The sequence below is a fragment of the Aegilops tauschii genome, chromosome 1, assembly GCF_002575655.3.
Source record: "Aegilops tauschii subsp. strangulata cultivar AL8/78 chromosome 1, Aet v6.0, whole genome shotgun sequence".
NCBI lineage: Eukaryota > Viridiplantae > Streptophyta > Magnoliopsida > Poales > Poaceae > Aegilops > Aegilops tauschii.
In genome coordinates, this window is record NC_053035.3 from 114,922,687 (window position 1) to 114,994,775 (window position 72,089).

A 72,089-nucleotide genomic window follows, 5' to 3' on the forward strand; every position below is an offset into this window, starting at 1 on the left:
TCGTGTGTCATAAAATATTTCCTTTTTTGAACAAATGTTTTGGGTTCTAAATTTTGAAAATACTCGGATCTGCGATGGTTTTGGTTCTTAATTTATTCGCACAACCCAATATTCAGATACGACTGTTAGTTGAACTGGTAATAGCATGTCTTGGCAAATTGGAGCTCCTGTGTTTGATACCTGCAGAACGTGACTTTTTTTAGGTCTCCAGACTCGTGCTACAGTAGATCCACTGCTGCTTGCTAGCTTGGGCCGGCCCAGCCGGATAACTGGCTGTGCGTTCGGCTGGCAATTACAAGAGCTCCCTTATGGCAAGGCAACTAACTGAGGAGTACTCATGTCTCAAAAAAAAAACTGAGGAGTACTCCTTCGAGAGCCCTGTAAGGGTCATTTTGGGTGGGTTGGAAACGCGCCACTTGGCGCTCTCAGCCGTCGCTACGTGTCGCGCTCTGGATGCTTCCTTCAAATTTTATTTTATTTTAATTATTCTGTATGCGTTTTTGGCTTTTAGACGATTTTTTCGGGGTTTTCAGCTTTTCAGTTTCCCCCTAGTTTCTCTTAGGATTTGGACAAAATAATATTACACGAAAAAATGCGTTTTGTTTTTTCTTTTTTCCCGCGAGAGGTACAGATTTAGTTTGGAGATACGGATTTGCTTCCACGAGAGGCACGGTCATGCCTCCAAAAAGGAAAAAAAATGTATTTTTTTCGTTCTGCGAGAGGCACGGATTTGCTTCCGCGAGAGGCACGGTCGTGCCTCTTGAAAAACAAAAAATGCATTTTTTTTTGTTGCACAAGAGATACGGATTTACTTCTCGTGGAGGCACGGCTTTGCTTTCGCGAGAGGCACGATCGTGCCTCTTCGAAAGGGAAAAAACATGTTTTTTCGTTTCGGGAGAGGCACGGATTTGCTTCCGCTAGAGTCATGGCCGTGCCTCTCGGAAAGGGAAAAAACGCGTGCCTCTATGGAAAGTGTAAGAAACATGCTCCCGGTTCAGGTTTTTTTGTCCGGTTTTCTTCATGAAAAAAAGTTCGTCGAAACCAAAATCTAGTTTTGAAGATCTCGACACGAGGGATCCTGCAATGAAAACGATTCGAGATTTGGACGCACCGTTTAAGAGATAAAACGTTTTGAATAAACGAATCTATGAAAAAATAATTTAAATTGCGACAAGTGACACACATGCAACGCGCCGCTTATCTCAACCTGACAAGGTGGGAGTTATCTCCTTAATTAGTGGTTTTGCATAACCAGTTTGATGCCCTGGACATGGTTATCTAAGACTGGGCCACAAATACACCTGGACACTATAAAAGGGCCAGCGGGGTACAAATACAATCACAAGTCAGGACAGAAAACATGAACTGGACAGTTTAGTAACACGTGTGTCCACATGCCCACACTAGATATGATATCCCAAGGAACATACACCCTGGAAGAAAAAATGAATCTAAGTCTAGGGACATGAACTGAAAATTACTGTCACAAACTGGTATAATTACTTAGGTTGTGTTTGATAGTAAAGTATTAAAAAAACCAAAGTATTAAAAAGTACAACATTTTAGAATGTAGGTGTAAGATATCACAGTTTTGACATACCACAGTATTTTAAAGTATTGGGAATACTTTGAGCTGTTTTTTTTTTGGAACGAAGGCTCAAGAAGAGCCCGGCTTTGAATTAACAAAGCCATCAACCGGCCAGGATTACACAAGGCTACCAAGCATGAACGACCGAAAGATACATGAGAGCTGACTGAGCAGCTTACAACGCAACGCACACTACTGCACACCAAGAGAACGCACGAGAAAATCCTGCAAGTAATGTCGAAGCCCGCTGCACCCCGGGACCAGAGACAGGAAAACAAAGAAGCATCGAGGAGCAAACAGTAGCATGGAAGCACCGAGGGTCGCCTGACCATGTAGCATCGGACAAAAACAACCACTTGTCTTCCAACGTCGAAGAGGAACCCTATCCTCTCGCCTAGGCTCGAAGGCGCCGTACCATCGGATCGTTGGGAGCTCACCCGAGAGCTAGAGCAAGCGTCGGCCGACACACCTGAGCAAGCACGGAATCGGTCCTCGCCACACCGAAGACACACCACATCCGCTGCACTGCCCCCTTCCTTGGACACCGAGAAACAGAAGGAAAGCTGCCAGGAAGGTCGTCGAAGAAGCACAACAGAGCACCTGGGGCGAAAAGTGGAAGCACTAGGAGTCGCTCCAGTGACCGCACAATGGGAGAGGCATCTGCGGTGGGCGTCACGGCTGTCCACAGGACGGGGAACCCTATCCCCCTCCGAACATGGCACAACCACGACCTTGCCGCCGCAGAGCACGACTCCGTCGAGGCATACACCTGCAGGAACGCACACCCTACACAAAAAATCACCCCTTGGGCTCGCCGCCGACGAGCGCTCTCCAATCTCACTACCACTCTCCCGAAGAACCAGAGAGCCCCAGGCGGCGTCTCCAGGAAGAGAACGGCGCGCAGGGCGCCGCCGCCGCCCAACCCCGGGACGGGTTTTGAGCTTTCACCCGGGATCTGGGACGGGGGTGGATAGAGCAGGTCCTCAGCGGCGCCTCCAGGGAGAAAACACGCGCGCGCGCCGTCGCCACCGTGGCCGGAGAACCGGCCAAGGGATTACCCCAGACGCAGTCCTATACCACCATCACCCCGCCGGCACCGGATCTACTTGCCAAAGCAACAGATCTGACACGGCCAGAGGGGGGAGTGGAGCAGAGGAGGAGAGAAGCCCGGCCTTCAGATCTGGAGTGGAAGAAGCCCACGCCTCGACCACCTCCTGCCGGCTCCTCGCTGCCCAAGCTGCCGAGGAGGCCGTCCGCCGCATCCCGCGCCCGCCACCTGCCGCGAAGGTAGCGCCGCCTCGCCGTCCGGGGCCGCCGCCCCGGCGTCCGGGGTCCTTCGCCAAGGGACGAAGCGACGGAGAGCCTCGCCGCCACCTTCATCGGCAGCCTCCTAGGCAGGCGTACCTCTGGTGGCGGCAAGGGGAGGAGGGGCTGGAGGGGGTGGCGGCGCGGGGGGAAACCCTAGTCGCCCCCGAGTCGCCCTAGGAGGACGACGCGGGAGCCGAGGGAGGGGGGGGGGGGGGGGGGAATACTTTGAGCTGTTTGGTAGTGTTGTATATATTGACTCACCTAATAACTAGCTAGCCGTTTTCTACTTGCTTACCCTGTTACCCAAACCCAACGGCCATGCAAAAGACCACCCATATGCACAAAGTCCACAGTCAAATTGTCAACGACCATGCCCAAAGCTTGTCCTGCAGCTTACAAAGATGAGAAAAACCATGCAGTGCGCTAGTCATCAACTCCTTCCTCTCAGTTACGGCGAGATGACTCTGACGTGCCGTCGGCTGGCCGGCACCGTAGCAGACACACGAAGAGAAGTAGGAGGCGCGGTGATGCAGTCTTCATGAGGCAGCAGGAGGTTTCTTCCTCAGAAAGCAAGGCCTGCCAGCTTCATGCCACGGGCCTCCTTGAGAAAGGAACAGATGATTAAGCGTACTAGCCGTTTTCCCATGGTCGTCTCTTTATCTATCCACGGCAACCTGAGGGAGAGACGATCTCCAGCGACGAGCGAGCGGCGGTGGCATGGGAACGAACGAGGACGAAGAAACGTGTTCGTTTTTTCGCCTGCTCTGTTTCAAAAAAGAGGTTCAGGGTTCTTTTTATTAGACAGAGAAAATACTGCATTTTGAGGAATACAGTAGTATTAATGCTACAGTTTTTTGTGGAGACTGTCGGCGAGGCTCGGGTCTTGCGGAGATTGGGGCGTCTCCTGAGGTGGAGGAGCTCCTGAGGTCTGACTGCTTTCGGGAATTTCGGCGACGTTGTCTTGCCGAGCTTGGTCTTCTGGTGCTGAGGCTTTTGCGGCGCCTTCCTGACCCTGCATTACTTCAGCTGTAGCTTGGCGCGGCGCGCCCTTGGCTTGGTGCACCTCCCGAACCGCCACCAGCGCTGCGCTGGCGGAGTACGGGGTGGCGGCAAGGTAGAGCACTAAGGGCTCGAGAGGTCGTGGTGCCACCATCACCGGAGGGCTGATCAGGTATTTCTTGAGGTCCTGGAAGGCTCGGTCGGCCTCTGGTGTCCACTCGAACGGGCCCTTCTTCTTCATGAGCTTGAAGAAGGGTAAGGCACGCTCTCCCAGCTTGGAGATGAAACGCCCCAACGCGGTCACTCGTCCCGCCAGCTTCTGCATCTCTTTGAGGGTCTGCGGCGGGCTCATGTCCTCGATGGCCTTGATCTTCTCCGGGTTCGCCTCGATCCCTCTGTGGGATACGAGGAATCCCAACAGCTTGCCGGAAGGGACACCGAACACACACTTCTCCAGGTTAAGCCGCAAGTTCACCTGACGCAGGCTCTCGAAGGTCTCCTCCAAGTCTTGAATCAAGGTTCTCGCCTCCCGAGACTTCACCACTATGTCGTCGACATAGGCCTCTGTGTTTCTCCTGAGCTGTCGCCCCAAGGCGATGTGCATCATCCGCTGAAAGGTCGCGCCCGCGTTGCGCAGCCCGAAGGGCATGCAGGTGTAGCAGTACACCCCACACGGGGTCAGGAAGGCTGTCTTCTCTACGTCCTCCACCACCATCTTGATCCGGTGATATCCTGAGAACGCGTCCAGGAAGCTCAGCAGGTCCCACTCGGCGGTGGAGTCAACGATCTGATCGATGCGTGGGAGCGGGAACGGATCTTGGGGGCAGGCCTTATTAAGGTTGGTGAAATCGACGCACATCCGTTCCTTCCCGCCTTTCTTCGGCACTACGACGGGGTTTGCCAGCCATGTGGGATACCGAAACTCGCGAATGGCACCCGCCGCCTCCAGCTTACGGGTCTCCTGGACGATGAAGGCTTGCTTCTCCGTGGATTGCCGCCTCGCTTGTTGCTTGACAGGGCGCATGTTGGGGCACACCCTTAAGTGATGCTGAATCACCTCTCTCGGAACCCCCACCACCTGATTGGGCTCCCATGCGAACATGTCCTTATTTGCGTGCAAGAACCTCACCAGCGCCTCTTCCTGGACGGAATCGAGGCCGGCACCTATGGTAAAGGTGGCTCCTGAGGGTCCGTCCTCATTGACTGGCACCTGCTTGGTTTCCGCCTTGTCTTGGGTGAACAGCTGCTTCTTCTTGGTAGGCGCAGCCTCTTTGGCTTCGGGGGTACCGGCGCCGGCGGGCTGCGCCGCCGCTGCGGTCTTGAAGGCAAGCTTGAGTGCCGTTACGGCCTCCTTGGTGTCCCCCTTGATGGTGAGGACGCCCTTGCTCCCAGGCATCTTCATGAGGTTGTAGGCTGGGTGAGTCGCCGCCATGAACTGGGCGAGAGCTGGGTACCCAGGATGTCGTTGTACGGGAGGCCGATGCGGGCGATGTCGAAGTCGACCAGCTCGGTGCGGTAGTTGTCGCGCGAGCCGAAGGTGACTGGGAGACGGATCTGTCCCAGAGAGTGGGCAGCGCTGCCACCAACTCCTGAGAAGGGCTTGCTGAGACTGAGCCGCTCGAGCGGCACGTGAAGAAGGCTGAAGGCCTCCACGGAGAGCAAGTTGAGGCCGGCACCGCCGTCGATGAGGGTCTTGGTAACAGCTACGTTGCAGATGGTGGGCGTGCAGAGCATTGGGAGCACGCCCGAGCCGGCGGTGGAGTCAGGATGGTCTTCTGAGATGAAGGTGAGGTTGGCCTCTGCTGCAGCCCAACCCGGCGGAGCCCCCGGGCGCTTGGAAGCGGCCTCAATCTGACGGAGGAACGGCTTGATGTGGCGATCTGAAGGCGGTGCTTGAGAGCCGCCCAGCAGGGCTGCGACTGCATGGTGCGCCAGCACCGCGTAGCGAGCAGTGAAGAGGTTGTGGAGTTCCCCCAGGACGCCACCGTGGATCCAGGGAGGTTGAGCAGCCAGACGCGTGGCTCGCCGGCGAGGGCCATGGGGAACCAGTTGGCCATGACCTTATCGTCGCCCCGGCCTCGAGGACGGCCTCCTCGTATGCCAGTAGGAACGGCGACGGGTCCGCCGCGCCATCGTAGCGCGGCGGCATCTCCGGCCTGAACTTGGGTGGCCATCGCACCTGTCGCAAGGCGGGGGCCAGGGCTCGGAGCCCCCTGGCCCCGTCGTCAACACCGGCCGCAGGAGCGGATGGCGGGGCACCCGCCATGGGGGCGAAGTGCGGCGGCGCGAGGTGTAGGCCGGTGGAGAGAAGCTACGGCGCACCCCTGCCTGGCGCGCCAAATGTCGGATGTGGGGTTCCGGTAAAACCCTTAAGGTTCGAACTCTGGGGTGCGCGCGAAGTTCTTTCCCTCCTACCGATCCACGCCCTAGCTCGTTAAAATCTCACGGACGAACTCGACGAACTCACAACACAGAGAGACACGAGGTTTATAATGGTTCGATCCACCGTTGTGGTGTAATACCCTACTCCAGTGTGTGGTGGTGGATTGCCTCTTGGGCTGATGAAGAACAGTACAAGGGGAAGAACAGCCTCCTGAGGTTGAGGTGTTCTTGTGCTCTGTGGACTGGTGGATGAGAACTCGGTCAGTTCAACCTCCCTCTATAGTGGTGGCTAGCTCTACTTATATAGGCCCTGGTCCTCTCCCCAAATATTGAGCGGGAAGGGAGCCAACAACGGCGGGCGAATTTGAAAGGGGACAGCTAGTACAAGCTATCCTGACAAAAGTGGTCTTCGCCTACAAAAGGCTCTGGTGGTGACGCTGTCTTGGGCTCCACGGTGAACTCCATCTTGCCGTCCTGCTGGTCTTGGTATTGTTGCACCGATATGAAAACCTTTGCCTGATGCCTCGGTACTCCGCGCCTGCGCCTGCTTCCTTAGCACCAAAGAGGAAACAAGGACGTTGTGCACGCTGGCGCCCGCCTGGTGCCGATCGTCATGGCTCACGTCACGTGAGCCTCGTGAGGTTTGCTCCGCCTTGATATCTCCGCTCCTCGCGAGGCAGCCTGGTGAGGCCGCTCCCGAGGAGGTCTCGCGCCGTCCGCCTCGCGAGGCTTGGCCCCTCGCGAGGGTCTTGAATGCTTTGTTGATGAAGATGGGCCGTACAGGCCAGCTAGCATAGCCATGCCGTGGGCCGCAGGCAGGGAAGTCTGGGGACCCCCGTTCCCAGGACGCCGACAGTAGCCCCCGGGCCCAAGGTGCGCTCGGGCTTGACTTCGCGGCGAAGCCAAGGGTCAAGTGCGGAGCGCCATGGGCCCCAAAAGCCTGCGGCCTTGGTCGACGCGTGTCAGTTGATTGGACGTGGGCGTCTCCATTTCCCCACGCTGCCTCGGCAACTGCACGACTTGACAAGTCCCTGCGACATGCAAGGAAAACCATCATTACCTGTGATCGTGGGGGGCGCCGGTTGGCCTTCATCTGCTATAAATGGGGAGAGGGGCGGAGCCCCCGTCGCCCATCTCTTCCTGCAAATGTCGGATGTGGGGTTCCGGCAAAACCCTTAAGGTTCGAACTCTGGGGTGCGCGCGAAGTTCTTTCCCTCCTACCGATCCACGCCCTAGCTCGCTAAGATCTCATGGACGAACTCGACGAACTCACAACACAGAGAGACACGAGGTTTATACTGGTTCGGGCCACCGTTGTGGTGTAATACCCTACTCTAGTGTGTGGTGGTGGATTGCCTCTTGGGCTGATGAAGAACAGTACAAGGGGAAGAACAGCCTCCTGAGGTTGAGGTGTTCTTGTGCTCTGTGGACTGGTGGATGAGAACTCGGTCAGTTCAACCTCCCTCTATAGTGGTGGCTAGCTCTACTTATATAGGCCCTGGTCCTCTCCCCAAATATTGAGCGGGAAGGGAGCCAACAACGGCGGGCGAATTTGAAAGGGCGCTCGCTCTATGGGAATGCCGTTTAGCTCTTGACATTAGCTGCACGGAGAACCGCTCGCTTGTTTGTTTTTCTGTCCTCTAGAAAACCCCAAAACTAGTTTTATTAAAATGATTTTTTTCATGAAATGACATATTTCCACCAATTTTAAACAAGTTTCTGAATTTTTAAGAAGTCCATGAATTTAAGAACAATCACGAATTTGAAAGAAGAAATTGTAGATCTAAAAAAGTCAGTAATTTTAAAAGAGCTTTCTATTTGAAAAATGTTCAAGCATTTGAAAAAAATTAAGATTTTGAAAAAAGATTGTGGATTTAGATAAAAACACAGATAACAATTTAAGGGATTTTTTTAAAAGATCACAGATCTGAAAATGTTCACAAAAAAACTGAAAAACGTCTCAAATTTGGTACAAAGTTCGTGGATGTGAAAATGTTCACAAAAATTTGAAAAACACACATTTTAAAAAAATCCATGGTTTTAAAAAAATTCATAAATCTAAAATGAGAAAAAGAAAACCAACAAAACAAAAAAAATTGTTACAAACAAAAACCACATAGAGCCGAATAAAAAGGCAAAGAGAAAATGTTCAGATGCTTCTGGAAGCTTCTGATGTTGGTGCAAAAGGGGAGATGGCATGGGCCGGCACATCAAACAGCGAAGACATCTCCCGTGTGGGCGCTTGCTCTATGGGAATGCCGTTTAGCTCTTGACATTAGCTGCACGGAGAACCGCTCGCCTGTTTGTTTTTCTGTCCTCTAGAAATCCCCAAAACTAGTATTATTAAAATTGTCTCCCAGTTTTCTAATCGATTTTTTTTCATGAAATGACATATTTCCACGAATTTTAAACAAGTTTCTGAATTTTTAATAAGTCCATGAATTTAAAAACAATCACGAATTTGAAAGAAGAAATTGTAGATCTAAAAAATCAGTAATTTTAAAAGAGTTTTCTGTTTGAAAAATGTTCAAGCATTTGAAAAAAAAATCAAGATTTTGAAAAAAGATTGTGGATTTAGATAAAAACACAGATAACAATTTAAGGGATTTTTTAAAAGATCACAGATTTGAAAATGTTCACAAAGAACTGAAAAACGTCACAAATTTGGTAAAAAGTTCGTGGATGTGAAAATGTTCACAAAAATTGGAAGACACACATACAAAAAAACTTGGTACAAACAAAAACCACAGAGAGCCGAATAAAAAGGCAAAGAAAAAAATGTTCAGATGCTTCTGGAAGCTTCTGATGCTGGTGCAAAAGGGGGGATGGCATGGGCCGGCACATCAAACAGAGAAGACATCTCCCGTGTGGGCGCTCGCTCTATGGAAATGTCGTTTAGCTCTTGACATTAGCTGCACGGAGAACAGCTCGCCTGTTTGTTTTTCTGTAGTTTAATTAAAATTGTCTCCCAGTTTTTTTATCGATTTTTTTTCATTAAATGACATATATCCATGAATTTTAAACAAGTTTCTGAATTTTTAATAAGTCCATGAATTTAAAAACAATCGCGAATTTGAAAAAAGAAATTGTAGATCTAAAAAATCAGTAATTTTAAAAGAGTTTTCTGTTTGAAAAATGTTCAAGCATTTGAAAAAAAAATCAAGACTTTGAAAAAAGATTGTGGATTTAGATAAAAACACACATAACAATTTAAGGGATTTTGTTAAAAGATCACAGATTTGAAAATGTTCACAAAGAACTGAAAAACGTCTCAAATTTGGTAAAATGTTCGTGGATGTGAAAATGTTCACAAAAATTTGGAAAACACACATTTTAAAAAAAATCCATTGTTTTAAAAAAATTCATAAATTTAAAATGAGAAAAAGAAAAACCAACAAAACAAAAAAACTTGGTACAAACAAAAACCACAGAGAGCCGAATAAAAAGGCAAAGAAAAAAATGTTCAGATGCTTCTGGAGCTTCTGATGCTGGTGCAAAAGGGGAGATGGCATGGGCCGGCACATCAAACAGAGAAGACATCTCCCATGTGGGCGCTCGCTCTATGGGAATGCCATTTAGCTCTTGACATTAGCTGCACGGAGAACCGCTCGCCTGTTTGTTTTTCTGTCCTCTAGAAAACCCCAAAACTAGTTTTATTAAAATTGTCTCCCAGTTTTCCTATCGATTTTTTTTCATGAAATGACATATTTCCACGAATTTTAAACAAGTTTATGAATTTTTAATAAGTCCATGAATTTAAAAACAATCATGAATTTGAAAGAAGAAATTGTTGATCTAAAAAATCAGTAATTTTAAAAGAGTTTTCTGTTTGAAAAATGTTCAAGCATTTGAAAAAAAATCAAGATTTTGAAAAAAGTTTGTGGATTTAGATAGAAACACAGATAACAATTTAAGAGATTTTTTTAAAAGATCAGAGATTTGAAAATGTTCACAAAAAACTGAAAAACGTCTCAAATTTGGTAAAAAGTTCGTGGATGTGAAAATGTTCACAAAAATTGGAAAACACACATACAAAAAAACTTGGTACAAACAAAAACCACAGAGAGCCGAATAAAAAGGCAAAGAAAAAAATGTTCAGATGCTTCTGGAAGCTTCTGATGCTGGTGCAAAAGGGGGGATGGCATGGGCCGGCACATCAAATAGAGAAGACATCTCCCGTCTGGGCGCTCGCTCTATGGGAATGTCGTTTAGCTCTTGACATTAGCTGCACGGAGAACAGCTCGCCTATTTGTTTTTCTGTAGTTTAATTAAAATTGTCTCCCGGTTTTCTTATCGATTTTTTTCATTAAATGACATATTTCCATGAATTTTAAACAAGTTTCTGAATTTTTAATAAGTCCATGAATTTAAAAACAATCGCAAATTTGAAAAAAGAAATTGTATATCTAAAAAATCAGTAATTTTAAAAGAGTTTTCTGTTTGAAAAATGTTCAAGCATTTGAAAAAAAAATCAAGATTTGGAAAAAAGATTGTGGATTTAGATAAAAACACACATAACAATTTAAGGGATTTTTTTAAAAGATCACAGATTTGAAAATGTTTACAAAGAACTGAAAAACGTCTCAAATTTGGTACAAAGTTCGTGGATGTGAAAATGTTCACAAAAATTTGGAAAACACACATTTTAAAAAAAATCCATGGTTTTAAAAAAATTCATAAATTTAAAATGAGAAAAAGAAAAACCAACAAAACAAAAAAACTTGGTACAAACAAAAACCACAGAGAGCCGAATAAAAAGGCAAAGAAAAAAATGTTCAGATGCTTCTGGAAGCTTCTGATGCTGGTGCAAAAGGGGAGATGGCATGGGCCGGCACATCAAACAGCGAAGACATCTCCCGTGTGGGCGCTTGCTCTATGGGAATGCCGTTTAGCTCTTGACATTAGCTGCACGGAGAACCGCTCGCCTGTTTGTTTTTCTGTCCTCTAGAAATCCCCAAAACTAGTATTATTAAAATTGTCTCCCAGTTTTCTTATCGATCTTTTTCATGAAATGACATATTTCCACGAATTTTAAACAAGTTTTTGAATTTTTAATAAGTCCATGAATTTAAAAACAATCGCGAATTTGAAAGAAGAAATTGTAGATCTAAAAAATCAGTAATTTTAAAAGAGTTTTCTGTTTTAAAAATGTTCAAGCATTTGAAAAAAAATCAAGATTTTGAAAAAAAGATTGTGGATTTAGATAAAAGCACAGATAACAATTTAAGAGATTTTTTTAAAAGATCACAGATTTGTAAATGTTCACAAAGGACTGAAAGACGTCTCAAATTTGGTAAAATGTTCGTGGATGTGAAAATGTTCACAAAAATTTGGAAAACACACATTTTTAAAAAATCCATGGTTTTAAAAAAATTCATAAATTTAAAATGAGAAAAATAAAAACCAACAAAAAAACTTGGTACAAACAAAAACCACAGAGAGACGAATAAAAAGGCAAAGAAAAAAAATTTCAGATGCTTCTGGAAGCTTCTGATGCTGGTGCAAAATGGGAGATGGCATGGGCCGGCACATCAAACAGAGAAGACATCTCCCGTGTGGGCGCTCGCTCTATGGGAATACCATTTAGCTTTTGACATTAGCTGCACGGAGAGCCGCTCGCCTGTTTGTTTTTTTGTCCTCTAGAAAACCCCAAAACTAGTTTTATTAAAATTGCCTCCCAGTTTTCCTATCGATTTTTTTCATGAAATGACATATTTCCACGAATTTTAAACAAGTTTCCGAATTTTTAATAAGTCCATGAATTTAAAAACAATCATCAATTTGAAAGAAGAAATTGTAGATCTAAAAAATCAGTAATTTTAAAAGAGTTTTCTGTTTAAAAAATGTTCAAGCATTTGAAAAAAAATCAAGATTTTGAAAAATGTTTGTGGATTTAGATAGAAACACAGATAACAATTTAAGAGATTTTTTTAAAAGATCAGAGATTTGAAAATGTTCACAAAAACTGAAAAACGTCTCAAATTTGGTAAAAAGTTCGTGGATGTGAAAATGTTCACAAAAATTTGGAAAACACACATTTTAAAAAAAATCCATGGTTTTAAAAAAATTCATAAATTTAAAATGAGAAAAAGAAAAAACCAACAAAAAAATCCTTGGTACAAACAAAAACCAGAGAGAGCCGAATAAAAAGGCAAAGAAAAAATGTTCAGATGCTTCTGGAAGCTTCTGATGCTGGTGCAAAAGGGGAGATGGCATGGGCCGGCACATCAAACACAGAAGACATCTCCCGTGTGGGCGCTCGCTCTATGGGAATGCCGTTTAGCTCTTGACATTAGCTGCACGGAGAACCGCTCGCCTGTTTGTTTTTCTGTCCTCTAGAAAACCCCAAAACTAGTTTTATTAGAATTGTCTCCCAGTTTTCTTATCGATTTTTTTTCATGAAATGACATATTTCCACGAATTTTAAATAAGTTTCTGAATTTTTAATAAGTCCATGAATTTAAAAACAATCGCAAATTTGAAAGAAGAAATTGTAGATCTAAAAAATCAGTAATTTTAAAAGAGCTTTCTGTTTGAAAAATGTTCAAGCATTTGAAAAAAAAATCAAGATTTTGAAAAAAAGATTGTGGATTTAGATAAAAACACAGATAACAATTTAAGGGATTTTTTTAAAAGATCACAGATTTGAAAATGTTCACAAAGGACTGAAAAACGTCTCAAATTTGGTAAAATGTTCGTGGATGTGAAAATGTTCACAAAAATTTGGAAAACACACATTTTAAAAAAATCCATGGTTTTAAAAAATTCATAAATTTAAAATGAGAAAAAGAAAAACCAACAAAAAAAACTTGGTACAAACAAAAACCACAGAGAGCCGAATAAAAAGGCAAAGAAAAAAATGTTCAGATGCTTCTGGAAGCTTCTGATGCTGGTGCAAAAGGGGAGATGGCATGGGCCGGCACATCAAACAGAGAAGACATCTCCCGTGTGGGCGCTCGCTCTATGGGAATACCATTTAGCTTTTGACATTAGCTGCACGGAGAGCCGCTCGCCTGTTTGTTTTTCTGTCCTCTAGAAAACCCCAAAACTAGTTTTATTAAAATTGCCTCCCAGTTTTCCTATAGATTTTTTTTCATGAAATGACATATTTCCACGAATTTTAAACAAGTTTCTGAATTTTTAATAAGTCCATGAATTTAAAAACAATCACGAATTTGAAAGAAGAAATTGTAGATCTAAAAAATCAGTAATTTTAAAAGAGTTTTCTGTTTGAAAAATGTTCAAGCATTTGAAAAAAAATCAAGATTTTGAAAAAAGTTTGTGGATTTAGATAAAAACACAGATAACAATTTAAGGGATTTTTTTAAAAGATCACAGATTTGAAAATGTTCACAAAAAAACTGAAAAACGTCTCGAATTTGGTAAAAAGTTCGTGGATGTGAAAATGTTCACAAAAATTTGGAAAACACACATTTTAAGAAAATCCATGGTTTTAAAAAAATTCATAAATTTAAAATGAGAAAAAGAAAAACTAACAAAACAAAAAAAACTTGGTACAAACAAAAACCAGAGAGAGCCGAATAAAAAGGCAAAGAAAAAAATGTTCAGATGCTTCTGGAAGCTTCTGATGCTGGTGCAATAGGGGAGATGGCATGGGCCGGCACATCAAACAGCGAAGACATCTCCCGTGTGAGCGCTCGCTCTATGAGAATACCGTTTAGCTCTTGACATTAGCTGCACGGAGAACCGCTCGCCTGTTTGTTTTTCTGTCCTCTAGAAAACCCCAAAACTAGTTTTATTAAAATTGTCTCCCAGTTGTCTTATTGATTTTTTTCATGAAATGACATATTTCCACGAATTTTAAACAAGTTTCTAAATTTTTAATAAGTCCATGAATTTAAAAACAATCACGAATTTGAAAGAAGAAATTGTAGATCTAAAAAATCAGTAATTTTAAAAGAGCTTTCTGTTTGAAAAATGTTCAAGCATTTGAAAAAAATCAAGATTTTGAAAAAAGATTGTCTATTTAGATAAAAACACAGGTAAAAATTTAAGGGATTTTTCTTAAAGATCACAGATTTGAAAATGTTCACAAAAAAACTGAAAAAGTCTCAAATTTGGTAAAAAGTTCGTGGATGTGAAAATGTTCACAAAAATTTGGAAACACACACATTTTAAAAAAATCCATGGTTTTAAAAAAATTCATAAATTTAAAATGAGAAAAAGAAAAACCAACAAAACAAAAAAAAACTTGGTACAAACAAAAACCACAGAGAGCCGAATAAAAAGGCAAAGAAAAAAATGTTCAGATACTTCTGGAAGCTTCTGATGCTGGTGCAAAAGGGGAGATGGCATGGGCCGGCACATGAAACAGCGAAGACATCTCCCGTGTGGTCGCTCGCTCTATGGGAATGCCGTTTAGCTCTTGACATTAGCTGCACGGAGAACCACTCGCCTGTTTGTTTTTCTGTCCTCTAGAAAACCACAAAACTAGTTTTATTAAAATTGTCTCCCAGTTTTCTTATCGATTTTTTTTCATGAAATGACATATTTCCACGAATTTTAAACAAGTTTCTGAATTTTTAATAAGTCCATGAATTTAAAAACAATCATGAATTTGAAAGAAGAAATTGTAGATCTAAAAAATCAGTAATTTTAAAAGAGTTTTCTGTTTGAAAAATGTTCAAGCATTTGAAAAAAAAAATCAAGATTTTGAAAAAAGATTGTGGATTTAGATAAAAACACAGATAACAATTTAAGGGATTTTTTTAAAAGATCACAGATTTGAAAATGTTCACAAAGAACTGAAAAACGTCTCAAATTTGGTAAAAAGTTCGTGGATGTGAAAATGTTCACAAAAATTGGAAGACACACATACAAAAAAACTTGGTACAAACAAAAACCACAGAGAGCCGAATAAAAAGGCAAAGAAAAAATGTTCCGATGCTTCTGGAAGCTTCTGATGCTGGTGCAAAAGGGGAGATGGCATGGGCCGACACATCAAACAGAGAAGACATCTCCCGTGTGGGCGCTCGCTCTATGGGAATGTTGTTTAGCTCTTGACATTAGCTGCACGGAGAACCGCTCGCCTGTTTGTTTTTCTGTCCTCTAGAAACCCCAAAAGTAGTTTTATTAAAATTGTCTCCCAGTTTTCTTATCGTTTTTTTCATGGAATGACATATTTCCACGAATTTTAAACAGGTTTCTGAATTTTTAATAAGTCCATGAATTTGAAAACAATCGCGAATTTGAAAGAAGAAATTGTAGATCTAAAAAATCAGTAATTTTAAAAGAGTTTTCTGTTTGAAAAATGTTCAAGCATTTGAAAAAAAATCAAGATTTTGAAAAAAGATTGTGAATTTAGATAAAAACACAGATAACAATTTAAGGGGTTTTTTTAAAAGATCACAGATTTGAAAATGTTCACAAAAAACTGAAAAACGTCTCAAATTTGGTAAAAAGTTCGTGGATGTGAAAATGTTCACAAAAATTTGGAAAACACACATTAAAAAAATCCATGGTTTTAAAAAATTTCATAAATTTAAGATGAGAAAAAGAAAAACCAACAAAACAAAAAAAACTTGGTACAAACAAAAACCATAGAGAGCCGAATAAAAAGGCAAAGAAAAAAAATGTTCAGATGCTTCTGGAAGCTTCTGATGCTGGTGCAAAAGGGGAGATGGCATGGGCCGGCACATCAAACATCGAAGACATCTCCCGTGTGGGCGCTCGCTCTATGGGATACACTGTAATAGGTGCATTAAGCGCCGAATAGGAAACATCACGATGCGTCCACCTCGTCCTCACCGGTGCATAGAGTCCGGCCCAGCCCAAACCCAACTCTGATGGTTTGATTCTTCATGACCCTTTCACACCTTCTCCTCTCCCCTTCAAAACGGGAACCCTTTCTTGTTGATCTGCAAATCAATTTCACGCTCATGTAATCTGCAACAAGTACACACAAGACTAATCAGAAGGGCAAACGACACAAGGTATGTTCAGTTCTTGGCTTGTCTTTTGCATTGATTGGATCCAATCTACATGTTGTAGACTAAATTTAAATGCCTCACACTACAACTTCTTTGATCTTTTTGTTGGCAATTTTGGGTAGGTGATGGAGCCAGATTTAACTTCGGATGAACTACCAGAATAGAACAAAATAGTACTTGACAAAGATGATGAAGAAGCTTTCATCGTGGAGAAGATTGGGAATTCTTCGCATGACTGAAAAGTAGAGTCGGTCATGATGTTGGAACCCAAGAAGGGTATGACGTCCGATAGTGAGGATGATGTTGTCGGTTCTGCATGTCTATGCTGAAAAAGGGGCTTTTTTAGGTCAAGAAGGGGCTTTTTTAGCGTCAAAAAGGGGCTTTGGTGTGATTAGAAGGACGACTATATTTATTTTATTCTTGCTTGTAGCAGACAAGGGAAGGCTCAATATTCATCAAAAACCCCCCATTTAAACCTAACCATCAACAAGGATGCAATGCCCCCCTAAAAGTATTTTATGTTGTTCGTGGGGATAACTTTTGTATTACGTCTATTACGATTCACCACAATCATCCAATAAGTCCAAGCAAAGCCAGATTTCAAGAAATTGGACTTGCATCCCAAATGAAGGCTAGAATTGAATGATTAAGCCGGAATTCGTATGAACAAGAATTTTGATTCTCTTTTTATGCAAGCTGGCGGGTATGAAATCTTGAGTTTGGTGACGAGGAGTGTATGAACTAATTACAAGAGAGAAGAAGGCTGAAACTTGGTGCCCAAGATGCACATGTCGTTTATCAATCTTTTCTCCGTAACTTGTTAAAGTGTAAGATCTACCTTATAGCACAAACACATCAACAATTCAAAAAATGGGTAGGACAGTAATATTTCATTCAGATATTAGTATTTCAACAGATTTCCCTTTATGCATAAGTTTTTTTCTCTTCATGAAAATTTTCATTTTTAAGGATACGAGGCTGGAAGTTATTGGTTTTTTCCAAATGAGTTTCGGCTACTTAGTTTGAGTAGTTGTAATTTTACAGAACAATACTAATATCTAAGGCACTCAATTTTTAACATTGCTACTTTTTCCAGGAACTACAAACAAATGAACTTGCTACACAACATCATAGCATGTCTTACATTGACATCTGTAACAATCGGGAATAATCACCTAGATATATTCACCTATTATATTGCTTGTGCATCATATGCATCTCATCCGCATTTGCATCAGCATCATGCTGCATTATTTGGATTTTCTATTTCGCCATTTTGTTAAATGCTGAATAAGTAAACCCCTTCTCTCCTTTTGAATTCATGTACCATTAATGAAATCCGGGGGGGGGGGGGGGAATCAAATTCATGAACAGTTTTTGAAATTAAGATTTTTTTAATCTCGGTCATATTTTTTAATTTGAGATTTGTGAACAGTTCTCAAAGTAAAAATAAAGAAAGAAAACAAAATGAAAAAATGAAAGAAGGAAAACGAAATAAAAGAAGCGCCCAACCCCCACATGGGTTGGCCCAAAGTGTGCAGGGGGTGCGTGATTGGTGGCTATTCACCCACCTACACGCGAAATAGGAGCTCCCCGCCAGAGCATGGATCAATTGCCTATTGGATTGAGTTCGGTAAGTAGGCATCGTCCCTGAAGAAAACCTAGCAAAGGCATTGCGGCACACAGATCTCTCGTCGTTGCGTCACCCTGGTTGCCGATCAATTCGCCTGAGACCTGACCGTCGCCGTCCAGATTGTGACAGGAACAGTAGGTAGAGATTTTATTGATAACTATTTTAGGGGACAATTTATAAAGATTTTACTGAATTGATCCAGTATATGTTTTTCTTTGTGCTTATTTACAGTTACTTGCTTTTAAATTTCTTCAATGCCATGCCATCTACAAAAGTATGTGTTCGATGGTGAGAGAAAAAAAGGGAAAACATGTATATGAGTGGATAGAATCCCATGAAGGATAAGTTGATTTATATAAGAGAACACACTTCAACAAATCTACGATAAGCCGGCAATAGTTGTTGTGCAAGAAAAAAACTAAACTTAATCCAGAAGACGAGGATTCTAGAGAAGACAATGCTGGCATCAACATTGATGATAACAGTGTGAGTAGTAACTATGATCTCATATTTAATTCATATAACTACTAATCAGCTGTATTGAGGAGGATCCATTTTTACTTAGATTTTATGAACCAATAAATTAGGGTAATATTAACGGGTGTGATTAGATCTCAGTCAAGTGACATACATATAAGAAGAAAAAAGGAAAAACTAAAGGAAAAAAACATTGTACAAATCTCAATGCAAGATCAAAGGAATATAGTATCGACTGGGACATAAAAAGGTCTGAATCAACTGAGACTTAGCAAAAGCAAATGTTAAAGGGCATTACTATATACTCCCTCTGTTGTAAGATTTGTGTCAAGTCAAATTTTTGTAAACTTTGATCAAACTTATATTAAAAAAATATCAACATCTACAATACCAAATATATGTAATATGAAACTAATGATATTTATTTGCTACTGAATGTTGATACTTTTTTCTGTAAGTTGGGTCAAATTAAAGATATTTGACTCTAAGACAAAACTTATCAGTCTTGCTAAGTCTCAATCGATAGTTGATGCTATATCCATGAGATCTTACATTGAGATCCGTGCATAAAAAAAATCAGTTTTTCCTTTTTCTCTCTTGCATATTATGTCACTTGACTGATACCTAGCCACACTCAAAATTTAGACGCAGACTAAAAAAGTACATACATGCAGATTCATATTTCCATATATTTATATTGAGGGGCGGTGGGTTCTTATTTCGACCCCGGGCCCCTGAATTCTCAAGCCTAGGGACGAGGCGGCTACTGGCTCGATCAAATACTCCCTCCGTTCGAAAATACTTGTCATCAAAATGGATAAAAGGAGATGTATCTAGATGTGTTTTAGTTCTAGATATAACTATTTTTGTCTATTTTGATGACAAGTATTTTCGGACAGAGGGAGTAGTTTTCTAAAAGTGCACACCTATCCTAAGTACATTCTTCGTTCCAAAATACTTGACGTGGTTTTAGTTTAAGTATGACAAGTATTTTGGAATGAAGGGGAATTTCCGAGCTTCAATTAGGCTAGTGGTGATTAAAATGTGGTGAAACATTTCGGGTATGAAAAAAATACATATTACCTACGTATCAAAATGTACTTTTGCTAACAACGTGAGAATCATCAACCAAGCAGATTTCAACATTTTTTTCTTGCAGAACTCCACAAATTTCTAAGTTCGTAATTTGTTGCAACGCGACCTCAGCAGCCAACTCAAACATAACTACGTCTGCTAAAAACCTCGACCCAGCAGCCGACTGCACTCGGCCCACCGTTGGTCACGACGTACGTGATCACTGGGCGCCACGACGCCGCTTGCCGGCCCCCGCGCCCTTCCCGCCGCCTTCCGGCTTGAGCACCTGCGCCGCGTAGGCCAGTGCCTGCTGCGCCTCGGCAAGCTCCCTCTTCTTGGCATCGCCCAGCTCCTTCTTCAGCTGGCTGATCTCGCCCTTGGCCTTGGAGAGGGCCATCTCCTTCGCGCGCAGCTCCGAACGAAGCACGTCGCCGACGCCGCCGCCGCCGCCAGCAACAGCAGCACCAGCAGGAGCAGCCACCTTTCTCTTCTTCCCTGAGGCCGTCGGTGGCGCTGCGCCTTGGGAAGCTCCCGTCCCTGCGCACAGAAACAATCCAACGTTAAACATTCTCCACTCCATCCATCTATCCACATGTGCCTACAGTAATGACACGCATACGTACCGACACACGCCGGGGCGCGGCTAATCTTGGCGGCGACGAGGTTGCTCTCGGAGAGGTAGGTCTTAAGGTCGACGACGCCCTGCCCCTGCGACAGCCGGCACGCCACGGCCGCATCGTTGCCGGCGAGCATGGGGTCGCTCGTCGCCTCCTTCGTCGGGGAGCCCCACCGCACGGGGCACTTCCAGGGCGCGCCCGGCGGAGGCGACACGAGCAGGAACTCCTCCTTCCACCCCTTGACGGACGTGGGGAGCCCGGTGAAGAGCGACGGGACGCTCTCCCTGGAGCGGAAGGAGAACCAGCCCTTCCCGTTGGGGAGCGGCGTGAGGGCGAAGAAGTGGCGGAACACCGGCAAGGAGGGCGCGCCGGCGCCGCGGAAGTGGCAGAGCACCGCGAAGCCGGCCAGGACGCGCCACCCGTTGGGCGCGAGCTGCGACGGGGCGATGCCGAAGTGCGCGAGCGCGTCGCTGAAGAAGGGGTGCAGCGGCAGGCGCATGCCCGCGGCGAACGCCTGCGTGTGCACGCAGATCGGCACCGCCGCGGCGCCGCCTCGGGCTCCGCGAGCGGCGGGAGGGGGCGGCGCGCACACTGCCTGGGCGGGGCCGGCGAGGTGCAGGCCGAACCCCTCCGGGATGCCGTACCTGGTGCGGAGGCCGGCGAGGGACTCCTGCGTGCGCAGCGTCGACTTGAACTCCTCGGCCGCCGGCCAAGAGAGCGCCGCCCGATCGTCCTGTCCATGTACACCTCGGCCTGCTCCTGCTCCTGCTCCCGGAGGACCCGGACGCGGCTTGACGTCCTCCCCGGCGACTCCCCCGCCGTAGCCGTAGCCATAGTCACGGCGCCAATGCGTCGTCACCGCCGGCTTGACGTCATCCTCGTCGTAGTAGGAGGACGGAAACCACGACGACATGGCGGTCCGGAACCTGGACGGGGTTGGCCGATGGAGGGAGGCGTGGGAGGGGTGCTTGAATTTCTGGGTGGCGGCGGTTTGGATCTGGGGTGTGGGGAGAGGAAGGAACGGGCGGGCCACTTTTAACGTTCGTGGGGGCTTCCTTCCGGTGGAAGGTTGGCTTGTTTTATGGAAAGTGGAAACGGATCATGAGCGAGCGATTCGACTGCAGCAGAAGATTGCGTTGGACTTTATCAAGAACGTTACAGTGACTTCATCTTCTACCCTAAAAAAAGAGACTCCATCTTCTTTAGGCATTTGATTTCAAATTTCAAACTTGAATTTACTTCGTTCAAGCGCTTGGAGATATAGTACTCCATTTCAACAACAAATGTTAATTTGTATAGTTTTTTCTTTCTTTCCAGAAGTAAGAACTAGTGGATCACCCGAGTTTGCGCGGTTAGATTTTTTATAAAACTCTCATAACCATCGAACGTTCGCCAGGAGGCATGGCACTCAAACAAAAAATGAAGTGACCCTATGTACTACCTTTTTTCTCTATCAATAATTTGCCAGAAGTTAAATATGAACATATATATATCATATATGTAAGACTTCTTATGTTATCTTCCTTCACCCACCTCAACACATTGGCGATTGCGGTATGTTGTTCAATTAGCGCAATGTCATGAAGCGAGATGCTTCCATGTATGCATGTGGGACTCCCATCTTCACTCACTCACTCATTCACTCTTAGGCTTAGCTTGTCTTCTTTTTCTCTCATTGTGCCTATAATGTTTGCATCGACATTTGTTTTCATGGGCATCAACTTATATATTGTTCATCAATACTTAAATATCTTATTACATAGTTGACACAATTTTTGGCACTTAACCCTTAAATCTACCATCACAACACACATTGTTTTCGTCCTTCATAAAATAAACTCACTTGCACACATACCAAATGAACATGTATGTCCCTCTTACCACGCGAATTAATGCTTTGTTAAGATGCATTCCTACACTGTGTGATTCTTCTGAATCTTCTTCTCTTCGAAGCTTCCAGACAACATCATCGGTAAAAGCCAAGTCATGAATGCTTATACTCATTTTCATTCTAGTCTTGTCAAACTATTTTCTTGAAATAGCAAATCCATTCATGTTGACAAATCTACTACGGGTTCTACATTTTCCACTCATCAAACGCAATCCATGGATGCTCATACATCCAAGGAATGTCGGGTTGGCATGTTACATATGTCATTGCATACTGCATGTTGTCTAATGAAAACCAAATAGTCTATATCTATACCAATATAAAAAGACCCAAAAGGGCAGATCCAATTAATCTCGGCCATCAAATCATGTCAATCCAACGACCTAGACTGCTTCCATGTCGAGCACTCAACACATTTAGCGTGCAGTTAATTTCATGCCAAATATAGTGCTAATCACATAATAACATACAAATAATATCCTACTTAATATCCGCATGCACTTAATATACTTCCAAATTCACGTGCATTGCACATACACATTGACTAGTTTTATAAATATTTCAACTTGAAATTGATTAACCTATGTAAATCCAACCCCTAACTACATTTCCCATTTTGAAAGTTATATCTTAATCAGTTCAACTTCATACATAAGTAAATGGGTACTCTCTTACCCACGCCCACCATAGTTTTTTTGGTACCAGGTTGTTGTTGTTGTTGTTTTGCGCATGCATGTTTTTTCTATTGACTACCATACTTACATTCCCTCCACAAATGCTTTGCTTACCTTTTCTCATGCATACCTTGTACAATTCTTATACGTGTATATGCTTTTACTAGTCCAATTTCTATTAATTCCATTGTAGCGACCCGGTCTCAGACGGTCAAGTCTCTGTGCTTAAGTGTCATCCCTGGATCGGTATGCTGACACACACAGTACTCGAGGATTTATAACAAAGATAAATCACATGTATAAAGTAATGTAAATACTATTACCTCAATCCAAATAGCGGAAGTAACAACAAGGTTGTGGATTCCCATCAACACCAACGGCAAAGTTGAGTGTAGAAATCGTAACCCTAACGTACCACTTACTCGTCGTAAGAAATCCAGCAACATGAGACGTTGCAGCCATGTAGGTCAGTACATTGAATGTACTGGCAAATTCACATCATAGAGCAATGATGAATAGAAGCTATCACTACATGCATATATGGCTGGTGGAGGCTCTATGGTTATAATGTTTTTGCGAAAAGCCAATTTTTCCCTACTGCAAAGGAATATATTTTTATTTAACTACAAATTTGTTGAAAAACATTGAGAATGGTAAATCCCCATCTCAATCCCAATTAAAAAGTAATTAACAACCCATCAAGTTAATTTAGAGTGATGAGATCCATATGATAATCCAAGAACCAGATACTCAAAATGTCCATAACCGGGGACACGGCTAACCATGATTAGTTTATACACTCTGCAGAGGTTTGCGCACTTTTCCCCACAAGACTCGATCTCCTCCGTTGGATTTCTCGCAATACATGGTGTTTGAGAAACGGATGACCGAGACACAGTCTTTCAGAAGCATTAACTCTTTACTCTGGGTGGACAGTTACACCTACTTTCCCTCTACATATGCTAGCCCACCACTGAAAGAGGTCACACAACATACTCAACTATGCCAGAGCCCATAATGGCTTGTGGCTGCACACGGAAGTTTCTAGCATGAATAATCTTATGATCCCTTTGAGCCTGGGTGGCGAACCAAATGGACAACACTGGTCTATTCCCAGGTGCCCGCAACCAATCCACCCAGATGTGTATTAAAGTAGCCACCTTAAGTTGAACCATTAAGTAAACAATCTCACATCTGTCATGGAATACACTCAAACCCAATCCACGTCTACGAGCATAGCATGGCAATATAAGCATAATGTAATAGTAACTCCCAAGGTTTGAATGCAGGGCAATAGGTTCCTACCTCATCAACTACTTCCCAATACCCACATGTTATCAATCCTAATCATGCAATGTTTGAGGGTTGAAACTAATGCATAAAAACTGGGTATGATCAAAGTGTGAACTTGCTTGTACTGTTGATGAAGATGATTCGCACTCAAAACTCTTGATAGTTCTACTCGTCACACTCCGGTCAATCTATCATAAGCAAGCAATAGTAACCACACATAAGCAATCACTCAACAAGATTGAAAAGATCGAAGAAGACAATTCGGAAAACATCAAAACCAAGCAAATAACTCTGGCAACATAAAACAATTTCTAACAGTACCAAAATTATGTGAATTTGTTCTTATCAGAAAGTTTAAGTCAAGAGCTTCGATTTGCAAAAAAAATCAACTCAAACGGAGTTATAAAACTCAAGTTACGATCAAACAAAGTTCAAATACAAATCTGTTTGAATTCAAATTTTAAAACTTTCAAAAATATGTTTAAGTTGTTTTACTGGATAGAGGGGATCATAACGAAGAAGTGGGCATTGGTTTCGTTGAATTTGGACAAACGGTGTAAAAGTTGTGCTAGTTTGAAACAGAGGGACTAAACTGTAAAAGAAATACTACAAATAGGTCCCTGGACAGAAAATAAAAAGAAAAGAAAAAAACTATCGAGCGAACACTCGCTAATAGAATCTAACAAGCGAAAACTGTTCGTTAATAGAACCAACCGGGTGAACGTTCACTATATAACTAAACTTAAAAAAATCAGATCTAGGTTTTCTGTAGAAAACCGATCTAGAGTTTTGTTTTATAAAACCGAAAGAAAAAGCGGCGGCTTTTACCGGCTCGGGCAAAATAAACCGGGGCGGTGGCGGTTTTTCGGTGGCTCTCCGGTGAGGCGGCGACGGCGGCGGTTGCGGCGGATCTCGCCGGCGGCTTCGACGGCGAGCAGAGGCGGCGACGAGGGGCGAAGCAAGAGGCGGCGCGGTGGTGGAGCAGCGGCGGCGGCGCGAGGCGAGGGGCGGCGAGATGCGGCGAGGCGTGCGGCGGCTCCGGCGGCGGTGCAGCGGCGCAGGTGTGGGGAGGAGAGAGAGGAGGGGTCGGGCCTCGGGTTTTATAGGGGAGGGCGGCGAACCTCGGGAAGCGGAGTCCCGAGCGCTCACGGCGGCGCGGCGGCTCTCCGAGCGAAGTCCCGCACGACGGGCGAGGTGGCGCGGAGCTGGGCTGTGGCCTCGCAGGGGCTGGGCCGGCCCAGTCGGGGAGAATTTTTTTTAACAAAGACAGACAAAAATAATAAATAAAAGAAAAAAAATATTATAAAGGCATAGAATATATCAAAATTTTCAGAAAAATGTTTTCTATGATCTAAACATTTGTCTAGCATCAAATAAAATCCACATAAATTCAAATAAAACAAAGATTGCTACTGATGCAATAAATCCCAATAAAATCATTTTAAAAATAACAAAATTAATTCAAATTTATTTCTCCAATTTTATGATGCAGGGAATCATTTTACCATAATTTCCATATATTTTATTTTTGGAGAAAAATAATTTGAATAATACCCAAATAACTCCAAATTGAAAATAATTTACGAAAGGACTTTAAATTGATCATTTTAAACTTCCAACTCATATTTCATATAATTTGAAGAAGTCATTTTATCTTCTCTCATGAAAATCATTGAGTTGCATGAAGTTTATGAATTAGAAATATTTTCTGAATGAAATTCAAATCTTTTTGAAACCCTTTTCATTTATTTAAATGGAAGAAGTCATGTCATCTTCTCTCTAGGGTTTTATATTTGAAAAGAATTTGAATTCACGGAGATCACAAATGCAAAATGAAAGTTTGGGAAAGTCCTTTTATTCCCTCTCATTTAACTTTCAAAAAGTTTCAAATTTCACTCACTTTCAGTCATTCAATCACACAACAATCAAACAATCAATCAAAACTATCTATTTAGTATAACATTCCAAAATTTAGAATTTTGGGATGTTACATCCATGTTACATTCCATATTTCAATCTTTGGTTGCCATTTCTATCACTAATATTTTTCACTTAAAAATAACCTAAGATTCCATCTTTCACATTTTTTCTTCACTGTCCCTTCGTCCAACCTCCCACATACGTTACCTTCTCCTTATATCTGTTTTTTCATCCCTCCCAATATTTTTGGGTAACAGTTTTTAATCTGATCAGTCAAATCAGATTAATATATGGTAATGCAATAAATTCACACCAAGGAATCAATCATGATCGGTAATTATTTCATAACATAGTAAATTTAAATCCATGGGAAGAAATCAATCACAATCGGTAATTAGTCGGTAACACAATAAATTCACTGAAAGAAATCAATCACAACCGGTCATCATTTCTTCCCCCTATTACAATGCACGAGCAATTACCTAGTACTATATAAATAAAAACGGAAACACTAACGCCCACACGTGTGGGCGTTACCCAACTCGCCCACACGCCTGGATCGTCGTTCACTGTCTTTTGCACGAATCTTGACACGAAAAGGTGGATTTGGTGTGCCACGTAGGACGGGGCTGGTGTGTGGGCGATGGAGAGTTTGCCCACACGCCCGCACCATGCTGTTTGCCAGCTGCGTTGTGTGGGCGAACTGCTTTTCACCCACACAGCCACCACCTAGGTCATGCGCGTGTGAGCGAACTGCTTTTCGCCCACACGACACTCCTACCTTATGGATGGCAACTGCAGTTACGCGAACGTGGCAACTCGATACACACACATGGCAACTGTGATTCTTTGCTACACGGCAACTGCAGTTGCGCGTACATGGCAACTCGATACACACACATGGTAACTGTGATTCTTTGCTACACGGCAACTGCAGTTGCGCGTACGTGGCAACCAGATAAACACACATGGACACTGTGATTAACAATACATGGCAACTATGGTTGGACCTCACGTGACAACTAGGTAAACACACATGGCAACTACTGTTTTGACCATATGTGGCAAGTAGTTAATCACACACGGCAACTACGGCTTGATTACACGCGGCAACTATCATAAATTAGACATGGCAACTATAGTTAACCAAAACAGATAGAGTTGCCATGCTTTTACAACTACACTTGCCATCCCAGATAACTACATCTGCCAACCAGGATGGCAACTAAATCGTCATCCCGCAGGGTACCTAACGTAGCTGCGTCAGGACATGTGGGCATTTTTGCTTCGTGCCACACGCACGGGTGGAGATGAGTAGTACTTGTTGAGCGTGTGGCACGAAGTAGCCGCGCCCACACGTGTGGGCAATTCTAATATCCGCCCACACACAGCTCGTGTGGGCTGCCTCCTGCTCACACCACACACGGTGTGTGGGCGCATGTCGTATATGCCACACGTGTGGCAGTTATCGCGTCCAATAAAAATATTAATTTTTATCGATGTTTCTTCCCGGGTAGATTGCTTTCTATGGTAGCTATTGATTCACCCCGGCTGGGTCCACACATCGGCAATACACGCAAACACAAGTATGCTCCCCCCTCCCCCTCCCCCTCTCCCTCTCTCCCATTTCTATGGTTACGCACAAGGCTAATTTTAAAATGATTTGGGATTAACTATTCAGCGGTGCTCCGGGGGGGGGGGGGGGGGGGGGGGATGCAGACAACGCTCACGAAGTGTGGAATGCAAGAGGCGATCCCCAACAAGGCACCTGTTCTTTTACCTACCGACCGATTTTTTTTTTCAAGGAACCCACATGGAGGTCGGTTATCATTTGAGGCTATTTTGGATTATCCATTTTCTCTTTTGGATGTCTTGGTTTCTTGTGTTCTCTTTGATGATGTACTCGAGTAGTACATATCAATGAAAACGAACACACCACACACAAACTTGGAATGTACACATGCAAGCAAATGGGAAATACACACATCAAAACATAGAAATACACACACTGACTTGGAAAATACACAAACTACCTTGACAGTACCTTGGAAAGTAAACACACATTAGTACGTACACACAACTTAGGAATAACTAGGCACGCCCACAAACGTGAGAAAACACAAGCATATGAGAAGAAAACGTGCTACAAAAATAAACACACTAACATGAAGTATACACACACTAATGTGAGAAGTACATGCATACTAACGTGTCACGTACACCACATGAGAAGTACATATCACATAAAAAAAAATTCAAAATATATCTACATAAGATATAGTTTCAGAAATACAGACACAAAAAACCAAATGGTAAAAATGCTTTGGTATCCATCTTGAATTTAAATAAAATAAAAACATAAAACAGCCTCCATCCCCAAAAAAGTAAAAACTCTGATACATCCTGAGTGTGTCACCGCAAGAAGCGGCGCAAGCTATTCCAATGAGGAGCCAGGGGTCCTTTAATTATTTTGTTTCCCTTTAATTAGTGATTATTTACTACAATTCGGAAGAAAAAACATTCACTTGCTCACGCAAAGCTGTATGCAACGCAAGAACATTAGCAAGCTGGATATTGTTTTGCAAACTCAGAAAGGAAGTGTTGCTTTACAAAAACTATGTATCACAGCAAAATCACACATAACATTTCAAGTGTCTAATATAAATATTTTTAAGCGAATTTTCAGAAGCTTGCCTCTACCTATATCTGAAACAAGGTTTCAGAAAGAGTGCAAGTACTTTTTAACCAAAGAAATAACACATTCAATAAGATACGGCAGCAGCAAATTAGCATTCAGAACATCCTAACGGTATTGCATTCCATGAGATGGGTAGTTCCAGGTTTAACGAGAATTCAGAACATTCTACATATCCCGCATTCCATGAGATGCATGGTTAAAGGTACACGGCTGAATGAGGGTTGCTAAACTGTGGTGCATGTCGAGTTTCTGGCTTTCGCTGTACATAACTGGAGCTCAAAGGGAAGGGTAAGGCAACGAGTCCTAAAACTGCTTTTCGGAAAACATGGGGTTACTGTTCCTTGCATGCCGGCAAAATGTTAAGAGACTGGTGAGATAGCACTGTACTCCCGACTCCGATCACATGACAATGGCAGATGCAAAAGATCTCTTCCCTATTGAATTGAAACCTGGCACTGACCAGCCGGAGTTCACATTGTAGACTTCCACCTGCAACAGAAAGGAAGAAATTGTCCTTGAAAGAGAGCACATATTTGTGAAGGCAAGAGTCAAACGTCGGTACAATGTTTACTTACAGTATCCAGTATCTGTTCGTTGGACCGCAGACCGCCGAGGACAAACAAGCTATCATCAAAAGTAACCGCAGAGGCGTATCCTCTTGGGTTGCTCATGGGATCACCCATCCTCCAGGCGTTGAGGCGAGGATCAAAGATCTCAACACTGGAAACCATGCTGTCCCCATCATACCCTCCAATGGCATATCTGAAACAATAAATCTCCTAACTCAATTTCTTGCCAAGATTAAAGCCCAAGATGCCATCAGCTTTGTGTTCAGCGAGATCTAAAATAGCATGAAGAATATACTCACAGGACTTCTCCCAGGACAGCCACAGCATGGCATCCTCTCCTTGCTTTCATGCTTGGAAGCTTAACCCAGAAACCCTCCCTTGGATCATACCTTTCTGCTGACCTGTACATGATGTGGTTGTTAGTTGATGATGTCTTAAATCATGTGCTTCCACCATGTCATTTTATCATTCAAATGGTTATATTAGCATCGAAGAAAAAGAATGTGTCAGAAACATTTATACTCCCTCCTTTCCGGTTTATAGGGCTTATCTCAAAATCTTAGTTTTTCCATTTTATAAGGCTCAATTTGGTTGTTCCCCATAATAAGTTCAAATTCCAAGGTGCATTAAATACTTGCATGCAAGTATTAAGAGAAGATTGACCAATGCATGTACTTTATGCATGCATGCATTGCAATTAATACATTGGTAAACATAATTTTTTGAGCAAAACAAGAGCATTAATTGGGTGCTTTTGCAAATTACAAAAAGTATTCCACCACTCACCATCTACCTTGGTTGGTGAGATTTTTGAATTGAGCCCTATAAACCGAAAAGGAGGGAGTAGATTTGATTAAAGATTTACACCATCCTCTCATTGCTTACATGTCATTTTATCATTCAAGTGGTCATATTAGCATCCAAGAAAAAGAATGTGTCAGAACCATTTATAGATTTGACTCAAGATTTACTAGCATTTACACCATCACATTGATATTACCATCATGAAATGCACTTTTATAATGTATAATATATTGGTGCAGTATATTTTTATAGAAACTGATGAGCAAAAAGTCGCATGGGTGCCAATGCCCTAAAGCACTTAAAAGTGTGGAACAGAAGTAACATAATGGAGGAAAATAGCAAGGAAACTTACTGTAAGTACTTGCTACCATCAAATCCACCAGATACATAGATGACACCACTCGATTCTGCTGCTGCTAGAGCAAATCTCTGAAACGTGTTGCAGCATACTTAAGAGATCAGTGTCAAAATTAGTCAACTAGCTGAACTACTCTCCCGATTACCGCCAATATTAGAATAATCAATTCAACTATGCTTTTCAGTTATACCATTACACGGCAACAATATTCTAGATAATCTGTAAGATGAGGATGCAATGCAGAATTTAATTGGTACGAAGCTATGCAGAAGATGATATCGTTGAAAATCTAAATTAAGCCGGTGTCTCCTATTTGATCATATTAAGGTCACTGAGTTTATTACAGTGCAATCATGACTAATCTAATTAATTCAATGACATTTTTCTGTTATCCTACATTACGTAGCAACAAAATTCAAGATATTGTGTATACACGAGGATGAAACGCAGAACTCAACTGGTAAAAAGCTATGCAGAAGATGATCAAGTTGAAAATTTGAAGTAAACAGATGTCTCTTATTGTCCATATTAAGGTCACTGAGTTCATCACAGTGCAATCATGACAAGACTAGGAGAATAAGTTCAGTGTTGCTATGAAATAGGCTGCAAACATATCAAAGGGCACAAAGTAATGACTAGAAGCAACAGGGAGGCCAAGAACATACTGGTTGCAGCATAGACGGACTACATATCCACTTCCCAAGAAAAGGATCAAACATCTCAACTTCTGAAAAAGTCTGTGTTCCATCTCCTCCACCCATCGCATATATTTTGCCATTAAGACTTACTCCAGCAAGAGATCCTTTCTCATGGTTCAAACAGGGGCATATCATCCACTCATTACTCCTTGTATTATAGCATTCCGCTGTAAGAAAAGAAAGTACATAAATGCAGTTTGAAGTACAGAGAAAGAAAGACAGAAGCACATTTAAATATCAGTATACCTACCTGTGTTATACCATGAACTTCCATCCCCACCACCAAAAACAAATATACAGCCTTCCATTGCGGCAACAGATGCATATGAACGCGCAGAGCCCATCGATGTGAGAGACACAAGGATGTCTTTTTTTGGAGAAAAGGAATCAAGAGATGATAACCAGGTCACACCATTATAACCACCGATCAGGTATATTGCTGGCATGTCCAGATTATCGCACATGCTTCCTTGAAGAGACAAGGAGGAGTCAAATTTGAATTGTAACTCATCTATACGATATTCCAGTTGCTGAACTTTTCTTCCAGAGTCTTTAACTACTTCCTTCAACGAAATTATTTCTTGATCTGACTTAATCTGGAAAATAACAGGACCATAATCAGACTATATATATGCAGGAGGTGTTTGCATAAAAAGTACAAAATAGTGGCCAACACATTTTGGGTAATAGATATACATGGCACAAAAAGTAAGGTAGCCCAGATTTAGCATACCAGCTAACCAATTCAGTCTGCGGATTGACAGAAATAAGTACTGTATAAAAATGAAATGAATGGTCCATACAAGTGAGCATAAATGTCCAAACCATATCGAATTTATAATTTTATATGCTGAACTAATCAAATCAATAATCACAGTGGTATGAAAATTGAGCAATGTAACCATGTGGGAATCCTTAATTACTTATAACAAATTAACTTTTATTTTCAATATATGTGGTAGTACCATTCCCTCCTACTGTGGTAGTAAAATTTCCCTACTACTGTCTTTTCCTCGAGAAAAATCCCTATAACAACATACGACCCAAGTGCATAAAACCACAGGTGATGTGTAACGCAAAATCTTGTATTCGTTTCAATCCAACAAGTAATAAAAGCGCCAATCAATAGTTACATTCCACATGTTCAAGAAGAAATGAGGAACCTGATTCTTCTCCAGTGCATCAGCCTTCTTGGCTAAGTCAGTGATGATTCGTAGAAGCTGCACAGGAGAATGAAAAGAATAATGTGAGTGATACACATGTTATCAGGCACAAGGTTATGAATTGTAGTCCAATGATGAAAAGCAAAATAATGCACATAGAAAAGGATAGCATGGGCACCTCAGCCTTTGCATGATGTTGCTGAAAAGATGAATTATCTTCCACGGTAGAACATAGTGGCTTGTTGGAAAGGCTTGAATTGGCCTGTGTTTCTTCAGGTACATGATGGCTGGGAGTAGAAAGACTTGCATTGGCCTGTGCTTCTTCAGGTACATATTGATCTTGAATAGGAAGGTCTACATTCACATGTGTTTCTTCAGCAACCTTTTGATCTTGGCAAGGAAAGCTTCCATTGACCTGTGTTTCTTCAGGTACATATTCATCTTGACTAGGAAGGTTTGCATTGGCCTGTATTTCTTCAGCAACATATTCATCTTGACTAGGAAGGCTTGTGTTGACCCGTGTTTCTTCAGGCACGTACTCATCCTGACCAGAAAGGTTCGCATTAACCTGTGTTTCTTCAGGTACATACTCATCCTGACCAGAAAGGTTCGCATTAACCTGTGTTTCTTCAGGTACATACACATCTGGACTAGAATAAACAAAATCATGGGATGATAGTGCTGCCTGCTGTCTTAAGTCAACCAACTCCTTCAGTTTTTTCAGGATAGACGATCTTTCAAGCTGTACCCCAACACCATCTGATTCATTTTGAACCCCATTGCCTATTCCATTGTGTGAGTTCACAAGCATGTCTCCATCAGAAGAATGACGTCCTCCATTCACAGGATTGGCAACCGATTGATTGCACTGCATAAGCTCCATTCCGTCAGCAACACTTTTGTACGAGGAATGTTGACTGGCCTCATCTGGACCAAACTGGTTCTGAAAATCATTGTCATCCAAATCCTCCCAGTCAGAAACTAGCTCTCCAGATGTCTTCCCATCAGTTTTGCTGTCTGATGTTCCAGTAACACTGCCACTATCCACATCAGAATCAACCCAGTCATCTGGAACAATTCCACTTGAACTTGACAGAACACTGAACGGGTTGATGTCCTTTGAATTGGCTCTGCCTTTCTTTTGGTGAGGGGCAACTGATGCCACCCTTTTAGTTGATGGTAAAGAAGTTGATAGAACACTAGATGGATTGATGTCCTTCGAATTGGCCGTGCCTTTCTTTTGGATAGGAATACCTGATGACATCCTGTTAGTTGATGGTAAAGGTACAGCCAGACTCCTTTTGCTTGAAACAGCTGGGACTTGCTTGAAATTGAGAGGACCAACTGACTTGAACAAAGCAATTAAAGCTCTAGTTTGTGCATGATCTAGCTCAAAATAGAAGTAGTGATGTGTATAATAGTTATCTTGAATCACTTTTTTGTATTGGACCTCAAAGAGTGGCTGATAGCGAGTCCTTGTGCAAATGCGAACCTTAAAAACAGAAGCAGTTGCTTTATATTAGCATGCATAAACTGGAACAAACTTGGCTATAGATACACCAAACAAATCATGAACACTGTTTGGAGATTCATATTTATTGATACCTGTGCAGGAAAAGGTGTCCTTAAAGTGCCATCATTACTCCAAGCATATGGGTCAATGGAGTTCTGACCAGGACTGGCAGCCTCAAAAACACCATGCAGCTTTCTGTCAGTGTAGTTGAATAGAAATAAAGGTAGGCCAGCTTTGACATTCCTCACATATGAATAATGCAACGCAGGCAGACCTATAGAGCAAGTGGTGCAAACTAATTAGGGTGAGAAATTCAACAACAAAATAAGGTTAAACAAGTCTATATTTCATAAACCCTATAACACATCAAGATGGCAACGGGACAAGTTCACACATTTTGCTCTATCCACATACTAGATCAAGAAAATGAAGTGTGGAGTACATAGTTTCATAAAAGGAATGTAAATGCTCGAGCATCCAATCTGCACCATCAGAATTAGAACGAAAAGAATGGCAATGGTCCATTTGTAGGGGTTTTGGCCACAAAAAAAAAAATAAGTTTACAAGGGTGTTTAGGCGGGCCTTAAAGCCTGACTAAAAGACTAGCAAGGCCTGAGGAATGAATAAACAGGCTACAATATTTTGTAACTTAACCATCAATGAACTATATAGCGCATCAGCCTATATAGTCGATATTGCCAAACACAAAATGATGTTGTTACAGATAATATCATAATAAAGGTGTAAAGCAAGAGGTGAAAGGTGGAATTCACAAACCAAACAGCTGTTTATTGAAGCACTCTTCAATTGTCTCATGCTTGCAACCAAAGATCACTCCTCCTAGCTGGGTTTCCCGGAGATTACGGGTCTGTACTACCTGCATTGCACGATCGTGGGTCTGTCTTTCTTCAAACACCCTGTGGTTCACAATTTTTTTGAAGTATGCAAATCATATAGTTACTAGATGTGGGTATGAACTCATATTCAAGGGAGAAATAAAACCAAATGATTCAATAATTGGCAATATACTTTTCAAACTGCAGATAACTCTAGGCAGGGCATACAAATCAGCATTATTATGCCAAGCTGTACCCAAATAAACCCCGTATTAGTTCAGTAGTTGGCAAGGAACATTCAACAATTAAAAAAATCATTCATTTTTATGCAGGGTGACAACCAAAATTCAAACTGAAACAAGAATTCCAAGTCAAGTCAGTGTGATGGCCATAACAGCAAGTCAAACTGTTAAAACTCCTCGAAGCTTAAATCCAAATCACAAACACCACAACAGAACCCTTCAACTAAGATGATAACACTGCACAGTGTGACATTGAATAAACCTCCTGAGCTTGAGCGACAAGAACCAGATCAAAGACTGAATTCCGTCCCACAGCCAGACCCAAAATTAGCATCCAAGCTTCAGGAATCTCACAATATGACCCAATGCATACATTGTAGAGTGCCATTCGCGCATAAAGCATGTGCAACTACGCACTGAAGCCACATCAGAAGCAACCACACATCACTAATATACGGAATTGAAATAACGAGCCATACACAACTAGACCGGTAATAATCAGCATGCACGGATGAAGCAAAAGCAACCGTCATCTCGTCACAGAGCAATTGACCACACAAGTTATCTTCCAGTACCATATCTGGTACGCACAAGCACCAGTTCCAAAATTTTCTAATCCGCAAAATAAGCATAGAAACAACAGGAAAAGGTCGACAAGGGGAAAATAGAAACAGGAAGCCAAACATTTCGCGCCTACGCAATGAAACGAAATTCACCGGACTAGCGCGGACAAGCGGGAAATCGCCGGATAAGGCAAGCAATAACCGCGAGCGGTACAAACACGCCGTGCGGAATCCAAAGTTCCCCGCCGTCTAAAACCCTAACTAACCCCTGGTGATCAGCGACGCTAAACCCCGCAATAAAGCATCGTCTAAACCGAAATCGACAAACCCTAGCAATCCATCGGGCCCTAGCAACCCACATTCGCCCGCCATCCCGCGGAGGCACCGGGACGGCCGAAACCCTAGAGCGACCGAGGATCTCGCACCAAAAACCCACTTGAAAAATCGAGAAAAATGCCAGAAAATAAAAGGGGGAAAAGGCACGCCACCGCAACGAGCCCCCGCGAAGCGCGCGCGCGATCGATCGAGAGCGCGGGGACGAACCGAGGGCGGCGCTGGGGATCGGTCTGGGGCTCACCTGATCGCTTCGCCTGCCGGAGAAGCCCCCTCCTTTTGCTGCCCTGGTTCCTCTTTTTCGGTTGGGCTTTCCTTCCCCCTTCTCTCCCCTTCCTTCGTATTTAGTGTGCACTGTCACAGCAATGCGGTGTGTGTGAAGGGGGGCGATTATGTAGGTGGTGGCGGGGTGGGGATGGGATTACCACCGCGGTCACTCCGCGGTCTCCGATCGGCTGCGTCGGAGCGACCGGGCCACTAACAGGTTTTCTTTTTAACCGCACACATTAGAGCAACACCGATCCAAATGTGTGTACCGAAGAAAAAAAAAAGGTGGCATGGGGTTTAGAGACCTTCACAGCTTTAATCTTGCTATGTTAGCAAAGCAGTGTTGACGACTACTCCAAAATCCTGATTCTTTGTGTGCACGAGTTCTTAGGGCAAAATTTTATCCTAATGGAGATATTCTGAAATCTGGTCCTAAGAAAGGTTCTTCGTTCACTTGGCAGAGTATTGTCGCTGATATTCAAACTTTCAGAAGGGGATGCATATGGCGTGTGGGTTCTGGTTCACACATTAACATTTGGGATGACCCGTGGATACCCACTAGTATGAACAGAAAGCCTATTACTCCTAGGAGAGTATTATGCTAACAAAAGTGGAAGAGATAATTGACCCCCACACAGGACAATGGGATGAGGCACTTATTCGCAGCGTCTTTTTTTCAGTCGATGTGCATAGAATTCTACAAATTCCTCTTCATGTGGAGGTCGTTGAAGATTTTGTAGCTTGGCAACATACAAGGACTGGGACCTTTTCCGTGCGTTCGGCATACCATGTTGAATTTGAGCATCAATTCGGACAACACTTGAATCGGACTAGCCCAAGTAGTGCCTCATTAAATGGAGTTTGGAAAGATCTTTGGAAACTACGACTACCAGGGAAGATCAAACACTTTGGCTGGAAAGTGTTGAAGGGGGTTCTTCCATGCTACGGTGTCCTTGCTAATAGACATATTCCTCTGATCCCGCAATGTCCGATCTGTTCCACCGGATTAGAAGACATACAACATTGCTTGTTCACTTGTACCGGGCGGCACGCAATTTGGACGGAGCTAGGACTATCACAGGAGATTGAACGGGTGGTTTTCCAGGACCGCTCGGGCTCTATTAACCTTGATAGACTGATCCAGATGCAGTCGTCAGTACATAACATTCCTATAGCTAAGCTCGCCCTTGTAGCAATGTGGTTTATTTGGTGGCAAAGGAGATTTCATACAAAAGGTGAGATAGTTCGGATGCCTCAACAAGCAGTTATGACGATCCGAGTGCTAGCAACAAATTTTTACGAGCAAACACTCCAAATCAGCCTACTCACAAGCGGGACCATGTATGGAAGAAGCCTACGGTGGGAGCTGTTAAAATAAATGTCGATGCTTTTTTTCATGCGGATAGGTTCACGGGATCTTGTGATGTCATTGCCCGTGACGACCACGGTAAGTTCCTAGGTGCAGCGACTCATCTATTACCGCATGTGGCGAGTATAGAAGTAGCGGAACTAATCGCTATTCGATGTGGGTTAAATCTTGGAGCAAATCTGGGGTGCACAAATTTGAAAGTTGAGTCTGACTGTCTCAATGCACTTGAGGCCATCTCTGATCCAAACACATATATGGGAACAGGCGTACCAATCATTGCCGAGTGCTCCCTCCTGGCACTGGAGTTTGCTAGTATCACTTTTGATCACTGTAGTAGAGAGGCCAATTCGGTCGCGGATGATTTAGTAAAATATTGTATTAGTTCTGGCAAGTCTGAAGCATGGGAAACTGTCATCCCTGACTTTATTCTCCATCATTATGTAAACGATTTAGCTATCATATGATGAATAAAGTTTGTGATGCTCAAAAAAAAAATTTGTCTGTTTGGGTCGGCCAGCGGACACAAATGTCCGCTTCCACGTTTGGGTCGACGCGTGCGCCCAACGCTGGTCCGACCCATTTTAACGGCGTTAAGAAAAAAAAGAATGCATGCATATTTAAAATAAAAACAACATTAATTAAACATTAAAGCCAGTCACGAAGGCCAGCGAGAGTCCACGCGTTCACATTTGCATTTAAGAAAAATAAAAACAAACTAAACTACGAGGCGGCGCGCTGCCCTAGGGGTCATCGTCGTCCTCGGGGTCTGTGAGGTCGATGAGCGTCGACGCCGGGCCGGCCCAGGGGAACGCTGTGTTCCAGAGGGCGTTCATGTCGGGCGCGGGCTGTGCCGCCGCAGGATCCGTGGCCTCGGGCTGTGTCGCCGCCTGTGCCACCACGGCATGGCGCGCCTCCTCCTTGGCCTCGCGCTGCTCGTCCTCGGCGTCGCGCTCGAGCATCTCGAGGTACTCGCCGTGGCGGCACTCCTCGGCCAGCCGTCGCTGGCGCCAATGCTCGAGGTACGCTGCCTCCTGTGCCGGCGTCACCCCAACCCAGACCGGTGGCGCGCTGACCCACTCGCGCACTACTCCCGTCCAGGAGTAGCGCTCGATGGGACGGCTCCAGCTCCGGCTCCGGCTCGGCTTTCACAGGGGACGGCAGGGTCACCGGCGGCAGGACGCGGTCGCCCGCCGCAAAGAGGGCCATGGCCTGCGCCATGGCCGCCTCATACGCCGCCTCCTCTTCCTCGGTCACCGCCACCCTGCGCCGCTCGTCCTCCTTGCTCTCCCGGTAGACCGACGAAAGGGCGGCCTGGTAGGCGGCCTCCGCCGCCTGGTCCTCCTCGCGGACGACGAGCGGGGGCGGTGGCACGGTGCGGACGCCGCGTCGCCTCGCTTCCTCGTGCTCGAAGGCGAACCAGCGCGCCCAGTTGGGTGAGTCGGATGCGTAGGCGGGGTCGCGGCGCTGCTCCTGTGTCAGGAGCGCCTGCCGGCGCCGCACCTCCTCCGCGTGCGCCCTAGCCGACCGCGGCGGCGCCGGCACTGGGATCCTCTCCGGATCCAAGTGCCAGTCGTGCAACAGGGTGGAGTCTGGGTACGGGAGAGGCACGTGGTTCTGCAAGTGCCACTCCGCCTAGTGCACTGGCACGTTGGCGCGCTGCCTCGGCCGGCAAGCTGGCGCCGGCGTTGGTGGGGGGGAACTCCGACGGAAAAGGAATGGCGGGGGACTTGCCCTTGGCCTTGCTGCTGCCGGCGCCGGAGAAGAGCCCCATCTGGCACGGCTGGGTGGCTAGGGTTTGCCGACGACGGGGGAGCGAGTGTGTAGATGGGGATGGGGGCTGGCTGGAAGCGGATGAGGACGGCCCCGCCGCACGGTCGGCTTAAAAAAGGACGACTACCATCGCTGACGCGTGGGCCCGAGGTCATAAATTAAGCTGACCAGGTAGGTAGCAGGTAGTTGGACGACCGCCAGGTGGGGGCACGGCAGACACCGAGAAGGCGCGCGTGGCATCCGTTCCGCGTTCGCGCCGACGCATTTGGAGCGCAAATTTGGGCCGCAAATGCGTCTGCGCGGACGCGAAGCGGACTCGATTTGTGTTTGGGTCGGCGTGGGCCTCCTCTTTTGTTCGCGCCGCCCCAAACGAACGGCGGCGGACGAAATAGATCGCCCCACTGGAGTTGCTCTTATATATTAATCAGTAAACAAAGTATAATTATACATACATGTAGAAACTAGCAGAAAGACCACGACATGATAGGCGTCCAAGAATATGAACCCAAATACAAAAAATGTTATGAATAAGTCCCTTAAGATCCCTGCAAACAACCAGATCTGGAACCGTCTTCGATCACCAGCGTCGCCGAGACACAACACCTGAGAAAAAGACAGAACACCAACAAACCAAAATCCAGGCAGCGCCATAGCCTTGAAGGCGTAGAGAGCCGAAGACCAGACCTACAGAACATGCATTTGGGGATGTGGCATGTCGGCCGAGAATGTTCCCCACGCTGACCTGGTCCAGATTTGACGAATCCCGCCGTCGTTGCTGATGCCTACTACGCAACTTTATTCTTGTGGACTCGTGTTGGGCCTTCAAGCGCAGAGTTTTGTAGGACAGTAGCAATTTTCCCTCAATTGGATGACCTAAAGTTTATCAATCCGTGGGAGGTGTAGAATGAAGATGGTCTCTCTCAAACAACCCTGCAACCAAATACAAAAAATCTCTTGTGTCCCCAACACACCCAATACAATGGCAAATTGTATAGGTGCACTAGTTCGACGAAGAGATGGTGATAAAAGTGTAATATTGATGGTAGAAATATTTTTTTATTATCTGAATAAATAAAAACAGCAAGGTAGCAAATAGTAAACGTGCACAAAAACGGTATTGCAATGCTTGGAAATGAGGCCTGGTCCGTACTTTCGCTAGTGCAATCTCTCAATAGTGCTAATATAATTAGATCATATAACCACCCCTCAAAGTGCGATGAAGAATCACTCCAAAGTTCCTATCTAGCGGAGAACATAAGAAGAAATCATTTGTAGGGTACGAAACCACCTCGAAGCTATTCTTTCCGGTCGATCTATCCAAGAGTTCGTACTAAAATAACACCAAATAATTTCAGATTCATAATATTCAATCCAACACGAAGAACTTCAAAGAGTGCTCCAAGATTTCTACCGGAGAAACAAAGACAAGAACGTGCATAAACCCCTATGCGTAGATTACCCCAATGTCACCGCAGGAATCCGCGAGTTCAGTGCCAAAACACATATCAAATGAATCAATATGATACCCCATTGTCACCACGGGTATTCATATGCAAGACATATATCAAGTGCTCTCGAATCCATAGAAGTATTCAATCTGATAACAATGAAATCTCAAGGGAAAAACTCAATTCATCACAACAAGATAGAGAGGGGAAAACACCATATGATCCGACTATATTAACAAAGTCCGCGATACATCAAGATCGTAACATCTCAAGAACACGAGAGAGAGAGAGAGATTAAACACATAGCTACTGGTACAAACCCTCAGCCCCGAGGGTGGACTACTCCCTCCTCATCGTTGTGGCCTCTGGGATGATGAAGATAGCCACCGCAGATGATTCCCCCCTCCGGCAGGGTGCCGGAACGGGGTCTAGATTGGTTTCTCATGGCTACAGAGCCTTGCGGCGGCGAAACTTCTGATCTAGGGTTATTTCTGATGGTTTATCTATTTATAGGATTTTTTGGCGTCGGTTTCACGCGAAGATGGGCCTCGAGGTGAGCACAACCCACCGGGGCGAGCCTGGCCCACCAGACGCGCCCTGGTGGGTTGTGCCCTCCTCGTGGCTCTTCTGGCCCTCCCACGAAGCTTCGGGGGTCTCTTTTGTTCCAAAAAAAATTGTCAAAAAGTTTTAGCGCATTTGGGGAACTTTCATTTCTGCACAAAAAACAACACCACTGTAGTTCTGCTGAAAACAGCATCAGTCCGGGTAAGTTCCATGCAGATCATACCAAAAACATATAAAATTATTATAAACATGGCATGAATACTTCATAAATTATAGATACGTTGGAGACGTATCAGCATCCCCAAGCTTAATTCCTACTCGTCCTCGAGTAGGTAAATGATAAAAGAAATAATTTATGAAGTGTGAATGCTAGCAAAGTGCATAAGTTTGATCAATGATAATTTCAATCACTTTTCCTAGCATCATAACATCAATTTCTTATAAAACTTCTCATGTTAAAGTAGCAACCAATTCACATGTTAAGGTTCAAACAATGAATTCTCTTGAAACTCAACAACCTATGTTCTCAGTCACCAAACAATTACAATTCAACTTATCCAACTGAGACTAAGTAAGAGCTCCACATACTCAACCATCATATAGTCTTCTATGATTGCTAACACTCACCGCATACACATGAGCAAAACGTTTCAACTGGACACATAGAAATATGGGGGCTTATAATTTCGCCTCCCAACGTATTCACCTCAAGGGTGATGTCAACAATAATAACTCATGCCACCCATATCCAACTGGACATATGTGTCTAGATCTTTCCTCACCACATGATGCTTGCCAAAGGAGAAAAATAAAAAGGAATAGAGAGAAAAACTTAGACTCTTGCATAAAAGTAAAAGATAGGCCCTTCGCGGAGGGAAGCAGAGGTTGCCATGCGCTTATTTGTTTGTATGCTCAACCCCTTAGTGCAAAAGAACGTCACGTTATATTGCCCCTTGTGATGGCTACCTTTATTATGCAGTCTGTCCCTTTTATTTCTTTACCATCACAAGTTCGTACAACGCTGAATTTTCTCTTACACTAAATGATCTTACACTTTTAGAAGCAATTTTTATTGCCTTATTGCACCGATGACAACTTACTTGAAGGATCTTACTCAATCCTTAGGTAGGTATGGTGGACTCTTGAAAATAAGATTTAGGTTTAAGGGTTTTTGTATGCACAAGTAGTATCTCTACTTAGTGCGGAATTTTTGGCTAGCAAAGATGGGGGGCAAGCACCACATGTTGAAGGATCTATGACAATATAACTTCTATGTGAATATGAACAAACATAAATCATTACGTTGTCTTCCTTGTCCAACGTCAACAATTTTGGCATATAATATTTTGATGGGGGCTCACAATTACAAAATATTTCCAAGATAGTGTATTTGCATGTGAAAGTTCTCTTCCTTATAGTAATCATTCAGGAATTGCTTGTATGACCAATATTGTGATTGTCAATCCTCAAAAGATTTCACTTTCTAAACCCAATGTGAAGCTACCACTAGGCATGATATGAACATATAACTTCAACTTCATTACGTACAATTTATTCAACAATTTACTCCAAGGATATAAGTGAAGCACAAGAGTAAATGACAAGCTACTCCAAAAAAGATATAAGTGAAGATCAAACGAGTAGTTATGTAAAGGGGTAGCTATTTGAGGACTCTCTTTTATTTAAAACTTTCAGATCTAAGTATTTTATTAAAACAGCAAGCAAAACAAAATAAAATGACATTCCAAGAATAGCACAACTCATGTGAAGAAGCAAAAACTTAGGCTCAACCGGTACTAACCGATAATTATTGATGAAGAAAGGTGGGATGCCTACCGGGGCATCCCCAAGCATAGATGTTTGAGACTTCTTGAAATATTATCTTGGGATGCCTTGGGCATCCCCAAGATTGATCTTTTGTGTCTCCTTAATTCCTTTTATATCATGGTTTCCCTAAATCTTAAAAACTTCATCCACACAAAACTCAACAAGAACTCGTGAGATAGGTTAGTATAAACCAATGCAAAAGCCTTATCATTCTCTACTGTAGCAAAAATTATTATTCAACATTGCATACTAAATGCCTCTGCATACTTAATACTCCTATCCTCAAATAGAATAATTAAACAGGCAAACATATGCAAACATAACAGCAATCTACCAAAACAGTACAGTCTGTAAAGAATGCAAGAGTATCAATACTTCTTTAACTCCAAAAATTATGGAAATTTTACCACACTGTAGAAAATTTATCAAGCTTATTGTGCAAAACGTTTCAACATTTTATCACATTCTGACTTTTCTCGGGATTTTTTGGAACAACGATAAACTTTCTGTTTTGAAACAGCAACATGTAGACTTGCAAAATAAGCATGGTAAAGGCTATCATTGACATTTTTATTGAAAAGAAAGATACAAAACACTATTCTAAATAACAACAAGTAAATCCTAACAAAATAAAATTATGCTCCAAGCAAAACACATATCATGTGACAAATGAAAATATAGCTCCAAGTGGGCTTACCGATAATGTTGGAGACGAAAGAGGGGATGCCTTCCGGGGCATCCCCAAGCTTAGTTGCTTGGATCTTCCTTGGATATTAACTTGGGGTGCCTTGGGCATCCCCAATCTTAGGGTCTTGTCACTCCTTATTCTCCTCATATCAATGTCTCACCCAAAACTTGAAAACTTCAATCACACAAAACTTAATGGAACTTCGTGAGATAGGTTAGTATGATAAAGAGCAAACAATTTCACTTTGGTACTATCAAAGACAAGATTCATAATTGTTTCCACACAATTCCTACTATAGCATATCATTTCCACAATTTATATTGAGCAATATAAGCCATAGAAACTAGAAAACAAGCAAAGTATGCATTGAAAACAAAATCTGTCAAAAACAGAACAGTCTGTAATGATCTGGATAACAATCATACTTCTACTACTCCAAATATTCTGAAAAATATAGTACACCATAGAAATTTTCTATATAAATCATCTGTAAAAATTTCAGAATTTTATCACGTTCCAGTGAAAGTAAACGTTTCTGTTTTTGCACAGATTCAAGTCAACTATCATTCACACTATCCGAAAGGCTTTACTTGGCACTTTATTGAAACAAAAGCAATAAAACATGATTACTATAGTAACATAATCATGTGAACACACAAAAACAGTAGGTAAAAGTGTTGGGTTGTCTCCCAACAAGCGCTTTTCTTTTATGCCTTTTAGCTAGGCATGATGATTTCGATGATGCTCGCATAAAGATAAGAATTGAAACACAAAAAGAGAGCATCATGAAGCATATGACTAGCACATTTAAGTCTAACCCACTTCCTATGCATAGGGATTTTGTGAGCAAAAAAATTATGGGAGCAAGAATCAACTAGCATAGGAAGGCAAAACAAGCATGACTTCAAAAATTTCAATACATAGGGAGGAAACTTGATATTATTGCAATTCCTACAAGCATAAGTTCCTCCCTCATAATAATTTTCAGTAGCATCATGAAGAAATTCAACAATATAACCATCACATAAAGCATTCTTTTCATGACACAAAAGCATAGAAAACTTATTACTCTCCACATAAGCAAATTTCTTCTCATCAATAGTAGTGGGAGCAAACTCAACAAAATAACTATCATGAGAGTGAAAATTAAAATCATGATGACAAGTTTCATGGTTATCATTATTCTTTATAGCATACATGTCATCACCATAATCATCATAGATAGCAACTTTGTTATCATAGTCAATTGAAGCCTCATCCAAAATGGTGGATTCATCACTAAATAAAGTCATCACCTCTCCAAATCCACTTTCATCATTATAATCATCATAAATAGGAGGCATGCAATCATTATAACAAATTTGCACATCAAATTTTGGGGGACTAAAAATATCATCTTCATCAAACATAGCATCCCCAAGCTTATGTCTTTGCATATCATTAGTATCATGGATATTCAAAGAATTCATACTAGCAACATTGCAATCATGCTCATCATTCAAAGATTTTTTGTCAATTTTTTTATAGAAATCTTGTTCTATTAATTGAGCACAAATTTCCTTTCCATCATTTTCACGAAAGGCATTAGAAAGATGAATAATATGATGCAACCTCAATTCCATTTTTTGTAGTTTTATTTTATAAACCAAACTAGTGATAAAGCAAGAAACTAAAAGATTGAATTGCAAGATCTAAAGATATACCTTCAAGCACTCACGTCCACGGCAACGCCGCCAGAAAAGAGCTTCATTGACGGGATGCGAGTGCCGCTTACCTAGCCTCCCCGGCAACGGCGCCAGAAAAGAGCTTGATGTCTACTATGCAACTTTATTCTTGTAGACTCGTGTTGGGCCTCCAAGCGCAGAGTTTTGTAGGACAGCAGCAATTTTCCCTCAAGTGGATGAGCAAAGGTTTATCAATCCGTGGGAGGTGTAGGACGAAGATGGTCTCTCTCAAACAACCCTGCAACCAAATACAAGAAATCTCTTGTGTCCCCAACACACCCAATACAATGGCAAATTGTATAGGTGCACTAGTTCGACGAAGAGATGGTGATAAAAGTGTAATATTGATGGTAGAAATATATTTTTATAATCTGATTAAATAAAAACAGCAAGGTGGCAAATAGTAAACGGGCACAAAAACGGTATTGTAATGCTTGGAAATGAGGCCTAGGGTCTCTACTTTCGCTAGTGCAATCTCTCAATAGTGCTAATATAATTGGATCACATAACCACCCCTCAAAGTGCGATGAAGAATCACTCCAAAGTTCCTATCTAGCGGAGAACATAAGAAGAAATCGTTTGTAGGGTACGAAACCACCTCGAATCTATTCTTTCCGATCTATCTATCCAAGTGTTCGTACTAAAATAACACCAAATAATTTCAGATTCATAATATTCAATCCAACACAAAGAACTTCAAAGAGTGCCCCAAGATTTCTACCGCGGAAACAAAGACAAGAACGTGCATCAACCCCTATGCGTAGATTACCCCAATGTCACCGCGGGAATCCGCGAGTTGAGTGCCAAAACACATATCAAATGAATCAATATGATACCCCATTGTCACCACAATTATTCATATGCAAGGCATATATCAAGTGCTCTCAAATCCATACAAGTATTCAATCCGATAACAACGAAATCTCAAAGGGAAAAACTCAATTCATCACAAAAAGATAGAGAGGGGAAAACACCATATGATCCGACTATATTAACAAAGCCCGCGATACATCAAGATCGTAACATCTCAAGAACACGAGAGAGAGAGATTAAACACATAGCTACTGGTACAAACCCTCAGCCCCGAGGGTGGACTACTCCCTCCTCATCGTGGTGGCCGCCGAGATGATGAAGATGGCCACTGGAGATGATTCCCCCCTCCGGCAGGGTGCCGGAACGGGGTCTAGATTGGTTTCTCGTGGCTACAGAGCCTTGCGGTGGTGGAACTTCTGATCTAGGGTTATTTCTGATGGTTTCTCTATTTATAGGATTTTTTGGCGTCGGTTTCACGCGAAGATGGGCCTTGAGGTGAGCACAACCCACCGGGGCGAGACTGGCCCACCAGGCGTGCCCTGGTGGGTTGTGCCCTCCTCGTGGCTCTTCTGGCCCTCCCATGAAGCTTCGGGGGTCTCTTTTTTCCAAAAAAAATTGTCAAAAAGTTTCAGCTCATTTGGGGAACTTTCATTTCTGCACAAAAAACAATATCACGGTAGTTCTGCTGAAAACAGCGTCAGTCCGGGTTAGTTCCATGCAGATCATACCAAAACCATATAAAATTGTTGTAAACATGGCATGAATACTTCATAAATTATAGATACGTTGGAGACATATCAGTTGCCAGGCAAGAACGCTAGATCCGCCGCCATCGGGCCACCAACCTTGAACCAGCACCAACATGTCCCAATTGCTGACACTGCCTTGAATGGTAACAACCGCCAGACAGAGGAAACATAAAGCTCACCCCTCCAAATGAACGGCGAGCAAACGAGGCCATCAGCTTAACGGCGTCGCCTGAGAGATCGTTCCCATGGTGAGAAGAGACTGAAGCCATCTTATTCGACGAAGCACCAACCTCAGCAAACTAGGCTACTAGACGAAGACGAGGCCCTAAATCTATGGACTAATTGGAATAGAAGCAGGAGCCCACCCCCCTCCTCCAGCCGCTTGAGTGGCGGACGGAGAGGGGTGGAGATCACTGCATCGCTGGCGTCCAAAGAAGGCACGAACTGCCGCTGCTCTATCACCAAAAGGCAGAGTGAAGCAGTTCGTGGTTCGGTCACGCGGTGTACACATGGGAGCGGCCACTAACAGATTGGGTAGATGGGTGTCACTCTTTTGTTTTCTTTCTTTATTTTTTATATTTTAGGCAAGTTGTTGGATGGGGGTGGTACTTTGGGAGTAGAAAGCTGTGGATTGGACCCTAAAAAAATAAGTTGTGGATTGACCAAAGTGTCTTTAACACACAAACAAAGGTGCCTTTAGAATTCTCCTTCAAGAAAAGTAAATGCAACCAACACTTCCTAGCTCGACTCGAAAATCTATTTCTAAATAGATTCATCGTGGTTGTGCAGGGAGGCTAGTCTCCCTTCAGGATCCTTGAAGAAAAGTGCACAAGTAACTAGCTCGGATAAGGGATAATTGAGGCACACTGAGACGATGATGTATCCCAAAGCTCGCACTCTTGTGGATGCTAATCTCCGTTAGAGCGGTGTGAAGGCACAATGCTCCCCAAGCGCCACAATGACTCATCGTATTCTCCTCATGTTCTCGCACAATGCAAGGTGTCGTGACTCCATTAAGGGACCCTTGAGGGAGGTCACCGAACCCTGAAGACCCTTGAGGGAGGTCATCAATGTTGGAAATATGCCATAGAGGCAATAATAAAATGGTTATTATTATATTTCCTTGTTCATGCGTAGATGACACCACGAGTAGAACACAAAGGAGTTTGTGGGTGTTGATATTCAGATTGCTTCCTTCCTTGGTCTTTTCTTGATTCAACGGTATTGTGGGATGAAGCGGCCCGGACTAACTTTACATGTCCACGTACATGAGACCGGTTCCATCGACTGACATGCAACTTGTTGCATAAAGATGGCTGGCGGGTGTCTGTCTCTCCCACCTTAGTTGAATCGGATTCGATAAAGGCGGTCCTTGTAGAAGGTTAAATAACAACTTGCATATCAACATTGTGGCTTTGCGTAGGTAAGAACCATTCTTACTAGTTATCCATAGCGGCCACGTAAAACATGCAACAAAAAATTAGAGGACGTCTAACTTGTTTTTGCAGGGTATGTTGTGATATGATATGGCTGAAGACATGATGAGATATATTTGATGTATGAGATGATCATGTTTTGTATAGTTTATCACGACTTGCATGTCGATGAATACGGCAACCAGCAGGAGCCATAGGGTTGCCTTTAATTATTATGACATGCATGTCAATCATTAAACGCTATGTAATGCTTTAAATTATCGCTAAACGGTAGCAATAGTAGTAGAAGCATGGTTGGCATGACAACCCTGATGGCGACATGATGATGGAGATCATAGTGTCATGCCGATGACGATGGAGATCATGCCTGTGCTTTGAAGATGGAGATCGAAAGCACAAGATGATGGCCATATCATGTCACTTATGATTTGCATGGGATGTTAATCCTTTTATGCATCTTATTTTGCTTAGGACGACGGTAGCATTATAAGGTGATTCCTCACTAAAATTTCAAGATAAAATTGTGTTCTCCCCAAGTGTGCAGCGTTGCGAAAGTTCATCGTTTCGACGCACCTCATGATGATCGGGTGTGATAGACTCTACGTTTGCATACAACGGGTGCAAGCCAGTTTTGCACATGCGGAATACTTGGGTTAAACTCGACGATCCTAGCATGTACAGACATGGCCTCGGAACAGAAGAGACCGAAAGGTCAAACATGAGTCGTATAGTAGATATGATCAACATGGGGATGTTCACCATTGAAACCACCTCATCTCACGTGATGATCGGACTTGGGTTGGTGAATTTGGATCATGTTACACTCGGACGATGATACGTCTTCGACGTATCTACTTTTCCTAATGTTTTTCCTCTTGTTTTGGACTCTAATTTGCATGATTTGAAAAAACTAACCCGGAGTGACGCTGTTTTCAGCAGAACTAGCATGGTGTTGTTTTTTGTGCAGAAATAGAAGTTCTCGGAATGGAACGAAACTTTGCGAGGATTTTTTATACAATAAAAGAGAATTTCTGGAGCCAAGAACCACCGAAGGGGGGCACCTGGGTGGGCACAACCCACCAGGGCGCCCCCACCTCCAGGCACGCCCAGGTGGGTTGTCCCCACCTGGTGGCCCCACAGACCATGAAACCGACGCTATAAAATCTTATTTTTCCAGGAAAAAAAACCAGGGAGAAAGAATTACCGCGTTCCATGAGACGGAGCGGCCGCTGTCTCCTATTCTTCATCGGGAGGCCAGATCTGGAGTCCGTTTGGGGCTCCGGAGAGGGGGATCTTCGATCTTCGTCATCACCAACCCTTCTCCACCGCCAATTCCATGAGTCTCCCCACAGGGAGTGAGTAATTCCTTCGTAGGCTCGCTGGTCGGTGAGGAGTTGGATGAGATTCATCATGTAATCTACTTAGTTTTGTTAGGGCTTGATCCCTAGTATCCACTATGTTCTGAGATTGATGTTGCTATGACTTTGCCATGCTTAATGCTTGTCACTTTGGGCCCGGGTGCCACGATTTCAGATCTGAACCGTTTATGTTATCACCATTATATCCATGTTCTAGATCCGATCTTGCAAGTTATAGTCACCTACTACGTGTTATGATCCGGCAACCCCGGAGTGAAAATAGTCGGGCCCACTCCCGGTGATGACCGTAGGAGTTCATGTATTCACCGCCTGTTAATGCTTTGCTCCGGATCTCTATTAAAAGGAGGCCTTAATATCCCTTAGTTTCCAACAGGACCCCACTGCCACGGGAGGGTAGGACAAAAGATGTCATGCATGTTCTTTCCATAAGCAGTATGACTATTTACGGAATACATGCCTACATTATATTTATGAACTGGAGCTAGTGCCGTATCGCCCTAGGTTATAACTGTCACATGATGAATATCATCCAACAAATCATCGATCCAATGCCTACGAATTTCTCTCATATTGTTCTTGCCAAGTCACTACTGCTATCGTTACTGTTGCACTTGCTACAAAATCACTGCTATCACTATTACCATTACTATTGCTGCTGCTACTGATATCAAAACTATCATACTACTTTACTATTGATCACTTTGCTGCAGATAATTAATCTCCAGGTGTGGTTGAATTGACAACTCAGCTGCTAATACTTACAAATATTCTTTGGCTCCCCTTGTGTCGAATCTATAAATTTGGGTTGAATACTCTACCCTCGAAAACTGTTGCGATCCCCTATACTTGTGGGTTATCAGACGACCAGAGGGATGTCGACTTGAGTGGGAGTTCTTACGTAATATGATTAATTGAACTCATTATCTTGAACAATAGTCTAAGCTACCTTTGCAAATTATGTTGTAGATCAATGGCTTGCGAAGTAGATTCCCTGAATTTCAATGCGTTCCTAAAGAAAGCTAAGCCGAAAGATGATGGAAGCAACTTTGTGGACTGGGCTCGTAATCTGAGGATTATCCTCACGGCTGCCCAAAAGTCTTATGTCCTTGATGCACTGATGCGGCTTGAAGTATGTCGGTATTTCCCCAAAGAGGAAGGGATGATGCAGCACAGCTACGGTAGGTATTTCCCTCAGTGATTAGACCAAGGTTATCGAACCAGTAGGAGAACCACGCAACACTATGTAAACGGTACCTGCACACAAAGAACAAATACTTGTAACCCACGTGAAAGAGGGGTTGTCAATCCCTCTCGGGTAAAAAGATAGATCAAATTGTAGTAGATTGGATAAATAGATCTCGCGGGAACGCGAGATAAAATAAATGATAAAAATTGCACCAAGGTATTTTTGGGTTTTTGGATTAATAGATCTGAAAATAAAAGCGAATAAAAATAGATCTCGAAGGCAAATATAATAAGGAAGAGACCCGGGGCCGTAGATTTCACTAGGGGGATCGTAGATTTCACTAGTGGTTTCTCTCGAGAAAAATAGCATACGGCGGGTAAACAAATTACTGTTGGGCAATTGATAGAACTTCAAATAATTATGACAATATCCAGGCAATGATCATTATATAGGCATCATGTCCAAGATTAGTAGACCGACTCCTGCCTGCATCTACTACTATTATTCCACACATCGACCGCTATCCAGCATGCATCTAGTGTATTAAGTTCATGGAAAAACGGAGTAATGCAATAGGAACGATGGCATGATGTAGACAAGATATATTCATTTAGGAATAGAACCCATCTTGTTACCCTTAATAGCAACGATACATATGTGTCATTTCTCCTTCTCTCACTGGGATTGAGCACCGTAAGATCGAACCCATCACAAAGCATGTCTTCCCATGGCAAGAAAAATCGATCTAGTCGGCCTAACTAAACCAAAGATTCGAAGAAGAAATAGGAGGCTATAAGCAATCATGCATATAAGAGATCAAAGAAACTCAAATAACTTTCATGGATAAAAAATAGATCTGATCATAAACTCAAAGTTCATCGGATCCCAATAAACACACCGCAAAAAGAGTTACATCAAATAGATCTCCAAGAGACCACTGTATTGAGAATCAAAAGAGAGAGAGGAAGCAATCTAGCTACTAACTACGGACCCGTAGGTCTACAATGTACTACTCACGCATCATCGAAGAGGCACCAATGAGGATGATGAACTACTTCTGATGGTGTCTAGATTGGATCTGTGGTTTCTGGAACTCAGGGCGGCTGGAACTATGTTTCGTCGACTCCCCTAGGGTTTTGGACTTTAGGGGTATTTATAGAGCAAAGAGGCGGTGCGGGAGGCGGCCGAGGTGGGCACAACCCACCAGGGCACGCCTGGGCCCCCAGGCGTGCCCAGGTGGGTTGTGCTCCCCTCGGAGCCCCCTCTGGTACTTCCTTGGCCCATCATATGTCTCCTGGTCCAAAAAATTCTCTGAAAAGTTTCACTGCGTTTGGACTCCGTTTGGTATTGATTTTCCGCGAAGTAAAAAAAGAAGCCAAAAACAACAACTGGCAGTGGGCACTATGTCAATAGATTAGTCCCAAAAAATGATATAAAGTTGCTATAAAATGATTGTAAAACATCCAAGAATGATAATATAACAGCATGGAACAATCAAAAAATTATAGAAACGTTGGAGACGTATCAGCATCCCCAAGCTTAATTCCTGCTCGTCCTCGAGTAGGTAAATGATAAAAACAGAAATTTTTGATGTGGAATGCTGCCTAACATGTTCATCACATATTCTTTTCTTTTGTAGCATGGACATTTGGACTTTTATATGATTCAAAGCAATAGTTTAGTTTTGACATGAAGATTTCAATACTCAGGCATATCAACAAACAACCATGTCTTTCAAAATATCATGAACACACTCACATATTAGCTACACCCAATGCCCAAGTATGATCATAGTGCCCCTTAGTTGGTGCTTTATGAGAGAAGATGGAGACTCAAAATAAAAATAAAAATTGCATAAAGTAAATAGAAAGGCCCTTCGCAGAGGGAAGTAGGGATTTGTAGAGGTGCCAGAGCCCAACGCGGAAAAAGATAGAGATAAAACATTTGGGTGGCATGCCTTTCCTGTCAACGAAAACGACCAAGTAGGTCCCAATACTTTACATGCTAGATATATCATAGGCGATTCCCAGACAGAAAATAAAGTTTATTCCTTTTTCCACCATACTTTCACATTCCACGGCTAACCGAATCCACGGGCACCGTCCATACCAACACTTTCCAAGGAATTTATTATTTGACAACATAAAGTAAATTCATTTTTTTATTTTGGGACTGGGCATCCCTAATACCTTTTCCGTACTCTCGTGAAATGATAAGTGAATAAACACTCATCTTGAGAATAACACATCTAGCATGGAAAAATATCAGCCACCCCCTACCGTTTCATGAGCGATATGAGCACACAAAAAGGAAATTTATTTTGAAGATTAGAGATGGCACATACAAATTTGCTTAGAATGACAAAAGAATACCGCATATAGGTAGGTATAGTGGACTCGGATGGCAAAAACTGGGTTTAAGGATTTTGGATGCACAAGTAGTAATCCCACTTAGTACAAGTGAAGGCTAGCAAAAGATTGAGAAGAAAAATCTCATAAGCGAACATTAAACATAACTAACACCAAATAATGCACCACAAGTAGGATGTAATTTCATTGCATAACTATTGACTTTCGTCCTTGCATAGGGAATCACAAACCTTAACATCAATGTTCGTTACTATAGCATAATTACTCATCAACATGACTCACATATTATATCATCATACCGCAAAACTATTACAAAGAATCAAGTTTATTTTGTCCAATGTTCTTCATGAAAGCTTTTATTATATCCCTCTTGAATATCTATCACTTTGGGACTAATTTCATATGTTGCTTTCGATAGCTCAAACAAATCTAAGTGAACAGCATGAGCATAAAAAGTTTCTTCTCTCAAAATAATTTAAGTGAAGCATGAGAGAATTTATTAAAAGGATATTAAAGCACATCGTGCTCAAAAAGATATAAGTGAAGCACTAGAGCAATTCTAGCAAATCATAGCATAATTTTGGCTCTCTCAAAATAGGTGTGTCCAGCAAGGATAGATGACACAAACTAAAAAGAAAAACAAGAAAAGACTCATATAATACAAGACGCTCCAAGCAAAACTCATGATATGTGACGAATAAAAATGTAGCTCCAAATAAAATACCGATGGGCGTTAGAAGAAAGAGGGGATGCCACTCGGGGGCATCCCCAAGCTTAGTTGCTTGCTTCTCTTTTAGATAATAGCTTGGGATGCCATGGGGCATCCCCAAGCTTAGGCTCTTCTTACTCCTTATTCCTTCTTTCATCGTGATCTCACCCAAAACTTGAAAACTTTAATCACACAAAACTCAACAAAACCTTTGTGAGATCCGTTAGTATAACAAAGTAGATCACTACTGTAAGTACTGTTGCAAACCCATTCATATTTTATTCTTGCATTATATCTACTGTATTCCAACTTTGCTATGGCTCTTACCCCCCAATAGAGTCCATATATTCATCAAAATAAGCACACAATGCAAAGAAAACAAAATCTGTGAATAATAGAACAGTCTGTAGCAATCTGAAAACTTCATATACTTTTGTAACTCCACTTTTTTGAAAAATTAGGAAGATGTAGGCAATTTGTATATCAATATTGTGTAAAAAAAATCAGAATTTTATCACGCTTATGTAAATTTAAACAATTATGTCACTGGCGCACAAAGATTCTGTTTTTCAACAAGATCAAATCAACTATCACCCAACATGACCCCAAAGGCTTTGCTTGGCCCAAGCACTAATTAAAACATAAAAAACACAATCATAACAGAGGCATAATTGTGCAGACACTCAAGAATAGTAAGAAAAAGGTAAAAATGAAATTTATTCATTGGGTTGCCTCCCAACAAGCGCTATCATTTTATGCCCCTAACTAGGCATAAGGCAAAGATTCAAGTATTGTCATCATTATTTCTAGATCCATAGGATGCCATCATGATTGATTCATATGGTGGCTTAATTTTTGTTCTAGGGAAGTGTTCCATACCCTTCCTTAGTGGAAATTGAAATTTAATATTGCCTTCTTTCATATCAATCACGACACCAATAGTACGTAAAAACGGTCTACCAAGTATAATTGGACAAGACGGATTGCAATCAACATCAAGAACAATAAAATCTATGGGCACATAATTTCTATTTGCAAGAATAAGAACATCATTAATTCTTCCCAAAGGCTTTTTAATAGTAGAATCCGCCAAGTGCAAATTTAAAGAACACTCTTCAATATTGGTAATACCAAGCACATCACATAAAGATTTTGGAATTGTGGAAACACTAGCACCCAAGTCACATAAAGCGAAACACTCATAATTTTTAATCTTAACTTTAATGGCGGGTTCCCATTCATCATGTAATTTTCTTCGAATTGAAATCTCTAATTCCAACTTCTCTTCCAAATCTTTCATCGTAGCATCAACGATATGTTTAGTAAAAGCTTTATTTTGTTCATAAGCATGTGGTGAATTTATCATGGATTGCAACAAAGAAATACAATCAATCAAAGAGCAATCATCATAATTAAAGTCTTTGTAATCCAAAAGAGTGGGCACATCCCCAGGTAAAGTTTTGACCTCTCCAACCCCACTTTTATCAACTTTTTCAACAAGATTTTCACCCTCCAAATTAGCGAGACGCCTTCTAACTAAAGTTGACTCTTCTTTAGTCCCTTTATCATCAATTTTAATTTTGCTAAACAAAGAGTCAATCGAAGAAACACCAATCATTTTAAGATCTTCATCCTTTTTATCTTCTAGCGAGATAGGTTTAGCGGCCATTTGATTCACTAGGGTAGCTTGTGCATAAGATATTTTGCCTAGCAAACTTTCAGCAAAAGCATACTTAGATTGGAGATTGCAAACTTCTCTAATAATATCATCAAGTTGTTTAGTTATAGCTTCCAACACAACAAAGTGTTCCTTAAGTTCTTCGGTAAAATATTTATTATGCTCAAACTGTGTAGTCATATATTCCTTAGTACTTTTCTCAATTTCAAGCAAAATATTAGGGTACGGAACATCATAATATTTTCTTTGAGGCATCATGACTATGCAAACAAGAACGCACACAAAAATAGATCTAACAAGAAAACGGCGTATGAAAAAGAGGGTGAATAAAACGACAATTTTTTGTGAAGTGGGGGAGATGAAAATGAGAGGCAAATGGCAAATAATGTAAATTGCAAGGACATGAGATTTGTGTTGGGGAATGTAGCATGCAATTTCAAAAAAATTCCTACGATCACACAAGACCTATCTAGGAGATGCATAGCAACGAGAGGGGAGAGTGTGTCCACGTACCCTCGTAGACCGAAAGCGGAAGAATTAGTTTAACGCGGTTGATGTAGTCGAACGTCTTCGCGATTCAACCGATCAAGTACCGAACGTACGATACCTCCGAGTTCAGCACACATTCAGCCCGATGACGTCCCTCGAACTCTTGATCCAGCAAAGTGTCGAGGGAGAGTTTCGTCAGCACAACAGTGTGATGACAGTGATGGTGATGTGATCCGCGTAGGGCTTCGCCTAAGCACTACGACAATATGACCGGAGGAGTAAACGGTGGAGGGGGCACCGCACACGGCTAAGAAACAATTGATGTGCTTATAGGTGCCCCCTTGCCCCCGTATATAAAGGAGGAGAGGGGAGGAGGCCGGCCTAGGGGCGCGCCAAGTGGGGGGAAACCCACTTGGACTCCTAGTCTTATTCGCCCCCCTTCCTTCTTTCGGAGGGGGAAAGGGGGAAGGAGAGGGAGAGGGAGAAGGAAAGGGGGGCCGCGCCCCCTCCCCTTGTCCAATTCGGACTCCCCATTGGGGGGGGGGGGCGGGGCGCCACCCCCTTGTGGGCTGCCCTCTCTCTCCCCTATGGCCCATGTGGCCCATTACTTTCCCCAGGGTGTTCCAGTAACCTCCCGGTTCTCCGATAAATACCCGAAACACTTTAGAACCATTCCGGTGTCTGAATACTATCGTCCAATATATCAATCTTTACCAATCGACCATTTAGAGACTCCTTGTCATGTCCGTGATCTCATTCGGGACTCTGAACAATCTTCGGTGACCAAAACACATAACTCATAATACAAATCGTCATTGAACGTTAAGCGTGTGGACCCTACAGGTTCGAGAACTATGTAGACATGACCGAGACATATATCTGATCAATAACCAACATTGGAACCTGGATGCTCATATTGGTTCCTACATATTCTACGGAGATCTTTATCGGTCAAACCGCAATGACAACATACGTCATTCCCTTTGTCATCGGTATGTTACTTGCCCGAGATTCGTTCGTCGGTATCTTCATACCTAGTTCAATCTCATTACCGGAAAGTCTCTTTACTCATTCCATAATGCATCATCCCACAACTAACTCATTAGTCACATTGCTTGCAAGACTTATCATGATGTGCATTACCGAGAGGGCCCAGAGATACCTCTCCGATACTTGGAGTGACAAATCCTAATCTCGATCTATGCCAACCCAACAAACACCTTCGGAGACACCTGTAGAGCATCTTTATAATCACCCAGTTATCACTACTGCAGGATGCTGCTAACGCGACACTACGATCAGAGACCCTTCGACGAAACTGTGTGCGATGCCATAATCGCAAACGGTGGTGTAAAATAACCGTCAAAAAAGGTGCAAAACGTTTGCGACGGAGGATGTATGAAACACGGTGATGTATACTACACAACCTTCTTCTTGTAGACGTTGTTGGGCCTCCAAGTGCAGAGGTTTGTAGGACAGTAGCAAATTTCCGTCAAGTGGATGACCTAAGGTTTATCAATCCGTGGGAGGCGTAGGATGAAGATGGTCTCTCTCAAACAACCCTGCAACCAAATAACAAAGAGTCTCTTGCGTCCCCAACACACCCAATACAATGGTAAATTGTATAGGTGCACTAGTCCGGTGAAGAGATGGTGATACAAGTGCAATATGGATGGTAGATATAGGTTTTTGTAATATGAAATTATAAAAACAGCAAGGTAGCAAGTGGTAAAAGTGAGCGTAAACGGTATTGCAATGCTAAGAAACAAGGCCTAGGGTTCATACTTTCACTAGTGAAAGTTCTCTCAACAATAATAACATAATTAGATCATATAACAATCCCTCAACATGCAACAAAGAGTCACTCCAAAGTCACTAATAGTGGAGAACAAACGAAGAGATTATGGTAGGGTATGAAACCACCTCAAAGTTATTCTTTCTGATCAATCTATTCAAGAGTCCGTAGTAAAATAACACGAAGCTATTCTTTCCATTCGATCTATCATAGAGTTCGTACTAGAATAACACCTTAAGACACAAATCAACCAAAACCCTAATGTCACCTAGATACTCAAATGTCACCTCAAGTATCCGTGGGTATGATTATACGATATGCATCACACAATCTCAGATTCATCTATTCAACCAACACGAAGAACTTCAAAGAGTGCCCCAAGGTTTCTACTGGAGAGTCAAGACGAAAACATGTGCCAACCCCTATGCATAAGTTCATGAGGTCACGGAACCCGCAAGTTGATCACCAAAACATACATCAAGTAGATCACGTGATATCCCATTGTCACCACAGATAAGCACATGCAAGACATACATCAAGTGTTCTCAAATCCTCAAAGACTCAATCCGATAAGATAACTTCAAAGGGAAAACTCAATCCATTACAGGAGAGTAGAGGGGGAGAAACATCATAAGATCCAACTATAATAGCAAAGCTTGCGATACATCAAGATCGTGCCAAATCAAGAACAAGGGAGAGAGAGAGATCAAACACATAGCTACTGGTACATACCCTCAGCCCCGAGGGTGAACTACTCCCTCCTCGTCATGGAGAGGGCCGGGATGATGAAGATGGCCACCGGTGAGGGATCCCCCTCCGACAGGGTGCCGGAACAGGGTCCCGATTGGTTTTTGGTGGCTACAGAGGCTTGCCGCGGCGGAACTCCCGATCTATTGTGCTCTCCGATGTTTTTAGGGTATATGGATATATATAGGTGAAAGAAGTCGGTCAGGGGAGCCACGAGGGGCCCACGAGGGTGGGGGCACGCCCAGGGGGCAGGCGCGCCTCCCTGCCTCGTGGCCACCTCGAAGCTTCCCTGACGTCTACTCCAAGTCTCCTGGATTGCTTCCGTTCCAAAAATAACTCTCCCAAAGGTTTCATTCCGTTTGGACTCCGTTTGATATTCCTTTTCTTCGAAACACTGAAATAGGCAAGAAAACAACAATTTGGGCTGGGCCTCCGGTTAATAGGTTAGTCCCAAAAATAATATAAAAGTGTATAATAAAGCCCATAAACATCCAAAACAGATAATATAATAGCATGGAACAATCAAAAATTATAGATACGTTGGATACGTATCAGCATCCCCAAGCTTAATTCCTGCTCGTCCTCGAGTAGGTAAATGATAAAAACAGAATTTTTGATGTGGAATGCTACCTAATAATTCTTTATTGTGGCATGAATATTCAAATCCATAAGATTCAAGACAAAAGTTTAATATTGACATAAAAATAATAATACTTCAAGCATACTAACAAAGTAATCATGTCTTCTCAAAATAACATGGCCAAAGAAAGCTATCCCTACAAAATCATATAGTCTGGCTATGCTCTATCTTCATCACACAAAATATTTAAATCATGCACAACCCCGATGACAAGCCAAGCAATTCTTTCATACTTTTGATGTTCTCAAACTTTTTCAATCTTCACGCAATACATGAGCGTGAGCCATGGACATAGCACTATAGGTGGAATAGAATGGTGGTTGTGGAGAAGACAAAAAGGAGAAGATAGTCTCACATCAACTAGACGTATCAACGGGCTATGGAGATGCCCATCAATAGATATCAATGTGAGTGAGTAGGGATTGCCATGCAACGGATGCACTAGTGCTATAAGTGTATGAAAGCTCAAAAAGAAACTAAGTGGGTGTGCATCCAACTCGCTTGCTCACGAAGACCTAGGGCATTTTGAGGAAGCCCTCATTGGAATATACAAGCCAAGTTCTATAATGAAAGATTCCCACTAGTATATGAAAGTGACAACATAGGAGACTCTCTATCATGAAGATCATGGTGCTACTTTGAAGCACAAGTGTGGTAAAAGGATAGTAGCATTGCCCCTTCTCTCTTTTTCCCTCATTTTTTTGTTTTTTTTTGTTTTGGGCCTTCTCCTTTTTTTGGCCTCTTTTTTCTTTTTTCTTTTTTTCGTCCAGAGTCTCATCCCGACTTGTGGGGGAATCATAGTCTCCATCATCCTTTCCTCACTGGGACAATGCTCTAATAATGATGATCATCACACTTTTATTTACTTACAACTCAAGAATTACAACTCGATACTTAGAACAAAATATGACTCTATATGAATGCCTCCGGCGGTGTACCGGGATGTGCAATGGCTCATGAGTGACATTATGAAAGAATTATGAACGGTGGCTTTGCCACAAATACGATGTCAACTACATGATCATGCAAAGCAATATGACAATGATGAAGCGTGTCATAATAAACAAAACGATGGAAAGTTGCGTGGCAATAAATCTCGGAATGGCTATGGAAATGTCATAATAGGTAGGTATGGTGGCTGTTTTGAGGAAGATATATGATGGGTGTATGATACCGGCGAAAGGTGCGCGGTATTAGAGAGGCTAGCAATGGTGGAAGGGTGAGAGTGCGTATAATCCATGGACTCAACATTAGTCATAAAGAACTCACATACTTATTGCAAAAATCTATTAGTTATCGAAACGAAGTACTACGCGCATGCTCCTAGGGGGATAGATTGGTAGGAAAAGACCATCGCTCGTCCCCGACCGCCACTCATAAGGAAGCCAATCAAAAAATAAATCATGCTCCGACTTCATCACATAACGGTTCATCATACGTGCATGCTACGGGAATCACAAACTTTAACACAAGTATCTGTCAAATCCACAACTACTCAACTAGCATGACTCTAATATCATCATCTTCATATCTCAAAACAATCATAAGGAATCAAACTTCTCATAGTATTCAATGCACTTTATATGAAAGTTTTTATTATACCCATCTTAGATGCCCATCATATTAGGACTAAATTCATAACCAAAGCAAATTAACATGTTGTTTAGGACTCTCAAAATAATATAAGTGAAGCACAAGAGTTCATCTATTTCTTCAAAATAAAACCACCGCCATGCTCTAAAAGGGTGTAAGTGAAGCACTAGAGCAAATGACAAACTACTCCGAAAGATATAAGTGAAGATCAATGAGTAGTCGAATAATTATGTAACTATGTGAAGACTCTCTAACATTTAAGAATTTCAGATCTTGGTATTTTATTCAAACAGCAATCAAAACAAAAGAAAATAAAATGACGCTCCAAGCTAAACACATATCATGTGGTGAATAAAAATATAGCTCCAAGTAAAGTTACCGATGCACGAAGACGAAAGAGGGGATGCCATCCGGGGCATCCCCAAGCTTAGGCTCTTGGTTATACTTGAATATTACCTTGGGGTGACTTGGGAATCCCCAATCTTAGGCTCTTGCCACTCCTTATTCCATAGTCCATCGAATCTCTACCCAAAACTTGAAAACTTCACAACACAAAACTTGACAGAAAACTCGTAAGCTCTGTTAGTATAAGAAAATAAATCACCACTTAAGTTACTGTAATGAACTCATTCTTAATTCATATTGGTGTAATATATACTTTATTACAACTTCTCTATGGTTCATACCCTCCGATACTACTCATAGATTCATCAAAATAAGCAAACAACACATAGAAAACAGAATCTGTCAAAAACAGAACAGTCTGTAGTAATCTGTATCAAACGTATACTTATGGAACTCCAAAAATTCTGAAATAAATTTGTGCACCTGAGGAATTTGTCTATTAATCATCTTCAAAAATATTCAACTAAATAGCACTCTCCAGTAAAAAGTTGTAGCTAATCTCGTGAGCGCTAAAGTTTCTGTTTTTTACAGCAAGATCAAAAAGACTTCACCCAAGTCTTCCCAAAGGTTCTACTTGGCACAAACACTAATTAAAACATAAAAACACATCTAACCAGAGGCTAGATATATTATTTATTACTAAACAGAAGCAAAAGTCAAAGAACAAAAATAAAATTCGGGTTGCCTTCCAACAAGCGCTAACGTTTAACGCCCCTAGCTAGGCATGATGATTTCAATGATTCTCACATAAAAGATAAGAATTGAAACATAAAGAGAGCATCATGAAGAATATTACTAGCACATTTAAGTCTAACCCACTTCCTATGCATAGGGATTTTGTGAGCAAACAACTTATGGGATCAATAATCAACTAGCATAGGAAGGCAAAACAAGCATAACTTCAAAACTTTAAGCACATAAAGAGGAAACTTGGTATTATTGCAATTCCTACAAGCATAAATTCCTCCCTCATAATAATTTTTAGTAGTATCATGAATGAATTTAACAATATAACCAGCACCTAAAGCATTCTTTTCATGATCTACAAGCATAGAAATTTTATTACTCTCCACATAAGCAAAATTCTTCTCATTTAGAATAGTGGGAGTATCATAAGAAACTCAAATACTATAAATTGTTTCCATATTAAAAGAGTAATTTTCAGAAAAAGGGTAATCATAATCATGACAAGTGTTATAAATATAATCATCACTACTTTTTATAGCATAAGTTTCATCACAATAATCATCATAAATAGCAACTTTGTTCTCATCATAATCAATTGAAACCTCTTCCAAGATAGTGGAATCATTACTAAATAAAGTCATGACCTCTCCAAATCCACTTTCATCAATATAGTCATCATAAGTAGGAGGCATGCTATCATCATAACAAATTTGCTCATCAAAACTTGGGAGGCTAAAATATCATCTTCATTAAACATAGCATCCCCAAGCTTGGGACAAACATTAATTGCAGCAAATATATTCTCAAACATGTCATTCTCATCAAACATAGCATCCCCAAGCTTGGGCCTTTTCATATCATAAGCATAATCACTCTCATCATTAATAGTATGGATAGCACCAATAGAGCAATTATCATCATCACAATGAGTAATAGTAGCAACATCATTTGGGAGGGATACCTTTCTACCTTTGCTTCTCCGTATTTTCTTTTTCTTCTTCACCTCATGTGTGGGTTTAACCCTCTTTTTTGAGCTCCTTATTGATGAGATTGGTTGAATAGAAGGCTCTTCCTCGTTACCTGATTCATCATAAGAAATAATAGGAGGATATTGGGAAGTCTCTTACCTTTCATTAGTATTCTCTTCATCTTCTATTTGTTTTCTTGTCTTTATGTAATTGGCAATATAAGGATTTTCAATGCAATTCACCGCACAATACATATAAATTTCTTCTAGATCAAAATCAAGAACTTTATCGAGGAAAAATTCTGGAAGATCCTTAGTTATACGTTTCATTTCTTCATAACCCAAAAGCAAACTAAGTTCATTATAATGTGCAAGGGAAATCAAGTCATCACAATTTTTGGACACGATACGATCATGAAACAATTTGCATTGGGTATTGAAATGACCACGTTCATTGCAATGTTCACAAGGACGGCAAAGAAAGTTTAAATTTTCAGCACAAACATCTAGCCTTTCTTGCAACCATTTAGTTTCGAAATACTTATGCCTCTTGCAAAATCTATTTTCCCTATTTGGTGTGTACTTGCAAGCTCTATGCACTCCACAAAAGTTGACATGCTTATAAGAGACATTTTCATCATGACTAGTGCAATCATCATTAGTACTATGGATATTCAAAGAGTTCATACTAACAACATTGCAATCATGCTCATCATTCAGAGATTTAGTGCCAAACATTCTAATGCATTCTTCCTCTAGCAATTGAGCACAATTTTCCTTTCCATCATTCTCACGAAAGATATTAAAAAGATGAAGCGTATGAGGCAAACTCAATTCCATTTTTTGTAATTTTCTTTTATAGACTAAACTAGTGATAAAACAAGAAACAAAAAGATTCGATTGCAAGATCTAAAGATATACCTTCAAGCACTCACCTCCCCGGCAACGGCGCCAGAAAAGAGCTTGATGTCTACTACACAACCTTCTTCTTGTAGACATTGTTGGGCCTCCAAGTGCAGAGGTTTGTAGGACAGTAGCAAATTTCCCTCAAGTGGATGACCTAAGGTTTATCAATCCGTAGGAGGCGTAGGATGAAGATGGTCTCTCTCAAACAACCCTGCAACCAAATAACAAAGAGTCTCTTGTGTCCCCAACACACCCAATACAGTGGTAAATTGTATAGGTGCACTAGTTCGGCAAAGAGATGGTGATACAAGTGCAATATGGATGGTAGATATAGGTTTTTTGTAATATGAAATTATAAAAACAGCAAGGTAGCAAGTGGTAAAAGTGAGCGTAAACGAGATTGCAATGCTAAGAAACAAGTCCTAGGGTTCATACTTTCACTAGTGCAAGTTCTCTCAACAATAATAACATAATTAGATCATATAACAATCCCTCAACATGCAACAAAGAGTCACTCCAAAGTCACTAATAGTGGAGAACAAACGAAGAGATTATGGTAGGGTACGAAACCACCTCAAAGTTATTCTTTCTGATCAATCTATTCAAGAGTCCGTAGTAAAATAACACGAAGCTATTCTTTCCGTTCGATCTATCATAGAGTTCGTACTAGAATAACACCTTAAGAAACAAATCAACCAAAACCCTAATGTCACCTAGATACTCCAATGTCACCTCAAGTATCCGTGGGTATGATTATATGATATGCATCAAACAAACTCAGATTCATCTATTCAACCAACACAAAGAACTTCAAAGAGTGCCCCAAAGTTTCTACCGGAGAGTCAAGACGAAAACGTGTGCCAACCCCTGTGCATAAGTTCACGAGGTCAGGGAACCCGCAAGTTGATCACCAAAACATACATCAAGTAGATCACATGATATCCCATTGTCACCACAGATAAGCACATGCAAGACATACATCAAGTGTTCTCAAATCCTTAAAGACTCAATCTGATAAGATAACTTCAAAGGGAAAACTCAATCCATTACAAGAGAGTAGAGGGGGAGAAACATCATAAGATCCAACTATAATAGCAAAGCTCGCGATACATCAAGATCGTGCCAAATCAAGAACACGAGAGAGAGAGAGAGATCAAACACATAGCTACTGGTACATACCCTCAGCCCCGAGGGTGAACTACTCCCTCCTCGTTATGGAGAGCGCCGGGATGATGAAGATGGCCACCGGTGAGGGATCCCCCCTCCGGCAGGGTGCCGGAACAGGGTCCCGATTGGTTTTTGGTGGCTACAGAGGCTTGCGGCGGCCGAACTCCCGATCTATTGTGCTCTCCGATGTTTTTAGGGTATATGGATATATATAGGCGAAAGAAGTCGGTCAGGGGAGCCATGAGGGGCCCACGAGGGTGGGGGCGCGCCCAGGGGGCAGGCGCGCCTCCCTACCTCGTGGCCACCTCGAAGCTTCCCCGACGTCTACTCCAAGTCTCCTGGATTGCTTCCGTTCCAAAAATAACTCTCCCGAAGGTTTCATTCCGTTTGGACTCCGTTTGATATTCCTTTTCTTCGAAACACTGAAATAGGCAAGAAAACAACAATTTGGGCTGGGCCTCCGGTTAATAGGTTAGTTCCAAAAATAATATAAAAGTGTATAATAAAGCCCATAAGCATCCAAAACAGATAATATAATAGCATGGAACAATAAAAAATTATAGATACGTTGGAGACATATCACACGGTTCAGATTTTAGTTGCGTGTGCGATGAAGGGCATACGGTTCAATTCAATCAATCGTTTGCAATGAGGAGGAACAAAAGAAACGGGCAGACAGATGAAGGTGTGTGCGATGTACAGCATACGGTTCACTCGGATGAACTGTTAGTGATTAGGCAACACAAAAGAAATGGTTAGCAAGATCAAAGGTGTGTGCGATATACGGCATGCGGTTCACTCGGATGAACTGTTTGTGTTGAGACATGAGAACAGAAACGGTTCAAATGAAGAAGATGTGTGTGATACAAGGCAAACAGGTCTGTAATCAGAAACGTGTGCGAAGACTGATAAGAACACAGACGATTACTGCTAACAAGCCGTGTGTGTTGTGAGCAAACGATTGCTGGTATACAATTGTGAGTGATTGATGAAAACATCACCGACGGGTTCCATTGTTTAGTCTGTGTGCTATGTGATTTCTTTGTCCGCACACCATCTACGCTCTGTCTACAGAGCATCAACATATATACTTAAAAAGACAGGATTGCATAACCAAATTAAGCATACAATTACACAAGTGACTACACACATAACATTTGCACACACCAAAGCAAGCAATTAAATGCATACTAAAGTAGGAGAAATGAGGATTTAATCGTCTACTTATTGTTGTGACGACACTTGCCATTGCTCTGCTTCCGGCTGGATCCCTGGCTGTTTTGGGGAAGGAGGCACTTCCTCATGTCAACGATTCGCCTGTACATGTCGTAGCTCGTGTACGCCTCCTTGGCCGCGCACACGACGTGAGCTTTCTCGAGTTTCTCCATCCAGGCCGAGTGCCAGGCACGCTTGTCCTTGTTGCATGAATCCTTCATGTCTCTGTAGTAGGGGTCGATGATGGCCTCGGTGAGGTGAACCAGTGAGTCCTTCTCATGCTCCTTGCTGCACCAGATCTTGTATTGGCCCTGGATGTCGACAAGATTCTAGCAGGCGATGCCTGAACTCTCGAGCGCCTTTACATCATTGGTGATGTCCACCATAGCGAACATGTAGTGGGGGCTGTTGACAAACCTGGCGAAACGCTCACAAGGCCTTGTGGCCAGGCATTAGTGGTAGACGAGGACGTGGTGGCGCACGCACATCTGGGTGACGGCGACCTTGGGACGAGACCCGGCACGAGCGCGGGTGTACTCGAGGTTGAACTCGACCACCTTGTACTTCTCCTCGGCAAGCAACAGCTCCATGATGTGGATGGAGTGCTCCACCCAGACCAGATCGTTGGTGTACACCACCAAGAGGTCCATGAACCTTCTGTGGGTGTCCACCACGGCACGCATGGTGAACTGCTGCTCGTCATTGGCAGCCGCTCGGAGCACCATTGGAGCCGCGCAGGATACCCTCTAAGAATTTCTCGTGGTGGGTGTGCTTCTTGCAATGGTGGGGCGCGATGAAAGGTTGAAGAGACACAAGGGTAGGTTAAATGGCCACTGTAATAAATGGGGGACGGCCGGCCTGTAATTGTCACGTCTTGTCACGGCGTTCATAGCAGAGGATTCCAGAATCCAGTGCATGCTTGACAACACCGCACCCCAGTGATACGTCTCCGTCGTATCTATAATTTTTGATTGTTCCGTGCCAATATTATACAACTTTCATCTACTTTTGGCAACTTTTTATACTATTTTTGGGACTAACATATTGATCCCGTGCCCAGTGTCAGTTCCTGTTTGTTGCATGTTTTTTGTTTCGCATAAAATCCATATCAAACGGAGTCCAAACGGGATAAAAACTGACGGAGTTTTTTTTGGAATATATGTGATTTTTGGGAAGAAGAATCAACACGATACGATGCCCGAGGGGGGCATGAGGCAGGGGGCGCACCCCTGACCCTCGTGGACACCCCGTAAGGCGGTTGGAGACCTTCTTTCGCCGCAAGAAAGCTAATATCCGGATAAAAATCGTGTTCAAATTTCAATCCAATCAGAGTTACGGATCTCCGGGAATATAAGAAACGGTGAAAGGCCAGAATCTGGAGCGCATAAACAAAGAGAGACAGAGACACAGATCCAATCTCGGAGGGGCTCTTGCCCCTCCCACGCCATGGAGATCATGGACCAGAGGGGAAACCCTTCTCCCATATAGGGAGAAGGTCAAGGAAGAAGAAGAAGGAGGGGGGCTCTCTCCCCCTCGCTTCCGGTGGCGCCGGAGTGCCACCGGGGCCATCATCGTCACCGCAATCTACACCAACAACTTCACCGCTGTCATCACCAACTCTTCCCCCTCTATGGAGCGGTGTAACCCCTCTTCTACTGCTGTAATCTCTACTTAAACATGGTGCTCAACACTATATATTATTTCTCAATGATGTATGGCTATCTTATGATGTTTGAGTAGATCCGTTTTGTCCTATGGGTTAATTGATGATCGTGATTGGTTTGAGTTGCATGTTTTATTATTGGTGCTGTCCTATGGTGCTCTCCATGTCGCGCAAGCGTGAGGGATCCCCCCTGTAGGGTTTGAAATATGTTCATGGTTTGCTTATTATCTACGTTGCGTGAGTGACTGAAACACAAACACGGATAAGCGGGTCATGGCGCATGGGAATAAAGAGGACTTGATACTTTAATGCTATGGTTGGGTTTTACCTTAATGATCTTTAGTAGTTGCGGATGCTTGCTAGAGTTCCAATCATAAGTGCATATGATCCAAGAAGAGAAAGTATGTTAGCTTATGCCTCTCCCTCAAATAAAATTGCAATAGTGATTACCGGTCTAGTTATCGATTGCCTAGGGACAAATAACTTTCTCGTGACAAAAGGCTCTCTACTAAAACTAACTTAGTTGTGTCTTTATCTAAACAACCCCTAGCTTTTATTTACATGCTCTTTATTACCTTGCAAACCTATCCAACAACACTTCTAGTTTCATACTTGTTCTAGGTAAAGCGAACGTTAAGCGTGCGTAGAGTTGTATTGGTGGTCGATAGAACTTGAGGGAATATTTGTTCTACCTTTAGCTCCTCGTTGGGTTTGACACTGTTACTTATTGAAAGAGGCTACAATTGATCCCCTATACTTGTGGGTTATCAAGACCTTTTTCTGGTGCCGTTGCCGGGGAGTTATAGCGTGGGGTGAATATTCTCGTGTGTGCTTGTTTGCTTTATCACTAAGTAATTTTTATTTGCTGTTCTTAGTTGTTCTCTATCTTTAGTTATGGATATGGAACACGAAATACCAAAAAAAATAGGTTTACTTGCTACTCATGGAGATGGGGAACCTCCTAAAACCCTCGATGCTCATTACGTGAAAGATATTATGTACTACTTTGATAATCCTGAGAAAACCCCATTCAATTTTGTAATGGGAGACACATTGGATCAACGTTAATACTTTAGGGATTATCGCTTGACTCAAAAAGGGAAACTATTATGGGATCAAATTTATATGTTGTATTGGTATGCTAGGCAACTATGCTTGAGATATGATTATACTTGTTGCTCTAGGATGAAGGCTCCACACCTTCCCTTTTCATGCAAATTTAATGATAATGAAACCTTGGCTTCTTATGCTAGAGGTATATATGATTACTATGATGTGGAACGAATAGAAGAATTTGTTGCTTTTAAGGGTGCATGTGAAATTGAATCTTTGTTTAAAGAGTTTGAAGATTTTGATGATTCAGTTTATAGACCTGAAAATTTAGCCATCCTTAAATACTGCTATGAGAATTATGAATTCAATTCCTATATTGATGATTTTATTGAGATAGTCTCCGCTGTCCAAGAAGAGACTAATATTTTGCAGGAGTCTATGGAATAAGAAATTAATGACACTGTGAGCTCATTGGATGAAAAAGATGATGAGGAGAGCGAAGAACAAAAGGAGGAAGAGCGGATTAGCTACCCGTGCCCACCTTCTAATGAGAGTAACTCTTCAACTCATACATTGTTTAATTTCCCTTCGTGCTTACCGAAGGATGAATGCTATGATGATTGTTATGATCCCGTTGATTCTTTTGAAATATCCCTTTTTGATGATGCTTGCTATGCTTGTGGCCAAGATGCCAATATGAATTATGCTCATGGAGATGAACTTGCTATAGTTCCTTATGTTAAACATGAAATTGTTGCTATTGCACCCACACATGATAGTTCTATCATCTTTTTGAATTCTCCCGACTACACTATATCGGAGAAGTTTGCACTTATTAAGGATTATATTGATGGGTTGCCTTTTACCGTTGCACATGACGATTTTGATGAATATAATATGCATGTGCTTGCTGCTCCTACTTGCAATTATTATGAGAGAGGAACTACATCTCCGCCTCTCTATGTTTCCAACACGATAAAATTGCAAGAAATTGTTTATACTATGCATTGGCCTTTACTATGTGTGCATGAATTGTTCCTTTATGACATGCCGATGCATAGGAAGAGAGTTAGACTTCGTCATTGCTTTATATATGTTGCTTTGTGCTCACTACTAAATTCTAAATCATTGTTGATTCTAATTGGCTTTGATATACCTTGGGATCCGGGTGGATCCATTACTTGAGCACTATATGCCTAGCTTAATGGCTTTAAAGAAAGCGCTGCCAGGGAGACAACCTAGAAGTTTTAGAGAGTCATTTATTTATGTTGAGTGCTTTTATAAAGTTTTAAAACAAAAAAATAAAGAGGGGAACCCAAAAACTTTTCAAAAAGGAAAGTGAAAGTAAGAGAGACAAGCATTGTTGAAGTGGGGGAGCTCCTTGAACTTTGTTCATGCTCACGGAAACTTTGTGAATCTTAATTACATAAAATTTTCAACAAAAATAATTGTCCCCTTGTACAATTCCATTGTATTATAAAAATAATGTGCCAAGATTTGCCTTTAGGATGTTTAGATTGCTTGTTGGTTTGTGCGGTGCAGTACAGAAACTTTGGCTGTAGTGCGCGATTTTACATTTTTTTACTGGAACGTCAAACGGTTCTGAAACTTTTTGCACTGTCTTTCTATACAAATTTTTTATTTTTCCTAATTTTGGCAGAATTTTTGGAGTACCAGAGGTATGGTGAATGTTCAGATTACTACAGATTGTCCTGTTTAAGACATATTCTGTTTTTGATGCATAGTTTGCTTGTTTTGATGAAACTATCAATTTCTATTAGTGGATTAAGCCATGGAAAAGTTATATTACAGTAGCTACAATGCAAAAACAAAATATGAATTGGTTTTCAACAGTACTTAGAGTAGTGATTTGCTTTATTATACTAACGGATCTTACCGAGCTTTCTGTTGAGTTTTGTGTGGATGATGTGTTCGAAGATCGAGGAGGTCTCGATGTGAGGAGAAGGAGGAGAGGCAAGAGCTCGATCTTGGGGATTCCCAAGGCACCACAAGTAAATATTGAAGGAGACTCAAGCGTCTAAGCTTGGGGATGCCCCGGAAGGCATCCCATCTTTCTTCAACAAGTATCGGTATGTTTTCGAATTCGTTTCGTTCATGTGATATGTGCAAATCTTGGAGCGTCTTTTGCATTTAGTTTTCACTTTTCTTTTATGCACCATGCTGGTATGAGATAGTCCTTGGTTGATTTATAGAATGCTCATTGCACTTCACTTAATCTTTTGAGTATGGATTTATAGAATGCTTCATGTGCTTCACTTATATCATTTGAAGTTTGGATTGCCTGTTTCCCTACACATAGAAAACCGCCATTTGTAGAATGCTCTTTTGCTTCACTTATATTTGTTAGAGCGTGGTCATATATTTTGTAGAAAGAATTAAACTCTCTTGCTTCACTTATATCTATTTGGAGAGATGACAGGAATTGGTCATTCACATGGTTAGTCATAAAATCCTACATAAAACTTGTAGATCACTGAATATGATATGTTTGATTCCTTGCAATAGTTTTGCGATATAAAGGTGGTGATATTAGAGTTGTGCTAGTGAGTAGTTGTGGATTGTAGAAATACTTGTGTTGAGGGTTGTGATTCCCGAAGCATGCACGTATGGTGAACCGTTATGTAACGAAGTCGGAGCATGATTTATTTTTTGATTGTCATCCTTTGTGTGGAGGTCGGGATCGCGCGATGGTTAACTCCTGCCAACCCTTCCCCTAGGAGCATGCGTCTAATACTTGGTTTCGATAGCTTCTAAATTTTTGCAATAAGTATGTGAGTTCTTTATGACTAATGTTGAGTCCATGGATTATACGCACTCTCACCCTTCCATCATTGCTAGCCTCTTCGGTACCGTGCATTGCCCTTTCTCACCCCGAGAGTTGGTGCAAACTTCGCCGGTGCATCCAAACCCCGTGATACGATACGCTCTATCACACATAAGCCTCCTTATATCTTCCTCAAAACAGCCACCATACCTACCTATCATGGCATTTCCATAGCCATTCCGAGATATATTGCCATGCAACTTCCATCATCATCATATACATGACTTCAACATTCATTGTCATATTGCTTTGCATGATCGTAAGACAACTAGCATGATATTTTCATGGCTTGTCCGTTTTTTGATATCTTTGCTACGCTAGATCATTGCACATCCCGGTACACCGCCGGAGGCATTCA

General features: G+C 42.3%; 2 protein-coding genes across 2 annotated transcripts; both read right to left on the reverse strand.

The window, feature by feature from the left end:
* Positions 1–19,399: 19,399 nt before the first annotated feature.
* On the reverse strand, positions 19,400–21,020 carry LOC120967481 (uncharacterized). Its single transcript, XM_040393998.2, has 2 exons — positions 20,035–21,020; positions 19,400–19,948 (listed from the first exon to the last, which is right to left on the reverse strand). The coding sequence occupies exons 1-2, from the start codon at positions 20,939–20,941 to the stop codon at positions 19,632–19,634; spliced, it is 1,224 nt and encodes a 407-aa protein (XP_040249932.1). The 5' UTR covers positions 20,942–21,020; the 3' UTR covers positions 19,400–19,631.
* Positions 21,021–28,592: 7,572 nt separating this feature from the next.
* Positions 28,593–36,045, reverse strand: LOC109732419 (uncharacterized). Its single transcript, XM_020291594.4, has 11 exons — positions 35,828–36,045; positions 34,387–34,526; positions 33,702–33,883; positions 32,275–33,588; positions 32,097–32,153; positions 31,184–31,529; positions 30,901–31,100; positions 30,230–30,306; positions 29,373–29,474; positions 29,080–29,266; positions 28,593–28,993 (listed from the first exon to the last, which is right to left on the reverse strand). Exons 2-11 carry the CDS (start codon positions 34,490–34,492, stop codon positions 28,904–28,906), a joined length of 2,661 nt encoding a protein of 886 aa, XP_020147183.1. The 5' UTR covers positions 34,493–34,526; positions 35,828–36,045; the 3' UTR covers positions 28,593–28,903.
* Between the last annotated feature and the right edge of the window lie 36,044 nt (positions 36,046–72,089).

What these genes read in the sequence shown, in the direction of transcription:
- LOC120967481 (XM_040393998.2), bottom strand. Translation starts at nt 20,941, where the DNA reads ATGTCGTCGTGGTTTCCGTCCTCCTACTACGACGAGGATGACGTCAAG. An exon ending in CCGCGCCCCGGCGTGTGTCG is followed by an intron (nt 19,949 to 20,034) that starts GTACGTATGCGT and finishes TTCTGTGCGCAG; the next exon opens with GGACGGGAGCTTCCCAAGGC.
- LOC109732419 (XM_020291594.4), bottom strand. Translation starts at nt 34,492, where the DNA reads ATGCAGGTAGTACAGACCCGTAATCTCCGGGAAACCCAGCTAGGAGGA. An exon ending in CTTCAATAAACAGCTGTTTG is followed by an intron (nt 33,884 to 34,386) that starts GTTTGTGAATTC and finishes CTTGCTCTATAG; the next exon opens with GTCTGCCTGCGTTGCATTAT. An exon ending in GTCCGTCTATGCTGCAACCA is followed by an intron (nt 30,307 to 30,900) that starts GTATGTTCTTGG and finishes AACACGTTTCAG; the next exon opens with AGATTTGCTCTAGCAGCAGC.